Raw genomic sequence first — 67,829 nt, 5'->3', positions numbered from 1 at the left:
AAAGATTTTATTTATTTGACAGAGAGAAATCACAAGTAGATGGAGAGGCAGGCAGAGAGAGAGAGAGGGAAGCAGGCTCTCTGCTCAGCAGAGAGCCCGATGCGGGACTCGATCCCAGGACTCTGAGATCATGACCTGAGCTGAAGGCAGCAGCTTAACCCACTGAGCCACCCAGGCGCCCTGACCTTCTCCTTGTTAATGCTCTCTCTCTCTCAAGTAAATAAATAAAATCTTTTAAATAAATAAATAAATAAATTAGAATTGGAAGGAAAGAGGGGAGGAAGGGAGGGAGGAGGCAGGGAGGAAAGGAGGCAGTTCTCCAAAGCAGTTAGAGAGATTACTGAAGGGCAGTGGGGATACTAGCAAGCAGTCAGCTTGCTCCTTGATAAGGAAAATGAATGTCACATAGCGTTTTTCCAAGCAGTAATTAACAGCACCAACTTTCTCCTACTCTGTGCATCCCCAGATCAGAGGCTGACTTCCCGGTTCCCAGGCAATGAAGGCCACCAGGACAGCAGTGATGGCGACTGGCGCCTTCCTCAATCTAAGAAGCTGTGAATGACTCATAGGCCAATAGCTCGTGAGCACTTTCTGTGCTGGGCAGGGTTTAGGGCTCTAAAGAAGACTAAGTCCCTTAACCTTGTGAAAGTCACGCTTTACAGAACAAAGACCATACACAGAAAAGTTTAGATAAGTTCTAGGAAGAAAATGGGAGGTAAGACAATAGTATAACAGAGTAACTACTTCTGATATGGCGATGCGGGACTTACTATCTGAAAGTTCTTGCAGCAGAGAAGAGAGCAAATACCCAATACAGGCAGGGAACAGAAGGACTTGAAGGTAGCAATGCATCTTGGGTTTGTGGGGGGACAAAAAGCCAGTGTGGCTGGAGCAGAGTGACAGGGCAGAAAGAAGGTGGATCTAATGAATCAATAGACCCCTTGTAATGAATCTGCTGAGATGTGTTTTTGACTTTATGTTCATAGATCAAAAAGGAAAAAAATTGGTATGCACCTGCAGGAAGGTAAGGGGCCCTGGGAGTGTGTATGGTGGGGAGTTGCCAAGACAGAACTCAAGAAGTGATTTGACAGATCTTGTTAAGGATACCCATCCACTCAGTGGAGTATGAACACCCCCAGTCCATCAACGAAGTGTGCCTCAGAGAAGTGGTGTCCCAAGGGGTCTGCCCAAATATAGTCATAATCACACTAAGACTTTTCCTCTCTCATTCTCTCAGGAGGGCACAAGTCCAGTTTTCCAGATTACATGGGAAGTGATACTTCAAAGACTGAACACTTTCAGTATGATGAATATCAAGATATAAGCCACATGAACAAAAGCTCTTTGGATTCCTCAATAATTTGGGTGTAATGGGGTCTTGAGACTAAAGTGTTTTGAGTACTGCTACCCAACCTGTTAATAGATTTGACATTATTAATATTATATATTGTGAATATTGTATATTACAAATGGGACATTTATTGGTGGTAGATTTATTATTAATAAAATTACTGTAGAGTCCAGTAAGTACTGGGAAGTAGATCCACTCTAAGGTAGTAAATAATCTGTGTGTCTACTGTGAGCTTGTGCAAAGTTCCTGAATTGTGTAAAAAAAACAAAAAAAAGATGCACAATAATGAAACATCTGAGATTTTCCTTGAAACTAGCTAAGACCTCACTGTGAATGGAAGGGTTTCCTCAAAGAACTATAAACATGAACTAAAGAAGATGGGTAACTACATGTAAATAAAACTTGGTATTGATGGATCTTTTAAATATTTGAACCTTTGAGAGAAAGCTGTTCAAAAGTTCTTTTGTAAAATCATTTAATCCAGTCGAAAATAAATACTAATGTGAATAGTTTATTTCATTTATATGCTATAGGAAAGCACTCTATCAGTTTTTCGTTTGTTTTTATCAACAAGCAAAATCAAAATGAAAAAAAAAAAAATAAGCCTATATGGAAAGCCAAAGCTACATAATTCCAAAGTAACTACTTAATGCTGACTTTTCCTTCCTTTGTTTTTTCCTTTTTAAAAGGGAGTAATGGGGGGAACCATCAGTTTATATAAGCTCTTAGAAAGGAAACAAGTGCCTTTCTTCCCAAAAGAGAAGTGGTTTACTCAAGGCAACTTCCAAAACTTGACAAGAGTTCTACGGCTGTCAATGTAGATACTAGTAATTGTTACTGGGTGTATGTCTTCTCTCCAGCATTTCATACAGAAAACATTTCTTACACTTTAGGTATTTGAAATAAATATGTAAGTGCTAGCCCATTCCATTTTCTAAGTGATATGAATACTTCTTTCTCTTTATTAAATTTATTTGCAAAGATATCATAACAGCTTATCATTACACATGTACATAAGCAGCCGCATGCAGAAAACGGTTAATCTGTTTAATGCAGAGGCAAAAAAGTTTTCAGACTTTAAAAGAATAATTTAAGGTTAAAAATATTAAAAATGAACAGTGTTAAATAAGGAAACTGGTGTTAGTTAAGGAATGGATTCATAAGAAGTGATACAAAAAAACTTGAAGCATTGTAACTTAAAAGAGACATATACTTTAATTCACCAATTATTTGATATATGTCCAAGACTTTTTCTTTGAATAGGAATCTGGTGATGCAAGTTCCCTGATGTCTTTCTTCCATACCATGCCTCACCTTTAATGCATCACCTAAGATTTCCCACGGGAGTGAGAACTGAAGATACACTCATACACTGTGTGTAAACTTGCACATTTTTCTGACTTTGCTGACAAGTGCTTACAGTTTTCTGATCTACACCTAATTAGACAACTCACCTCTATCAGGTATTTCCAAAGCCGCCAATTTAGGTTTTCATAGAAACAACTCATTCAGTCACATTTTATCAGTTTACATATTTAAATTTCACAATAAAATAAACAAGTACAACTGGAATCAGTGAGTTTAGACAGAAGCCCAGATGACCCTTGGGCAGCTTACACACATGGACAAACTACAGAATAGCCATGAGATGCACGAACCGAGTGTGCTCCAGGCACCAGGTGCTTCACAGAGGGGGATGCAAGTCAGTTCATACAGCAAGCCCAAGCACAAATAACACACTTAGTATCTTAGCAGGAGATCATAGCTTCAATATTAGCATGCAATGATATCGTGTTAAAGTTCTACCTGTAAAGTTTTTACCCTAAGATAGCTTTCTTTCAAATACATACTAGGAGGGTTAAAACTGCCATCTTGTTTCGTGGATGTCAAACACCTCTTGCTTCTACATTGCATAGTATAGCTGATGAAACAAGGAGGTAACACATACACATTAGTGTTTTCATTCTAAATTGTTACCATTCATGATGAAGCCCTTACTATTTATTAATGATAGTTGATTTGTATTTTGGCACTCACAAAATGGAGGCTGCCCCAGTGGCCAGGCTGTGAGGAAACTGAACCCAAGTCGGCGTGCACTTACACCTGAGACACCTGTCAAGGAAACCGCACACACACCAATCACAGTCCTCCAACTCAACCTAGCTAGCTCACCTTACCCTAGAAAAAAGGACCTGCTAACCAGTCATGACCTGTTTCCCTCCTGCCTCTTCCAGCATTCTGTAAAATTGGCACTTGCCCAAAATCCTTCAGGAAGCGCGCTCTGCTGCTTGGGAGGCACTGTACTGCCTAATTCATGGATTATTTTCCCTTCAATAAAAGGCATCAAACTCATTACTACATTGTTTTAGCTTTGTCATTGGATACTAACACACTTAAATGGTATCAATATCAAGGAGTGTCTGTAACAAAGCAAAAAAAACTTCTTAGGATCTAATTTTCATCTTTGGCTTCAGTGTTCTTCTATTGTTTATAGGTTTTCTTATGTTATTCCCCCATATTTGCTTTCCTTTTGGTCTAATTTGCCTTTGGTTCTGCCATCTGCTCTGCTCTAGCCAGATAGAAACTAATTTTATGTTGTTACATTTTACTTATTTAGAAAAAGTATGGCTGACAGTCAGTTAAAACTCTGGAAACCAAAAGTTGGCAAAACAAAGATAAATGGTAATTTAAGCTTTATTCAGGAAGTGACTGTTCTCAGGATCTCAGTAATAGAACATTATGAATTGAAAGTTATCAGTTTTCTACAACCTCTAAACTGCATGTTAGTGAAGATTTACCCTGAGAAATCTTCAATGGCAATCAATAAATTTTAAATTCTCCTAATTCTCTAAATTCTGAATAAAAAAGAACAGTTAATATTTGAAGATTTGCCACAGGTCCAGGGACTGTGCTAATAAGCACTTTCTGAGTGTTACCGCATTTAATCCTTCTGAAAAAGGATCTGTTTTCATTCTTTTATTTTTAATTTTTTTAATTGATGAGGAAAGCTAGGCTTGGATCTAGTTTAATAGACCTAGAATTTAAGGACAAGTCTGTAGGCCTCCAAAGTCCATGCTCTTTGCCAGAATATTATGCAGCAGACTCAGAAGTTATTTCAAAAGAATTCCATCAAAAGACAGATGCCAAGCTATTTAAATCACCCTTTCTTTTTAATGGAAAGAAGCACTGTAACCTAACTATTTAGCTCTGAACTCAGGGCTTTCAACCCAGCCAAATCTGAATTTGTTCAGATTTGACCATCTGTTCTTACTTACAAATAAGATCAAGATATTTTGCCTTTATCTAAATGTCCTTTATTAAGATTTATTTAAGGGGCACCTGGGTGGCTCGATGGATTAGGCCTCTGCCTTCGGTTCAGGTCACGATCTCGGGATCCTAGGGATGGAGCCCCACATCGGGCTCTCTGCTCAATGGGGAGCCTGCTTCTCCCTCTCTCTTTGCCTGCCTACTTGTGATCTCTGTCAAATAAACAAAATCTTAAAAAAAAAAAAAAAAAAACTATTTATCTTCAATCCCTTTGTTAAAATCATCATTCTATACACAGATTTTGAACTCAGGGAGTAGGTATGAATTAGAATTCCTCCATTGGAATTCCTCCAATATACAACTGTTCTACTGAAAAAAGGAGAAAGTGAAAGGAAAGTTCTAAAATGATACAAGCAGAAAGAAAAATGCATTGAGGGATGAGGCTAAGTAGTAATAAAATATATTCTTATAATCTTCTTCAAAAATACGAGGATAAGGGGGAACACAACTGCCCACTGAAGTGTAGACTGATTCTTCAGCAAGGAGAAAGAGTGACTTTACAATGGAGAAACACCACCTCGGCCAGGTGACCAAGGTCAACATCAACGAGCATATGCCGGGGCTATGCATCTTCGCTACGATGTGATGGAAATGGCAATTTCCCTATGGGGTATTCCCCCTCCCAAAATTCATAACCTCAGTCAAATCCTAAGAAAATTGTGAGATAAAATTCCAGAGAGGCATTCTACAAAATTATCTGACCAGTACTCAGTACTGTCAAGATCTTCAAAAATAAGTCCGAGAAACCACCATAGCCAAGAGGAACCTAACAAGACATGGCCTACTAAAGGTAATGTGCTAGCCTCGATGGCAACCCAGACTAGAAAATGGACATGAGGTAAAACTTAAAAATCTCAAGCGAAGTATGATAATGTACCATCAAACTGGTCTAGTAATTGTAACAAACATACCATATTAATGTAAGATGTTAATAAGGAAAGCTGGGTGCAAGGTATATCGGAGCTCAGTCCTGTCTCCCCAACTTTTTTGTAAAACTGTTCTTTAAAAAACTGTACTAAAAAAATCCATAAGGATAATGTAAAATGGCAGTAAAATGAAAACAAAAAACAAAAAACTTTGGATTTCTTTGGAACACATTCCCTTGTCTCTTTTTAGCAATACTATGGAAAAGATGAAGATTTTGTACCACTGAACTTCAAAATTCACTGAAGGGAAGCAGTGGTCATATTCCCATCAAATAAAATGAATAAAATCTAATTTGGGGTCTTCATTACTTACATTCTGAAAATAAAGGATGACTATTAAAAATTATATTGGTTTCCAAACTTTTCAAGACCTAACACTCACCACTGCTAGAATAAGTCACAGTGTACAAAGCTATGGAAATCATAAATTATAGAGGTGGGTGGGTGGCTCAGGTCATGGTCTCAGGGGTCCCAGGACTGAGCCCCGCACCAGGCTCCCTGCTCAGCGGAGAGTCTGCTTCTCCCTCTGCTCTTCCTTGTGCTCTCTCTCAAATAAATAAATAAAATCTTTTTAAAAATCCTAAATTATAAAACTTCAGAACTTGGAGGCATTCTACACTAATCTCTTGGTAAGTGCACTGAAACAAAGGAAATTTGCTCAGTATCGATCCACCAGTTAGAAGTAACTCAAAGTCTGGTCTTTCAACTTTCAATTCTAAGATCTTCAGCTATATGCTAATTCCATTCTGATTACAGACATGTCAGACAGAGCCAATAATGTTTCTAAACAACCTTCAAATATCTACATCCATAAGCGTATTCTATGTAAGGGGTATTCTGTTGACGTGCAAGTGGGGTGGCAGGAAGGGATGAGGAAGCGGTCGGTGTTACGAACTGCACTTAGATCTTCCTTGCATTCTAAGTTTTACAAAAATAGTGTTTCATTTACATTTAGTCCCAATGCTGCACAGGCAACTCAAATTAGAGAGCAGACAAATTCTGAACTTAGTGCAGTATTTTAAAAATAAACTGTATTTAAACTGCTACTACCACGTGTAGGTGATACATAGTTCTACTTTTCACTAGTACACCAAAAGGAATGAGCAAAGAGTACACCTCAAGATCATGCAATTACAAGTACTGTAATTAGAAAGCCTTGAGTTAGCCTGTTAACTTCGGACTACAATAATATTTTAGTTCCTAGACTAGACTTACTAAACCTAGCATTACTAAGCAAGATAAAGCCAGGCAGGTAAGAATTAGGGTCCCAACAACAAATGAGTAGCCTTGAATATAAATATGCCGATGAGATGCAAACCCTCCCTTTAGGAAATGACCAGTAAAAAGGAGGTTTCTGATGATGCCAGTGTGGGACACCTGGGGTGAATCTGTTAAACTGTGCCTCCATCACATACCATCAGTGTTCTACAAATCTAAGCTGTGACAGCACAGAACTCTTTAGTTTCTTCCCCCATCAGAACAAGTACCTTAGAGCCCAGCCAATAATCAATGCAGCAGCCAGACTCATCACGATCTACATAAGCTCTATCTATCCCAAAGGATAACATACAGACTGTTAGAAAAGCATTCCCTGGTACCAAGAATGGGGGATTAGGGTTATTAGACAGCTGGTACCACCACTTCCTCCTATTACATGAAAACAAATAGGCCTCTTTCTCTTTTGCTCTAAGTTTAGTATTAAGAGCATGTAATTGAATAAGCTCACTGGAGCGGATAAAGATTAGGATAAACTGTTATCCCCCTCTCTTTAATTTCCCCAGTTAATTTAAATGGCCAACTAAAACAAGCGATACAATCTATTTGTACTCGAGAGAACCATCAATCAGGAAATCCATAATAGGGCAGGCAATACATATTTTTGAAGATAAAATGGAAAAAACACAGATATGAGTGAACAATTTTTATTGAAACCCTCAAAGATTAAAGAGGACCAAATGGTGAGTTTGGGTACCATAACAGAAAATCTCACCTAACTGTACCATCATTCACAGGAATGAACAAACCCAAACACGACAAAATTCAATTTCTCATGTAATTGCTACAAGTGAATGTAAATGAACTAATCATTTTATCATAACCTTTCTTTAATCATACGAAAAAGAAGGGAATTTACATGGCATAACAAAAGATATGCAAAACTTAATGAAAACACAATTCTCTTAAGTTTTTCAAACTTATTTTTATAGGATGCAGAATGCACTTGAAATGATTAAATGATTTAAGCTGATTCTTTTTTATTGCAAACTGTTTTAACATCAGCTTAACCCCCATGCATGGTATTCAAAAAAAACACAGCTTTTTAATTAGAAAGATCACTCGAGTTAAAATGAGGAATTAAGTACTAAAAATTAGGAAAAGGCTGGGGTTTCTTCTGAAAGGAATCTTCAAGTACCAATATGTATAGAGAAAGAATACTAATTTTGGTTACATTTTCCCCCTTACTGTTAAATATACAAACTATAATACCTTTCAAAATAAAATACCCACATACGATAACTTTAATTAGAAACAGTCAAACCAGATCTTGGAAAAGTATTAAAAGTAAGCAATTTGCTGGGCCAGTAATGTCTTAATTTGTGATTATTCCAACATTTGATGATGTGTCTCCTGCTGTAGAGCCCAGGTTCTCTTCCTTTTGGTCCCTACAGTTAAGAAATATTTAGTTAGTTGTGCTATTGAGACAATCTGTAATAATTTCGCTTAGAGAAAAAAACTTTTTTGCCATACACTGACAGACCAAAGAGGAAGAGAAGGCAGGTGCTCTGAAGAAAACTTAAATGAGAAAAAAAAAACACCAATTTTGAAAAAAGTTTTTTTGTTTTGTTATTTTGTCCCCCCCACCCAAAGGAATGCTGCACCCATTTCACTTAATATTAGAAATCCAGGTTAAAGGCACTGGGATGTATTCCTCACCATGAATAGACTACTCAACTACATCTGACATCAGAGTCTGCTACTGTAATCAGCCTGCTTGCTGAGTGAGTGACACTTCTTACATAGAAACTTAATGTAAATTAAACAAGTTTGAATCCACTTATAATGTAACTAGTTTTATAAAAATATTCAGAGTCACTAATAAAGCACCAAGAAAAAGAGAACCTCAGAGAGAGGACTCAGACCCTTCCTACAAGGTCACCCCTTTACAGTTTTGTCTAATAGGACCTCCAGAGTGACAACAGTCATCTTTGACATGTCCTACCTATATAATCTTAGGGATGTAGACCATTGCTATGGTGACTATACCCAAATGCCAATTTTCATTATAAATAGTTAAGAGACATGTTACAAGATTTCATGGCTTACTCTTAAAAAGGTAAAATAGGTGCAATTTTCCTTTAAGAAAGACTTTATTCTGTAATACACCATTAACATTTTGATGTTCCCTTCAGTAAACACTGATAAAACTACACTGGGACTACCAAAGAACTGTGAAGTAGCTAAAATTATTACAAATACTGTATTTTTTTCCACTTGAATACAGTATTTGTACATTTAAGAAAACATTGTACAAAAAAATTATATAAATGAAAGCCTCAAAGAAGTATCTGTCACTAAATTTTTGAATTGAAGTGACCAAAGACTATAGTAAATGAAAACATTTCTAAACATGATGTAAACATAAATGGAGTAATGCAAAACATCAAGGTATTCAAATCTACTATATTGCTATTTTCACCCTTAATGTATCTTTCTACATAGTTTTCTCCTTTTGGAACAGTAATATAAGGGGCGGTACATTATCTTCATAACCTTATGCCACCAAATCAGTTAATACAGATGCTTGACACATTTAATTATACAAAATCAATTTGTTTCAAGTTACAAAATTAATGTTGATATGTAATTAATGAAAAAAAATAAGATGTTAAAAAGATAACTATAAGAATACCCAGATATATGCTGTATTCCCATTTATATAGATCTGATCAATAAAACATCAACACATTCACTTAGATACTGATTTAATCCATGGATCAAGGCCATATTTTCAAAGTATTTTAAGGATGCCAGGACACTGCAAAAGCTGGAGAAAAGAGTTGAGGAACAGTATATGCTCGCTAAACAAGAACTATGTTTATTTAGCTAGTGAATACCTAGAGTAATAAATTTTTACTTCATGATAGCAATCAGGCTCGCAAACACCCAGAAATAGGAATTAAAGGGTTTTAAATGTAGTTATAAAGGTCATAAAAAGTCTGATTAGACTGAGGTACATTTACTCAAAATTTTGAGATTCATTAAGTGGTAGCAAACAAAATAATTCCTCAGACAAATGCACATTTTTCAGTATACATATTATTGGGGGAAGGAGGGGAGAAGAATGTGCATTAATTGGTGAAATCCACCAAGCTGCATATCAATATTCTGTTACACCAAACAGTTTGAAGACAAGGGAAATGTTCTAATATAATTTCAGATTATGTTTCATTTGGCTAAAATAGAGCTTAAGGTTGCTTTGCCATATTAAAAGTTTACTACAATAATTTTTCACATAAACATTTAGACTTGAACTCCAGGACTAAATATGGCATGATTATTTTGCTTTTAATCTGTCAAATAGCTAAAAATTGACAATTTAAAAACTACAACAAAGAAAAAGTTGAAGCAGTGTGACTCTTACATCATTGAACCACTTCTAATGGTTAACTGTTAGTATTTAACAAATTCAAAGAGTTAATGAATCCTTGCATTCATTCAGTCTTCTGTGCCTTAGCTAGGATGCATAATTACAAAAGACAGCAGATACTGGTAAAAGCTTCAGGACAGAAAGTGCTTGACGAAGTTACAGTTCTCAAGTGTGTTTGGTGAGAGTATAAGGGCAGATGCGCTGATGAAAACCATTACAAGAAGAGTCAATTCTGTGTTAGAGTTCAAAGATGTCACCTTAAGCAGAAAAAAAGCTTTAATAATGTCTTCTTTGACTTATTAGGCATTTCCAGAGTCTACATCATTAGTGTTGTAATTCTAACAGGACATCTTCATATGGTTATTGTTTGTTTCTATTTCTCTCCTGAAAGAAAAACACAAAGAATTTTAATAAAATACCACCATTATTTAAAAATTTAAATTATTTGTACTATAATGCAAACCATCTTCATAAAAACTTCTTCAAATACTAATTGGAGTAAGTAAAAAAGATTTACCTGCACACAACCACAGAGGGCTGATTACCATGAAACATTTCAAAATTAAGCAATTCAAACACAAAGACCTATTTCAGGAGAGTATGGCCCTCTCCACAACCCTATCTTCCCAAGAAATTTTAAGGAGAGTATGAAATGTGTTTTTAGGCCTTTCAATGAGTTTTTAATGGTGAGGTATCAAAACAGACAAAAAGGCCTCTGAAACAATATGAAAACTTTTGGCTAGGCAGAGTTAGGAGAAAAGGAAGAGTTGCATTAAATTGCATTCAAGTTGTATTACGTTAAGATTCTAGTAGTAACTAAAAAATATCGCGAATCACAAACTTCCTCTATATCACATTCTCACATTCATTATATTGTAACTTTTCCCTATCAAGAAACATGATTATTTATTTCCTTTAAGTGGAAATCCCTTGAACAAAAATTAAACTGACTGATATTTTCTCAATGTTTATTAACCAAGTATTTATCTATAGTACTTCTGCCTGTGAAAAAAGGATGACCAGCGTTGTGCATATCTATCAAGTGAATGCATCATATAGTCTGTTTGCACCATCTTGTTTTATTATTTTTCAAGATTTTATTTATTTGACAGAGAGCCACAAGCAGGGGGAGAAGGAGGGAGAGGGAGAAGCAGGCTCCACACCAAGCAGGGAGCCAGATGTGAAGATGTATCCCTGGACCCTGGGATCATGATCCAGTCAAAGGCAGATGCTTCACCGACTGAGCCATCCAGGTGCCCCTGTAAGTTTTTAGTTTAAACAAGTTCACAGGTGATCCAGACACTGCTGGTCCAGAAAACACACTCTGAAAATTACCTGTGTTTAAACAAATTATAAGACTCACTCTGTTTTCACTACTTCCATTTTATATTTCCAAGAGCATTACATGTTCTATAATAAATATGAATGCACTTTGCAACTGATCAAAATAAGTTCCCATCCTGTGACAGCATCAGAAAACTGTATTTTGGGGCGCCTGGGTGGCTCAATGGGTTAAAGCCTCTGCCCTCGGCTCAGGTCATGATCTCAGAGTCCTGGGATCGAGCCCCGAGTAGGGCTCTCTGCTCAGCAGGGAGCTTGCTTCCTCTGTTCTCTCCCTCTGCCTGCCTACTTGTGATCTCTGCCTGTCAAATAAATAAATAAAATCTTAAAAAAAAAAAAAAAAAGAAAGAAAACTGTATTTTACATTCCAAAGAGAACTTTTTAATTTCTTTGTTACTAAATTCCTTTTTTATTTTAATTTACTCCTAGAACTTGAAGAATAGTACTTTATACAGAAAGCTAATCAAATAAATCCCTACCACGATAGCTACAAATCATTTTATACACACATTATCAGTGAAAGACTCTGAAATTAAATAAAACAAAATGAAAGCAGACACAAAGCTACCTAATTAATCACATTTCAAAAGGATAAAAACAAAAATTCAACAACATAAAAAAAAAAAAGATAATTTGGTACTGGGGAGCTACAGTTTAATTTTACAAAGGCCTTAAGTGCTTAGAAGAAAACAGCCTAAACATAAAATCAGTTTTAAATGGAAGGAAACAGATAGATTTGTATGAAAAATCTTGAAACCTGCTTTAATTAGCCAGATATAAAAATCTAGAGAAATTCATCAACTCCACAAAGGGCCCCAAAAGTAGACAAAAAAAAAAAGGCACTATTTAAGGATATGTAAGACAAAGAGAAATTTAACTCAAGGAAGATGATCAGCTGTATCAATGAGGATCATGTATTACTTAAATAGAAGTTAAAGATGCTATTTCAGTTTGAACAGTAATCAACTATGCACTTTAACTGGATCAAATTTAAAATATGTAAAATTACACTTACTATAATAAATCTATATGTGTAATGCATAACTTCCAACTCAGTGGACAGAAAAAGAGGAAAAAAAAAATCAATCCAATAGAACAGATGGGTCGGGGGTGGGGGGCTTGAATGATCTACATTTAATTAGAAAGTACAAAATAAGACAGCAAAAATACACATTTATATCAAGCATCAAAAAAATGTATGTTCATCAATGAAAACAATTCAGATGCTTCAAAAATCCAGTTATACATGATTACAAGAAAATAACCTAAAACATAATGACACAAAGTTAAAAGTAATGAAAAGATCTAAGACAACACAAACCAACTAAAGACTGATAGAATTATATTAATACCAGACAAAACTGATTTAAAGGCAAAAACCATTGTTGGGAGATAAAACAGTCACTACATACTAAATAATAGACATTTTTAAAATAAGCTATGACACAATATTAAACTAAAAAAACTTTACATACATTAGAAGTTGTCAGAATTATAAAGAAAATTTTACAGGCTTCTCATTACAGCAGGAGAATTTAACACATTTCTCTGTAATTGGTAAAATGGAAATATTAATAAAAATGTAGGCTGCATATACATAAGACAGAAAACCGAGGCAATTACAGGGTTCACAATGAACCACCAAAAAAGGTGACTACATGTCAAACTGGAAAGCAAATCTAAATAAATACTGGAGTCCACATCATACAACATCACATTTTCTGACATCAGTTTTAGAAGCAAAACAGGTAAACAACAACAAAACACCTTACCAACATTTGGAAATTCTAAAAACATACTCCTAAAAGTCTCCCCAAAAATCATAATGGAAATTCAAAAATTTTTACATCAGTACAATGAAAATGCTTAGTCTATGGCCCACCAAACACTTAGGAATGTACATGTGCAAAACTGAAAAGAATAAAAAAAGGCTCAAAAATAATGAGCTATCATCCAACTCAGTAAGTTAGGAAATGAGTAATAAGTCCCCAAAAGTAGAAGGAATGAAATCAGATTGCAGCAGAAAATAATGAAACAGAAAACAAGAATAAATAGAACCAAAGAGAATAAAAATTGGTGTTTGCAAGGAAGAGCTAGTGTCTGGAGAGGGAAAAAAACCCTAGCAACAGAAAAATCTCTGGAAGGACTGATTTAAAACGAAGATACATTTTAAGTATCATGAAGACTGATACAATTAAAAAATAAAAATACTATTCATGCCAATATGAAAAATACCTTAAAACAACTTCCTAAAAATAAAATTTACCTACATACAATTTACCAAACTAAATTCAAGAATAAACAGAAAACCTGCAGAAGAGCCTTCTAATAACTAAAGAACATAAATCAATGATTAAAAACTACCCCACACAAAACCCCATCAGGCTCGGTTTTTTATTTTATTTTATTTTATTTATTTATTTGACAGAGATCACAAGTAGGCAGAGAGACAGAGAGAGAGGAGGAAGCAGGCTCCCTGCTGAGCAGAGAGCCGATGCGGGGCTCAATCCCAGGACCCTGAGATCATGACCTGAGCTGAAGGCAGAGGCATTAACCCACTAAGCCACCAAGGTGCCCCCGTGTTTTTATTTGTTATATACCTATGTAAGTATGTATGCATGCACGTATGTAACCTCTACACCTAACGCTGGGGCTCAAACCCAAGACCCTGAGACCAAGAGCCAGCCAAGAGCCTCCAGACTCACATAGTACATTTAATTAATTGTCCTAGAACTGATCATTCTAAACTAACACCAACTATTCCAGAGACTAGATAAAGGGGGAGCATCTCCTGAGTATTTTGAGGGTAGCAATACTTTGATACTAACAGTGTCAAGAGAAGAATGAGAATGTAACAGTTTAGTCTCACTTGTCACAAAAGGATCTCTTCTAAGGCTGTTTTGCTGGTAATAGTGTAGAGAAGCAAAGGTGAGAATGGGAAGGCCAGTAAAACTAGCACAGTTAATAATCCAGTACAATAATATCAGCCCTTAGATGGTGAAGAAAGATGCAGAGCTTGGTTTTGAGATACATTCTGAAAGCAGAATCAACAAGACTGACTTACTGATGTATCAACTGATTAGAGACAGAGTTTATGAAAGAAAGAGTCAAGAATGAGTTCCCTTAACTGGAAGAGCAGTGGCGCCCTGTACATAGAGAAGGTTTGCGGCAGGCAAAGAAAGAGGGGAGTTAGATTTCAGACACTTATTAGGCAGCTGTGAGAAGGTATCAAATAGGCTGTCCGACATAGGAGTCTGGAGACAGGAGGAAAGGCCCGGGGTGGGGGTGGGGGGGCGGTTTATACATATTTGGAAGTCCTTAGCACTATAAATGTCCATCAACAAAACTCAGGTCTTCCTGAATATGGTCAATACCTTGGCTTTAAGACAACAAAACTCATATTTATATTAACAAGATCTAGAACTGAGCCCGACACTGTTAACATTAAATAAGTATTTAAATATAATGAGAGATCTATGGGCATGCTATTGACTACAGACCACTAGAAATATGAGATTAAGCAATATGGAGCTATCAGTGATAACTTCTTGTGCTATTCTAAAATGACATACATATTACACAACTGTCATCATAAATAACATGTACTGGTGTGTTGTTGGGAAGTAATACAGGAAGGAAAAAACCTGAATTATACAAAAGGAGCATGGTCCAGTACACCTTAAGAGCTATGTCTTTAGCGATAGTTCAGAAGAATGCACTTTAAACAAACACTCTTTATGACACAAACTTTCCAAAGTGACTCATAGAATTTTAACAATGACTGACAACTCAAAAAACAATTTGCAGGGATCCCTCCTTCTCTCATTTGCCATTAATAATACAGCTAGGTCTCAACCAGTCAGATTTGGAGATTTGAGGGCTTTTCAGTCTCTGGTATAGGGTTTCTTCCCCATTTTGAGCTGAGTAGACACTGAAGACCAATGTATGAACCTAAGGCCCAGAAACAGAACTTGGCCAGTGGAGAAGAGCTCCAGGAGGAAGTTTACTTGCTAACCCATGTCTTTTTGACAGAGCATAATGGATGAGCTAAGACTTCCTACCTAGGAAACAGCTAGAAAACAAAATTTTCTTCAGTGTCCTCCGAAGAGCCAAAAGCTTACCCTTAACATTACAAATAGATAACTTACTTCCTTTTAATCACTGGTAGGTTTATCACTATTAATGATATTTCAGTAACCAGAACTAAGATTACATAAGCCAAAAGGGAAAAAGCAACTGTGTATCTAAGAAGTCTCACCATCCAAAAAGAAAATGAGAATAAGCACAAGGAATATAAGTACAATGAAAGAGAACTGCGGAAAGAGCCAGTGAATACCTGGTGGCAGGGGGAAAGAGGGTAGAAAAAGAGAGACAGAGAGAAAGCAGGCAGGCAGTCACTTGAGACCCAAATGCAACAAACACCTTTTGTCTAGCTTGAAAATCTGACTTTCAAATTGAAAATTTCAGTAGATGAATGAAAGGGCTTCAAAATGCTCATTGCCTTATTTAAGGAGTAGAATATTAAGTCCAAAAATTACCTCAAATTACAAAGCAGAAAAAGAGAGCTAGAAATCACAAAGAAAAAATAAAAATAAGAGAACCGTAGAATAGATCTAAGACAAAACAAATATTCTAGAAGTAGGAAAAAGAACAAACACAAGAGCCAAATAAATAACAACTAAGTAACAAAATTTTTCACAAATTCTTTTAATATTCTTTCCTGCATGAGGTAGGGCTTACTTTTCCTCCTCTAAAGTGTGGGGCTGGACATTCTGACTTGCTTCTAAGAACACAGTATGCAAAGGGAGGAAAAAAATACTTATATTAGAGAAGTCTAGCAGATTCAACCTAAACCAAGTAATCAAAATTAGTATCACTGAGTATTAAGTTACCTATAATTAGATTGAGAAAGACACACTAGTTATGCAGTATTCTTCCCATAAACTCAGTCTGATTATGAGAAAGCATTAGGTAAACTGACACTGAAAGCCACCTTAAAAAACATGTGCCCTGTAGTCTTCAAAAGTGTTAAAACCATGAGAGACAAGGAAAAACAAAGAATTGTCTGTCCTAGCTTAGGGAAGACTAAGGAGACATAAAAACTAAATATAAAATGGTTTTCCAGATCTTCAACAGAAATAGACATTAGTGGGAAAAGTGGGGACATCTGGAAAAAAAATCTGTAGTTAATAGTACTGTACCAATGTTAATTTCTTAGTTTGGATAAACATACTAGCAGTATGTAACATATCAGTATTAGGAGAAACTAGACATACAGAAACATCCAGTATTATCTTTGTAACATTTCTGTAAATGTAAAAATTATTCAAAATCAAGTTTTAAAAAAGCATAATAAAAAGCTAGAAAAATACAAATCCCAAATATATTAAATATCATATTGCCATAGAAATATGAAATGCATAGATGTTCTTCAGGGTATTGTTAATTTAATGGCTGCCCTGCTTCTTTTTATTATTTATAGGGAAAAGTGTTAAAATTACATCCCAAAGTTAAAACAAGTAAATTATCAGACTTCATTTTTAAATTAAAAAACAAAAAAAAGAGCTGGAGCGGAGGCAGTGGCCAGGGTGGGAGAATAGTCATGTTTCAAAAAAAGACAAAATTATAGACAAAGAATGACTACAGTTAAAATATAACATTCAATTCCTCAGAAAAATTAATTACTTACCAGGAATAAAATCTACTCAGATTGGCTTACTGAATGAAAAATTTCACACTAGAGAGCAAAACAAGGGCAGTAACAGATGGATAAAACCCCCAGCTGTTCAAAAGCTGTACATTTGTCCAGATCCATTAAAGTGTTTTAATACTGAGATAAGCTTCTGACCTGCACTATCCCAAAAACATGATCAATCATTTGGCATTAAGAAAGCAAAAGACAAAGAATATAAGGGAAACAGATCAGTTCTATCCTGTAAAATAAATTCAAAATTTTAAAAAAATCATCAAGGGAAAGGATCATGATTATGCTTTGGAGACTCTGTTTTGGGAAGCCAATTCTTCAATTTTTTTAGACTTACATTTCTATGTAAGTGAGAAGGAACATTCTTGATCCTCGGCACAACCACACTATAATAAAGAAACTGCTTTAAAAGATTCCAGTGCTCAAGTCTGCATTTACACAATAAAGAAGTATTTCAGGTTTGAGTAAGTATATGCAGTCTGGTAATTTATAAACAATTCATCTGTACCAACCAAAGATCAAGTAATCTCAAAGTGTGCTATAAAATGGAAGAGTTAAGAGTAACTTCGAATAGTGAAAAATGGAGAACAGCTACAGTATGTGTTAGTTTAGGTTCAAATGAGTAACAACATGATTCTAAGAAGTCCTAGAATTAGAACTAATTCATGTTTAGAGCTGTGATTTAGTTTCAACAAAATAATATCATTCATCACACTAAATTAACTTTTTTGTGGATGTGTAGCCTTATTTTGGTTTTCTAGTTTTCACTTAATTTCACATTCAAGACACACTGTATTAAAAAATAAAATCATATATAAAATGAAACATAAAGGTCAAACTAAATAAAATGGTCTCTATTTACAATGTGACTATTGGGCAGAACATCCTAAGGATATTCTATTAGAACTAAGAGAACTGATAGGTGAATTTACAAAAGTCACAGGATACAAAATATTTCTACAAACCAGCAATGAACAACTGAAAAAAACTGAAATTACAATTACATTTACAAATATAAAACAGTAAAAAAAATTAAAAAATACATATATAAAATACTTAGAATAAATTCATTAAGAGACATGTGCAGGTCCCCAACACCAACAAATGTAAAATTTCACTGAGAGAAATTAAATGTCTGTATGTCCGAGCAGATTGAATTCCACAAAGAAAGGGCTCTTTATCATTAGCGGCTTACTGGTAACCTTTAATATTTATCTGTTGACTGAGTAAGGAACCACACTTAAGAACATACAGGATCAAAATATATGGTGATAAAGGCTGACCAGAATACAAGATGTATGCTAGTTCTCTCATATAAAAAGGATGGTCTGTGATCCCAGGGTCCTGGGATCGAGCCTCACATCAGGCTCTCTGCTAAGCAGGGAGCCTGCTTCCTCCTCTCTCTCTCTCTCTCCCTGCCTCTCTACCTACTTGTGATCTCTGTCAAATGAATAAATAAAATCTTAAACAAAGCGGGGGGGGGGGGGGGGGGCCTGGGTGGCTCAGTGGGTTAAAAAGGATGGTCTGAGGACCCAAGAACAGAGGCTCTGAAAGCCAAAGGAATTCATATCCAATTCCATTTTGGATCAGATTTTAGTCTACTTACAATAAAATGAAAGTAATAAAATAATTACATTTCAGACTTTCATTCACAAGTGGAACTGTTCATTAGTAGCTTTTTTATATCTTAGTTCTTTTATTATATATCCTGTAATCTTTTTTATTCCCTTATGTTATTTCAAATCCAAAAAATATCAGTATTGAATGTGTAAGAATTGAAATACTTTTCAATAAATTCAAAGTTTTCTGCCAAGAAACAGTAAAGTCAGTTTCACTCAGTAATTATACAGTGCGATATAAGTAAATTTCTAAAGAAACTGCACATCAAAATTTTAAAATAAACTATTAGACGTAAACAGGAAAGATAATTCAATAATTTGAGTTAATTCCTGAAACCTAAAAAAGATATTTCATATTAACTTAGATATGTTCCTGCAGGTAACTATGTATTTGCTGCTCAAGAAAAATAACTGAAATACCATTAAATTTAATGACTGTTCATACCATTACAGGTATGAAAATGGTATCTCCGAAGGGTATGTAATTAATCCAGTAAATACCGGTAGTTCATTTAACTGAAACTCTGAAAATTCTTTATCAGCACTGGAACAAAATACAGCTACTAACTCTCCTATGGGGTAAAAATATTTATCCAAGAAAAAAACAAACAAATCAGTATTATAAAATGTTAAATTAAAGCACCTCTTTTCTCACCTCTGGCCTACAAAGAATTTTTATCAAGTTCAAAACAAGAGTCTACGACAATTAAAACTGTATCATCTTTTTTTTTTTAACTGCATCATCTTGAATATACAACATGTCACTCAATGTTTTATCAGAGAATTTGTCACTTAAATATGCAATATAAAAAAGTTTATGGTATCCAAGCACCTGCTGGTTCAGTCAGTAGAGTACGTGAAATCTTAAGAGTCATGAATTCAAGCCCCATGTTGGATGTGGAGCTTACTTTAGAAAAAAAAAAAAAAAAGTTTATGGTATCCAGGTGCCAAAATCTACTTTCCAAAGAAATATTCTCCAAATTTTACTGTAAAGATCAAAGGAAAAACAAGATTTTATGTACTGAATTTGTTACTATTAATCATAATCAACTCACTTCATAAAAAAGAAAGTCCACCCATAAAAAAAAATTTACCAAAAGGTGGCTGAGCACAGACTTCAACTCATTCTTGATCCTAAAAACTATAATTTGATTAATGGGAAAGCATTAAACCAAGTGTTCTACTTGAGAAAAAGAAATATAGAACTGTCAGGGAAATGCTTACTGTTATCACAGGAATAATTATTGTTGAAGTGACTTCAGTATATTAACAAAGATTGGGTTACTCAGAATCAAAATTATTCCCATCACAAAAAATACTGTATGAGGTACTAAAACTTACTCTAGCCTAAAAATACCTAACAATATAATATAGTATACATAAAATACACAGAAGATTCTAGAAATTAAAACCACTTAATAACAAATTTATTATAATTATGTCTTACTTTATTCTACATAAACTGCAGGTTTTCATCTCTTTCTGTACGAACAGGTAAATGCTGTATTTTGGAAATTCATCTCAAAGTTACAGGCAACTGAAAAGTCTAATTTCTATATGGAGAGGAAAAAACTATTAAACAAAAAATTTCACTTGAGATTAAGTTTCCTGGTCAATAAGGATTTATAAGAATGAAAGAAACTAGTAGGATCTAAATGACTCACGGTCAAGTACAACAAAAGTAAAATTTCAATAAAAGGATTATCTAAACAGTCAAAAGTAAATTCTGCTGTGCAGACTACTTGAATTTATTTTATCTGTACAAATACAGCCAGAACATTATTGGTTCTTTGTTTTCTTTCATTTTTCTAATTAAACTAGCTTTATTATTAGAAGTAATACATACAAAGAGCAAGTTAAAGTAAAAAGCAAGCTCCTCTATCCACCTCTAACCCTTTCTATTTTAAGTTCCTCCTAATGGGTTGCCACTATTTAAGTAGTGTTAGTATATATACTAATATATATTTGTGTGTGTGTGTGCGTGTGTATATATATATATATATATATATATATATATATATATATATATATATATATTTCTTGTTTTCTCAATGCAGACACTATCCGTTCCCACTGAATATGACAGGTAATTTATCACAGTGGATGAGTATGTTACATTCTCCTTCTCTCCTCCCTCCTTACACTAGAAGCCACACTATTTTTAGTTTTAGTGATTGTCTTTATGACTCTAAATAACATGCCAAGCACAACTGCTTGATATATCATCTTTAAACAATTATGTTACCTTTAGAAAGATGAGAAAAATACTCCCTTTATTTACCCTTCTTCAAATCTTTCCTTCCCATTCCATCTCATAACATTTTGCTCTAACTATAATTAAATCTTTTATACGCTAGTGTCCATTTCTACAGATGGAAAAACCAAAAAGCAGCATTCATTATGGAACTTGAATGACCAAGTACATAGTTCCTAAATAAAAAAAGTGCAGCGATTTAAACCAATAAATAAAAATTCATTCAAGCTTTCAAACTTTACAAAAGGAAAGAGATTCTTCAAAATATCTACTCAGTTAACAGTTAATCATCTGCTTATTTGCCAATCATTAGGTGCTAGGGATTCAGCAGAGAAAAAAGCAAGCCCTGCTCTCACAGAGCTTATGTTCCAATGAGAACATGATTGGCTAGAAATGTTATTTTCTTTTTAGCTTCCTTCACTTCTCCAAGGTCACTGGTTCCCCACTGAGGGCTCATTTCATTTGTCAGGCTTCAAAGACCACAGCACCAATTTAACAGACTGAGTGGAGATGCACAGAGTCCTGAGGTAAACTACATACAACGAACACCTATCAGATGCATAGTCCCTGTTGAGAGAGACTTATTCTAGTATAACCAGTTAACAGGCGTTACCTTTCTTGAATTCCTTTTTCTGTTGAAAAACTTCTTCAGGTTACTTTCTCATGAAGGCTATGTGACTACTCCTGCACACCTGGAATCTTTATTTTGCATTTCCCCTTCCATGATATAATGTGACATCTTTAAGATACATCTTTAAGAACGTAATTCTATATACCCTCTTCCCCTCCATTCTGAAATAAGATTTTCTGTACGAGTATCCAGAGTTGTAGATGGAAAAATTCTGATGATAATCTGATTCTCCTTCATCTGCAGTAGGTAATCTGTCTTTTGCTCAGGGAGCTTAAGATTTTCCCTCTATCCTGCCTTTAGTTCTTTTCAATTTGAAAAAATACTGCTAGTTACTCAGCCTGAGCCCATTCCTTCTGAAAACATAAATCTTTGGTCTTTGGGCATTTTTCTCCAATCATTCTTCCTTTGGTTTTTTCCTTACTTTTTCAAAACTCCTTTAGAAAGACAGTGGGCCTCTCCCCTCTTTCCATCACTTCTTTCATCTTTTATATATATTTTTCATCTCTATTACTCCACATTTGGAAATTTCTTTGATTTGAAATTTCAGATCAACTGGACTTAAAACATGAACATTTTATTATCTGCTGCTCACTAACTTTTATTTGCACATTCACGTTTCTCATTTCCAAGAACATTTTCTAGTTTTCTTTTTACATAGGAATCCAAACTAACAACAAATTAGTTTTATTTTTTAAAATGATTTTCTGCTCCCTAAATTCTTTTAGTGAGTTGTCTTGGCTGCTCCTGTCATTAAGCTTGATTTTAATCAAATATATCAAAAATATGTGTTCAAATCTAAGAATAAAGAAGTAGGCAAATACTATGATAACTAGCATGGATTTCTCTTCCAGTTTTAAGTTTCACCAATACCCCTTACTCTAAAAGACAGAGCATGACTTTCTAAGTATTATATAACCTGACAGGACGTCTAGCAAACTCTTCCACTGAGTGCTCTGATGGCAAGAGAACCTGGAGACTTACTCCATTGTCAGAATAACCGGAAGAAAAAAACAAACAAAAAAAGTCAATCAAAGACCCAGTGATGAGAAGATGGAATTAGCTTCTTAAAGTCCTTGTCTTCTACCACAAGTAGGCCTAAGAACGTCATAAAAACATGAACACACAAGGGAGAGAAATCAAACAAAGTTACAGTAACCACAGACCCAAATCTAAAATTTAAAACTAAAAACTCTATGAAAAACCATAGGAAAAAATCTTCCCAAATCTTTGCCTTTGGAAGGCAAAGATTTGGGGCCAGATTAGTATAAGCCTTCTAAAATTGTTTTTACTATTTAAAACTGTTTGGCTATTCTAGGCTATTCTACCTGATCTTAGCCCAGGTCTTACACTAGAAAAAAGGCATAAAGGACACTGTAGATCAACAGATAAGAATACTGTGGTTATCTAAGAGAATATCCTTATCCTTAGGAAATATATACTATACGTTTTGGGGAGGAGGGGTAAAGAACCATGACATATGAAACTTATTCTCCAATTGTTAAAAAAACGAACACACACATAAAGCAAACAGGGAAGAATGTTAATAGGTAAATCTGGATAAAAGGCATATGAGTGTTTCAGGTATTATTCTTGTTCTTCCAAATAAATTGAAAATTATTTCCAAACAAACTAATGAAGGAAAAAAGATTCATGTATGTTGTTGCATTCTCAATCTGTACTACTGTACTACTAAGGCACCAATGTATTTTGGCTATTTTTTCCTGCTGATGAGCATTTAGGTTTCTACCAGTCCTTTTACTTCATTCTATTTACTTCATTCTTGTGTGTCTTCTCGGGTATTTGGGAAGTTTCTCTTAGGTATAATCCAGGAAAACTGCTGAATTCGAAGGTATATGAAATTTCAGCTTTTATGTAAGAGAATGCAAAACTACTTCCTCACATAGCTATTACCAATGCTCCTCTCTGCAACTGCAGAAGAGATTTTGTTGATCTAGTTTCTCCAGTACCTTATATCATCAAATTTCTTAATTTTGCCAAATGAATGGATATAAACTATTTTCTTATTATAGTCCTAATTTGCATTTCCCTAGTTATTAATAAGACTGAATATATTTTTACATATTTATTAGCCATATTTGTTTCCTCTTTCATGAAATGACTATCCATCTTTTGCCCATTTTTCAATTGGGTTCATCTTTTTCTTAAACTGATTCACAGGAGTTCTTTACATATTCTTGATACTAATTTTTGGTCAGCTACATCCAACATTTCTGCAGTGCCTAACATGTCTTTCCAGTTTCATTAAAGCATCTTTTAGTGAACAGATTTTTTTTTTCAAGTAAGCTCTACACGCCCAACATCGTGTTTGAACTCACAACACAAGAGTCACATGCTCTACTGACTGAGCCAAGTAAGCGCCCCTTGACGAACAAATTTCAATTTGGTCAAATTTCATCAATCTTTTCTTTTATAATTAGTGCTATTGTGTGTCTTAAGAAATCCTACTTTACCCAAAGACTGAAGAATTATGCACTTGGGAAAATATGACCTCCAAATATCACAAGGTTTGAAGAATTTCAGCAAAATACCAGAGGGGTCACACTAAACAATGACTTGCAAATCCTTTTATGTCAAAAAGAAAAAAGGCATAACAAGTAAAAAAAATAAAATTCTACCAACACACCACTGATTTATCCTCCTTAGCCAAGGAGGACGGATAACAGACAGGGAACAAACACATCCTTCATCACTGGGATGCAGGAGTATTTAAAAGCAGTTATGCTGGAAAGCTAAAGTGCAAGCACGAGCTTATCTAAGAGAAAATCTACAAATAAAAGTCTACACATTCTTCCTGGACAAGGGATAACAGCGCCAGAAAGAAAACTGGACAAGGATACATGGTATCACAAATGCTAAACAATTAACAAACAGGGAAAACTGTTACCTTATATGGTAATTTCAAACTTAAAGCAAAGTTAAATTACACTTACTAGCACATCCATGTACTGGTTCTCCCTTCTCATTCTCTCAGACTGATGAAACACTACACTGATGAAGTCAACAATGAACATCATTCTCTCATCTCCATTATGTGCAGCAGGAAGAGAAGATGCAACTAACACTAAGCGTTGAAAAGAAGAAAGAAAAGAACAACCCTGTTTTGGAGCAAATACCTGACCTGAATGATTCTCTTCCAGGTTCAATGATCACAGGAAATAAGTCAAAATGAGTCTTAAAATACCATTTCACAAGAAGTGATACTAATCAAACTATAATGAATCAAACTAAAAAGTTTCTGTATAGTGAAGGAAGCCATCAACAAAATTAAAAGGCAGTCTTACTGAATGGGAGAAGATACTTAAAATACAAATGACATATCCAATCAGGGGTTAAAGACCCGGACATTTTTCCAAAGAAGACAGATGGTCAACAGACACAAGAAAAGATGCTCAACACCACTAACCATTAGGGAAATGCAAACACAATGAGTTCTCACTTCACAACTGTCAGAATGGCTAGTATCAAAACGACAAGAGTTAACAAGTATTGGTGAGGATGTGGAGAAAAGGAAACCCTCGTGTAGTGTTTGTCAGAATATAAATTGGTGCAGCCACTGTGGAAAACAGTATGAAGGTGCCTCAAAAAATTAAAAATAGAAATACCATACAATCCAGTATGGCACTTCTGGGTATTTATCCAAAGAAAACAACATGATTTTGAAAATATGTATACACCCCTATGTTTATTGCTGCAGTATTTATAAACAGCCAAAATATGCAAGCAACCCAAGTGCCCATCAATAGGTGAATGACTAAAAAAGATGGGGCACACACACACACACACACAACAGAACATTACTTGGCCATTAAAAAAAAAAAAAAAAAAAAGAATGAATGAAATCTTGCCATATGTAACATGGATGAACCTATAAGTTATTCTACAGTAAGTGAAATAAGTTGAAGACAATACCATGATTTTGCTCACTTATATGTGGAACCTAAAAAACAACAGAACAGAAACAGACTCATAAATACAGAAAAAGGTACAGGAGTTTGGGGAGGGGGTGAGAATGTGTAAAATAAGTAAAAAGGAGGAAGAGATTAAGAGGTACAAACTTCCAGTAATAAAATGTCAGAGACCAAATGAACAGAACAGGAAATATTCAATACTGTTAATTATTGTAGTTACCTTTGTATGGCGACAGACAGTAATTATACTTATTGTGGTGAAAGTGTTGAATCACTAAGTTGTACACCTGAAACTAACAGTGTCAATTATAAATATATATATATGATATATATATATATGATTTGGAATATATATATATATATATATCATGGCTGCCAGAGGTTAGACATGGAGGAAGAATACAATACAAAGGGATAGTACAAGACAGTTTTCCAAGGATGATGAAACTATTCTGTATCCTGATTATGGTGGTCGTTACACAAATTTACAAATGTGTTAAAACTCCTTTATTGCCCACTCCAATAAAGTGAATTATACTGCAGGATTAAAAAAAAAAAAAAAACTTTTAAAAAAGATATGTACATGAATTTATAGGAGCTTCATTTACATTCTCCAAAAACTGGAAACCACCCAGAAATCCTTCAGAGGCTGGATGGATAAACTGTGGTAAGGCCACACAATGGAATGATGTTTTGTAATTAAAAGTAACAAAGAACTGATATATAAAACAACACTGATACATTGCAAAGATACCATGCTAAGTAAAAGAAGCTAGTCTTAAAAGATTACACACTGTGTAATTCTGTTTATATGACATTATGGAAAATGCCTTACAGAGACAGAGAACAGATTAATCCAAAGGGGGAAGGAAGCATCTGACTACAAAGAGGCAAAAAAAGGGAATTTACAATTTTACTGTATGTAAATTTAAAAAAAGAAACAAGTTAAAAACCATATGAAAGAGGAAGAAGTTTCAAAAACGATAAATACAGGAAACAGAAATAAGCTTTAGGCAGTCAGCTTTGTGCTCAATGAACAAGATGGACTCTGGATCAAATACAAAAAAGAAAATCAACAGATATAAGTGGGAACTAGATGTAATATTGTTAGCAAACTAACATGGTCACCGAAGAATTCAAAACTTGACAGATCACAAAACCAACACAAAGCAAACCAAAATAATGACATGGAAATTCAAATTTTAGTCTCCAAATACAGAGAAAAATGATAAAGAACCAATAGCACCCAAGGACAAAGATGCACTATATTTTTTGACATAACCAGAAAAAAGAAAATATAAATTAAAAGGAATAAGGACAGACAAAGGATTAAGGAAAATTATAATAGAGGTCCATATTAAACAAATTCCAAATACATGTTCATATTTTAAGAATCTTTTGTAGTACACAGAAATAGCTATTTCCAAAGAAAGAAAATTTAGGCTGGCCTCAGACTTCTCCATGATATAAAACTATAAATAATGTAATATAAATATATAACTATAAATCTAAGCCTGAATGAGAAACTTGTAGCCTAAGAATTTTATATCCAGGTAAACTACTGTTCACATATCATGGCCAAAGAAAGACATTTTCTGAATCTAGAAGGATTTAACAAATGTATTATATTTATATTATATATAATCAACAAATATATATACCAAATTAATTTTCCTAAAAAAAAAATAGTAAGTTACGTAAGAGTCAAAAAAAAAAAAGAAGATAAACATGTCAAAGGTGGGTCAGACATCATCAAGACTGGCAGTAAACCATGAAACAATTTAAATGTACAATTTTAAAGTTAAAAAATTATTAACTTTAAATCACTGTGCTGACGTAAAACAATATGTAACTGTCATAAACAATTCCTGAGACATTTATATAAATAAAACTAGGACTAAATTTTCAGACTGGGTAGGGAAGAAATGTAGAAGACATACAAGGGTGACCTCTCCTAAGTGGTGGAAGGGAAAAAAAAGAGTTGAGAAATAATTCCTTGCTATGCATCTTTTTCCGTGAACAATCTCATCCCACTTTCACAGAAACTATTTAAGAACAGAAAGCTCCCAAATCTGACTCCCACATCTAACTGCTTAATCAGAGATTTCACTGTATTTCTCAAAAGCATCTTACAATGAGCACATCCTAAAAGGAAAACCTGCACCCCACTTCTCATATCCCAAATCCATTCTCCTGATACACTATTTGTAATGGCTGTTCAGTCTGACCATTTACTCAACCGCTAAGCTCAAAAATTCAGGAGATACTTTTGATCCCTTTTTCCTCATTCTCCCACATTTAACTGCAATCACTAGCACCAGAATCACCTAGGTGAGCTTGTTAAAAATGTACACCACGAGGTCTCTTACCAAATACAGCTAACCCTTGAACACATGGGTAAGAATTGTGTAGGCCCACTTATATACAGATTTTTTTCTGTCAAATACTGTAAAATACAGTACTTTCTCTTCCTGGTGATTTTCTTAATACCATTTTTTCTCTAGCTTACTTTATTATAAGACTACAGTATACAATTCATGTAACATACAGAATATGAGTTAGTCAACTGTGTTATCAGCAAGGCTTCCTGTAAACAGGAGGCTATTAATGGTTAAATTTGGGGAGAGGCAGAAGTTATACACAAATTCCAAACTAGGAATTTGGCACCCCTAACCTGCACATTGTTCAAAGACCAACTGTATATCAGATTTTCCTACAGTGGGTCTCAAGAACCTGTCTTTCCAAGAAGCATCTCAATAATTTAAGTGCCCTAAGGTTTACAAACAGCTGCTTTAGAATCATTATTTCAATTATTATTCACCAGTGATGAATGTTCACCAAAATAATTTCCTTGTCTCCATAGACGAAGAAGCCGTAAGACATGTAAGTTCATACACAGAAACAAAATTACTGACATTTTATAGAGTTATGTTTCTGCTTTACCTTAATTTCTACATAAGAGCTCTCGATAGTAACCAACATAATTTATTTAAAAAGCTTCTAACTTTATCCCTGCTGCATTTAAAAAGAAATTTAAATGTACCCTCTATGGAAAAAAGTCTGCTAGTTGTCTACTCCATCCTTCCTTTCTTTTCCTCTTAAAACCAGGACCCCAGTTTTTTTTCATGGTTTGGCACAAAAAAAATTCCCCAGCCATGTCTTGCTCTGAGCGCCCCATGATCAAATTCTGGCCTATAAGAATCAAGCAGAAACCGTGTGTAACTTCAGGAAAGTCTCCCTTAAGAGTGCCACAAAAGGTCAATAACAGACTAAGAAATCAAACTCTGCTGTCAAAATCTAAAAGCCCATGCCTTCCCAACTCTTAGTTGTCTTCCTCACGTCAAATCCTTACTATACTTTGGACAACTGCTTTAAGTGTACAAATTACAAAACGGTTCAGAAAAGAATTTCAGGGGAAGTCTGTTTTACTTCTCATAAACAGGAAATAAATAATACTGAAACATTTATAATAAAAGCTGTTTCAAATACCTAACACATTTTTGCATAAAATTAATTTTAGTATTAGTATTAGAGCCCCTCACCAGTTCCTGAATCTGCTTGGTTATAAATGCAGAACTTATGGAACTTTGATGAACACAACTCAATGACTTTTATCACCTGAGTATGAAGAATAGGCAAATTCAGAATAAGGACGACCCTTGGGACGAGAAAATGCCCATGTGCCACGAGAGGCCCTGAAGGGAGTTTGCAGGGTTCTGTTTTTTAAGTAGTTGGACTCCTTTGGAGTAAAGCTCCTAAACTCAGAATGTAACATTAAAGAAGACCCATCCATACACACCACCCCAATAAAAAGACCCTACACAAAAAATTACTATACCCTTACCCTACGCATGGCTTCCTCCTCTTCTTGACGCTTTTCATAATGTGCAAAGTCATCAAAGATTGAGGTGGTATGCTTGAAAGTAGCAATTATTTTAAGCACTTGCTTAGCTTTTTCTAGGGGTACCTCTTGAGTGTCCCTTGAATTGGTAACTGGTTTGTTGTCATTATTTTCTAAGCGAATATGCCGTAACTGGTTATTGGGAACATCTTTGACAAAGATCCACTTAACTTCAAATTTGCCCTTCCACTTATCCTGAGACCAGACACCAGCATATGCATTATAGTCCACAACAGACTTCATTTCAGCCACTCCACAAAAATGTCCACTGCCATTCACACTGAAGAGTAAATAGAGTGGGCCTTTCCCATTCAGGGAACGGTAAGCTGCATCCAAACGCTTATTACCATGCTCAGTACTACACCAGATAGAGTACTTAATTGAACGGTGTATGTCATCCTCAGAATAGCTTTTAATTATAAACACACGTCCATTCTTCAGGTTCCAGTCAAAGTCTTTGGGATTATAATTGTTTATGGCCTTTAGCTTCTCCAGCACTGGATGCACTTCTACACTAGAAGGTGAAGCACTGACAGGAACAACACCTAAACCAAAGTTTTCACCGCCCACTCCATTGTTCTGGTTGAATCCAGCTCCCCTATTCCGAGGAGCTACCCAGCGATTCTGCAGCTGCTGCTGTTGGGGCTGCACTTGGTGAGGCTGGGCCTGTGGCTGAGGTCCTTGTTGCTGCTGTGGTTGTGGTGGCTGAGGCTGCTGTTGAGGCAGTTGGCTTTGCACCAATGGTGGTGGTTGAATTAATGGCTGAGGCTGCTGGATTATAGTTTGAGGAGGCAGAACTGGTTGGGTTGGCGGAGCCTTTACCACTGACCCCTTTTCATCCCAAGTTCCAATATTCATGTTGTGTTTTATAGGAGGTGGTGGTACAGCAGAACCCCCAATTCCCACATTGCCCTTGGGTTTAAGTTTCGGTTGAGGTTTGGCAGGCTTTCTGGCAATGGCCGCCCAGGAGGTCGGTTTAGGCGCTGCACTGCTAACTGGGGGCACACTATTGGTTGCAATGCTAGTCATACCACTGCTGCTCAAGGCTGTACCTACAGTTTTTGTCACTGCAGCTGTCAGGTCACCACCAATTTTCAGTCCGGTCATGCCTTGCTCAATACTGCTAATGCCAGGCACCTTACTCAAAGTATCACTGCCAAATCCAGCCTGTCCATCTGTAATAGCTCTCCCAAGAGAACTAGGTGGATAGCCATAACTGCTACTATAAGCAGAACTTTGTGTTGATTGTCCCTGAGATCCACTTGTCCCCCATGTAGAGAAATCAGCATTACCAGGAAAAAAGTTAAATCCATGTTGACCAAGAAATGGAGGGGTATTTCCTAATGCCCCAGGTTGACTAAACACACCATCTGGTATATAATGATGTTCTCCATTACTCATTTGTCCATAGGTTGTCAGATACGGCATAGGTTGGTCTCCAGCCGTGGACCATGCTGCTTCCCCAAGAGAATATGGAAATCCAATGGATGGAGCATAGTAACTAGGCATATATGGATCTGACATTGGTGGATAGCTGTTACTCTGGAAGACAAAAGATCATAATCAGGAGCGAAATATCCTATGAAGAGCAAGGGAAAAAAAGACTCTGAAAAATTAAAATCAAGTAGTTTTAAATAAATGAAAAAGACGCACCTATTCCAGATAAAATTAAAAGTTCAAATCCAATTTTATCAAGGCAAAAATTTGCTGGTATTTTAATTTAAAAATATTTGTTATAAAATTGCAGGGGTTTTTTGGGAGGGGAGGAAATGGGTAGGATGGGATAATTTTTAAGAGTCAGATCTTCTGGCACATTTTAAAAATACCATCATTTCTACAAAAATCTGAATTATAAACTCGCAGACACAAATTGATCATTTACAGCCAAATTTATTTTAAGCAGCTGATGTATCCAAAAATTTATATGCAAAGATTAAACAAATCTGGAAGCTATGCCAAATAACAGAGGAGCTATAGTATACCTACCTATATAGTGGAATCCAATTCAGCAATTAAATTTTGTACTTTTTTCTTCTCACACTGAGAAGAAAGTAACGATTCAAGATTATACCTATGGCATCATCTAAATTTGCTTGTTTTGTTTTGTCTTGCTCATTTTAAAAAACAACCAAAATCCTTACTATGGTTTTTTAATGATGGGCTAACAGGTGCCTCTTTTCTTTGTACTCAAATTTCCAAATTTTACCCAATAAAATCACTTTCCTATTCAGAGTTTTAATTTGGAAACTGTTAGTTCCTGTATTTCCCCAAAATTACTGCAATTAAATTGTTTGTCCTGAATACAAACTAATCATTCATTTAGTAATTTGCCAAAAATGAAGGCACCAAATTCTACTTAAAGAAAAAAAAAAAACCTCCAACTTTGTTAATAGCCAATGTAAAAAACAAGATATTTTAAGGGTATTCTGAAATGAACTTCTTGGACCAAAAACATGTCTGAGTATAGATTTTCACTCTGGTTTAGTTGTGATTTTTAAAACATTGCACAGACCTTTAGAATGTATAGAATTAAGCAAAATTTAAAAATTAAGAAAATATCCAGTCAGGACAACTGGTACTCCCCCTATAAGGGTGGACCATTCTGAAGGCTGATTATTTATTTAATTTATATAGGCATTCTTATTCTAAGTTCCCTGGAGAAAAGTATTTAACTTTTTCTTTTTCCTGTTACTCTTAGAACTATGATGCCACTACTTTCCCACCCAAGAAAGTGTATCAATATAAATATGTAACAGTAACATCACAGATACTACCTGGAACTCGTCTGAAATTCCTTTAAAGGCCTATCCTTGAACATTGAGATATTATCACTACTGTTACTTCGACACACCTCACAACTGTTGAAACTGTCCACTGTCTATGAGAAAGTTAATATTTTGTCCTTTGAAATAATTCTGATATAATTGATATAAAAATAACTTATGAGAATCAAATAAAGGTTACATTTATATTAATAATTCTGACATAGATTTCCTGGGTATTTCCAGCAACACCTGGACTTAAAAATAGAAACAACCATTACTTAGTATTATTTAAAGAAAAGAATGACTTTTTAAATCTACTCAATACATTTTACGATATTCAAAATGGGAAATAAATGTGTTACTGTTTACTAATTTGACCGAATATATTCTTTAACTGTATTACATAATTACTAACTACATTTAAAAATATATTCAAAGAATGCTCACAATATTAGTATGAAGGAAATCGATGAACATTTTTGGAACCACAATAGTACTAGCATCATCACACAGACCAACACTGAAATACTAACTGCCATATTTAATACAAGAGAAGCCTGAGGAAAGCTCACAATCACCAGCAATGGTTTTCAAAGAAAAAAATCTTGAAGAAATTAGTAACGACTAAACTTTACTACCCATGAAGTTCTCACACACACACACACACACACACACACACTCACTCACTCACCCTCTCTCACACACGTGTATAATCTGATCACTAAATTATCTGCTGAAAATAAAAGTACTCATAGGGCTTCAGACTGACAAGAAGGTCTCTGTGATATAAAACTCTTAAGACTTAATAAAAATGAATAGGTCAGCCAGTATAACATATATAATAGATCGACATATTTTTTTAAAGATTTTATTCATTTGAGAGAGCGCACGCCAGACAGCACACAGCAGAAGGGGCAGAGGGAGAGCTCGGAGAAGCAGACTCCCCACAGAGCAGAGAAGCTGATGCAGAACTTGATCCCAGGACCCTGACTGAGATCACGACCCAAGCTGAAGGCAGATGCTTAACCAACTGAGCCACCCAGGTGCTCATTATTAACATATTTTTTAAATTATCTTTTTCTTGAAGTTGCTAAAAAGATCCTCATATTACTTTATTATTTGTATCAAACAAATACTTACTGAATGCCTACATTGTGAAAAATACCGATTCATTCATTCTAAAAGAACACCTACAGTTAGAGACACAAAACATAGGGAAGTGAACAGGGGAAGAGCAAGAGAGCTGTGCTGAATAGGGAGGTAATCGGTTTCAAACTTTCAACTTAGAATGCTGGCACTGAAATCTGGACTTCAGTACGTCCTTACCTGGATGTGAGAGTGGAAAATCAGACAGCTTTATTTTTATTTATTTATTTATTTATCTGAGAGAGAGACAGACAGACAGAGCACAAGCAAGAGAGGCAGAAGGAAAATGAGGAGGAGAAGCAGACTCCCCACTAAGCTGGGAGTCTGACATGAGACCCAAATGAGCCACCCAGGCACCCAGAGGTAGAAAGTTTTTAAAGTTCATGCCTCATAATCAAGTTTTTGCAAAAATTACACTCCTAACTTACACCGAATATTGTTATTTCACCATCACAAATGTTGAATTTTGCAGTTACCTTCCAAGTTCCTAATTTATCTACCTCCATAATAATTCATACACTAGCAAACTAAAAGTCAAAGAGTAAATATTTCAATCTTTGCAAGACAAATAATATCTAGTTGCTGTCACTCAGTCTTTTTTTTTTCTTTTTTCTTTTTTAAACAACCCTTTAAAAAACTTCGAGCTTAGGGTTTTTTTTTTTAAAAGAAAACAGGGCACAAACTGGACTACAGTTTATCCACCCTGTTTTAACTGATTATCTAATCTGTACTAATTCCTAAAAGAAGAAAGCCCATATTCTCTGGGGAATGGGAAAACAAATTCTGCCAACTCTGTGACCTATAGGGCTGGACCAGGCCCAAACTCTTGGGTATGATGACTTTTATTAGATATCTTATCAAGTATTTTTTTAAATCATAATTTTTACTACTTCATGTGTAAATTATTGATTCTTACCAAAATAATTTAAGTTTAAGTTACTTAAAATGTGTTCCATTAGTCACAACTACTATCAAACAGATAGCTCTGGCTATAATAAGCAGATGTACACTGCTCTCCCTGTCTTACTACAGAGCTGTCCAGTGTTACTGCGACCACCGTTATTTCTGGAGTATCCTGGGTAAGTGGCTAGCTTTCTGCAGTTTATCAAACAACACTAACCATTTACTTTTCCAGTTTTTTCAGTAGTTTCAGCTGAATGAGATGTTTTTTTTCTTAGCTCCATCAAAGTACTTAACCAGTTTCTAAAGGCAAGGCTTCATTTTGGGTTCCAGTAAGAACAAAGCTACAGGAAATTTCCAGTTTCAAAGTAAAATATGGTCAACACATTATGAGTTAGTAGAGCTTCAACTGTAACTGGTAATATTTAAAAATATGTTCTGTTAATTTCTGCTAGCTATGTGGAATATCAATCGGAGGAATCTACCTTGGTAGTGAAGAGGAACAAAAGTTCCACTTACTGATGATGGAAAATAACAACTGAAAACTTACTTTCACTTTTACTTCAAACCCAGTGATAATGAGACATAATCAATGTAACAGTTTATGTTCAAATAACTGCTTTAATAGTCTACTCTTAACTTGGAAACTGGTCAACTATAGTGAAATTTTACTATATTCTTAAAGATATGCAAACTTTACACCAAATGATGTGAAATGTTTGATGTTTCCCTCACAGTCAAAGAACTATTTGGAAGGGAAAAAATAACATCAATTTATATAAGTCTATGAATTGATTTCAAAAATCACTGAATATAATGAAACATACTCGTAACAACAGATCCACAAACCCTTTACCTACAGTGCAAACTTAGAAACACAATCTGGGTAGGGCATTTAACACAAGGTTGAAGTGAAGCCATGAGGTACCTAAACTTCAATTCCATCCCAGGTACTTATCAGCTATATGAAAGCAGCCAAGTAAAAGAAAATAAAGATACACTGCCATTAAATATTCGATCAACAATCGTTATATTTAATACAACTTAACTTGCCCCTTTAAAATGTAAATTAATAACCAAACACATGATATAATTTCAGACTTACTCCAGATCTTAAAGAGTATAAACTCTCAGTGTGATGTAGTAGTCCAGGATATGGACTCAGTTCTTTAATCTTTTACTTTCTATGTCAGTGATCTAATCAGATCATGTAATTTCTCTAACCCTGAATCTGTTGGTTAAAATAGGGATAATACCTGCTGGTCTTACCAACTGTAAAGACTTTTAAAAATCTACTGTGCTAACTACAAAGTGCTACATGGAAGTGTAGGAGTAAGGCCTTTTACCTTTAGGGTTTTTTTGTTTTGTTTTGTTTTGTTTTGTTTTTATTTGTCAGAGAGATAGAGAGAGAGAGAGAGAGCGAGTGAGGGTGTACGTGCACAAGCAGGGAGGGTGGCAGACTGAGGGAGAAGCAGACTCCCCGCTGAGCAGGAATCCCTATGTGGAACTCAATCCCAGAACCTTAGGATCGTGACCTGTGCGGTAGGCAGATGTTTAATTGACTGAAACACCCAGGCATCCTTTTTTTTTTTTTTTAATTTGAAAACTGAAATACAAAACAATCAAACAAAAAAAGATCTTCCTCAAAATTTTAATATCACATAATTATTTCTTAGCCTTATGATATAGATTGTTGCTCTGAAATCTCAAAACTTGAACAAGAAGTTCAGGATTACTGCTCTGACTTGAGACATTCTAATACAACTCAACCATAGTTAGTCTTTCACAAAGAAAGTTAAGATCCATTTTTACTTTCTTTCCAAGAAAGGAGACACTATAAATATCCCAGAAGTTCAATTATAAAGGAAAAGGCATAATTCACCAATAAAAGCACTTTTGTACAGAGAAAAACAAAAACTGTTCTCCATTAAGGACATGAAAACTTCAAACTCCAGAACTCACTTCTGAATTAAAGTGAGGTTTAGAGTATTTTTAATGCTTATGTGTATTTTCTTCTAAAACTTAAAAAAAAAATTATTGTACTTTTCACAAAGTATACTCAACACATATCTAATCACAAGGATGTCACCAAAAAATGTATTATACATGGTACCCAGTTAACCTAAATATTTCATCAACTGTAATTCTTTGTTCCCTAATTCTAGCAGATATCCCAATTCATTATTCAATGCTTAATAAATGCCTACTATGTGCCAGATACAGTGCCAGTCACTGGAGACAAAAAGATGAAGAACATGGACTCTGACCTGGAACACTTCCCAGGTCTAGTGGGGAAGACACATATCCCCTACAATTTGATAGGTACTGTAATGGAAGTACAAACAAAGCAAAACAAGCATTCTAGAACAAAAAGCAGGTAAGCAGATAACGGGAGGAATCTAAAGAGTCTTCATCAAGGGATAGATACAGGAGTCTGTGTGTATACAGATCATAAATACAAATACAAAAAGTGAGATCATGAAAGAAAAATATTTGGAAAATATTTATATTCCTAGAAAATAGTGAGTCCTATTCCCTTACAAACTGGAGAAAGCTGACCAAAGACAAGGCAGGGAGGGAAATGGAGCAATTTTAAGGACCCTCATATAACAAATGTATCCACTCTTGTGAAGTTGTGGTAACTCTTTAACATGACGGTGGCACAGACTTGGATTTTAAGAAGATTGCTGAGTGACAGAACAGAATTACTACTTAGAAAATCACTCCAATAGGCCGAAAAAAATGAAACCCTTAACTAAGGGCAGTGATGGCCGGGACAATAAATAACAAAAATCAAAATATTCTTCCTTTCTTTGTTCTCTATTCCACTTCTCTGACAAACATGACTAGGAATTATTTCCCCATATAGACGACAAACTCAAACTTAATTTTTCCAAGTTGTTGTTCAAATTTATATGCACAAATTACATGGTATCTTTAACAGTACTATTTAAACCTGAACTTTCCAATCAACTTAATTATCTGATTATTCTGAGGAACTTTAGAGAACTAAATTTAAGACCCGAAGGATAAACATTTACTTTTCAAGTGATTACAAAAGTTATCTGCTTTAAGAAACTGAGCACTAGAATACACTACCACAAAAGGCCAACAACCTGTTTTAAAGTATCCCTGGATTTGATCTGAATTAGATCTAAGAATACAAAACAATTTGAATCATTAGCTAAAAACTGAAACACTTTTCCAGACAAAAGATTCATTTTTCTTATTCATAATATGAAAATCAGATGGAGTTTAATTTTAAAGACATATTATACATTTAGTTGAAAATTTTTTAATTAAACATTTCAGCTAGATCAGAACAAGGAACTATAAATGCTTGTGTAATTTTAATATGTAAGTAATTACTTAAGATATTTCACCAATAATTTTTAATTTTCACTGACCTGCTTTAAAGGGTCAATTTTTTAAAATTTTCTCCTTTACCTAGGTGTTATTACGGTAACTTAAATTCTCATACAAATCATCTCTAAGATTTCAAGTAATTTTCCATTTTTCTCTCCAATAAACCCAGTTTCCAACAAGCTATAGCATGAGGACTCTTTCAAAGGTAAGTATGTGTCCTGGTTACAGATATTATTTTTAGTATTATAGAAAGCTAATTGCTAAAAACCTATTCCTTAGTACTGACAAGGAGAGGGAGGACAGAACAGCCTTAGTGGTATCAAATTTTAAAACTTCTCTTTAAATAGCACATGAATATACAAATACCAGAAAAAAACAATTAATAGAAAGTATTAAGATTTTCTTTTTAAACATCACATTAAAACAAATCTTTTACAGATTTTTTTTGTCCCAACATAAGGAAACTTTAGTGTGATAATTTAAAAACTGGGTTCACTAAATAAATCTCTTCCACAGTTAAAAAAATAATAGTTTTCTGACACTTTCAAAGTTTTATTTATAAGTGCAATCTTATGCAGAATTCCAATATATAAAACAGATAAAGCAGAGGACAGCTCTGATTCCTGCAGAAGAGGGATCAAGAGTACCCTCCCCTAGTTCTCCCTAGGCAGGCCTGAACCACCTCTGTAGAATGCCAAACAACAACAACAACAAAAAAATCTTCTAAGCCCCTCTGACAAATGTATTATATAATATTTGTTACCAAGTAAAACAAAAGGATTCTTACTGGTTACAATTCTCAAACATTTATATTCCATGAAAATTCCCTGAAGACAGGGGTTGAACAAATAAGTCAAGAGGATCTTCACAACTATATCCTTGTCTTAGAAAATCATCTTACATTATAACACATAACGTATGAAATCAAGTAGCAAAAAAAGTCTATTACTTAATATTTAAAACAATTTCCCAAACTTATCTGATCATGAAGACCTTTTTGAGACAGTATCTACTACACACTTCATAATATCAGAATTTCTAAACAAAAAGAAACACTGCCATAAGAGATGTTAACTGAGATTACTGTGTGGGCCCAAGTAATAGAATACTGAACATTTCTTTTAAAACTTGCACTGCAATTCAAAACAATGATCTTCCTATTTTCTAGTTATACGTTATTTCACAACCTTTAAGTGGAAAGATCATAAAGTCAGATTATGTAAGTATGAAATGAATTTTTTCATTCTTTTATGAGCAGCCAAACATTCATAGATTTTATCACCCATTTTTATTCTTTCTCATTTATTTATTCCCTCCCAACACAAGCTAGGAATGTAGATCAACAGATAGAAGGGGGTGGTTAAGGAGAAATGACCAAGGGGTAGATCAGTTTGAACATAATCATGGCTCTCTACACTCCTAAAAACAATCCTACATACCACAAATTGGGAACTACTTTTCAAACTTTCCCTACAACTCTAAAGGCCTGCAATGATATCTGGTTTCTTGTTCTTTCAGTTTAAAAAATATCTAGAAGGTAAGATTTCATGGTACATTTTTCATATACCTTTTTTTTTAAGCAAAAAAAAAAAAGCAGTTTTATTTATTATAGAATATTCTTTTCCAAGAAACTGGTTAATGATGAAAGTTTATTTTTTAAATTTATATTAAAAAACGAATGCAGAAATGGCATATAGAGACCAAAGAGATCAAAGAATTCTTTCGTTTTTCAATTCTTAAATCTAAATTATACCTGTACACAAACTCACACAATTATCTGTTAAAAATCCAAACACAAAAGAACCTCAAAAGTACCAGTTTGATTTGGTGAAATTTTCCAAGCCTACAATACAGAAGGCAAATGTGTTTATAAATCTTCTATTCCCTATGTTGTATTAACTTTAATTATCAATGAAATTCAAATTGGAATACTTATAAAAGAGAAAACACTACATTTAACCAAAATTCAAGTTATAACTAGTTCTTTCCCATAAATGCATAGCTAATTAAACCTGATAATTTGCTTTAGCTATGAAGATATGGCAGCAACATTAAACTAAAAGGTTAAATTCTTTCAAAGTTCAAAAAAAGAAGTCCAACCATACCATACACAAATAATGTCCATCTTCAAATCTTTAATTTCACAATCTAATTTCAGCCACCTAGAATTTCTAAAGAATTCTCCTGTACCACAAACCTGCAACTGTTATTCATTATGCAGGCACACTAGATTAATACATGTTATGGTTAGCCTCATTCAATTAAAGTATCTATCTGAAAAATCCATTAATACTAAGGTAAATTTAATTCCCTAAATATGGGACTGTCAGACTTACCTGATTTGTCTGGCTACTTAAGTATGGCTCAAAATCATCATCATTTACAGCATCTTTTTGATGAATCGAACCGTTTTGTACTGAAACTAAAAAATATGTTTATATTAGATGTGTGGTAATTATCTTTATGAAACTGACAGAATAACCTAACATTTTCAGTATATTTTGACCAACTCAGAAAAAGTTATCCTGAGTTGTTCCTTTTGTTTAAAAAAAAAAAAAAATCCTCTTAAAAATTTTAGCTCAATTTAGGTACAAATATTTATGTGCAAACAAAAACTTACAAATCTTGTATATACCCAAGATTACATAAATATAAACTATATACACACTTCCCATTACCAAAAACATAATGTAAATAATCTCAATTTCAACATTGTAGCAAGCAGTTAAATTCTTGGAAGGGTTCCCTGATACTATATTTGAATCTAAAATAACCACCTGAAATAGTGTTGTGGATAACTGATTGCTGAACAATGTTCTCTACCTCTGTTAAATCTCTATATAATTTAGTACAAGAAAGGTAAATAAAGGATGAAATAACTTTCCTTGGTAACTTAAGTTAGAGTAAATGTCTTAAATGTTTTCAAATTTAAAAAAGTGGCTAAAATTTATCGAAGCAGTTATCACAATGAATAAATCATAAATAATCTAAATAAAAAGGCCTTTAGTTCTAAACCAAAAAATTATGAAAGCTTTCTTGAAAGTACAAAGACACTAAAGATAACCATGATTATTCTTCCAACACATAAGAAAACCAGAGAATAATTTATAATGCTGTGTTTGTTCAGAGATCATTTCCAAAAATGCTTTATAAAGTTGTTACTCTCTGAATGGTATTTGAGTGCTTTTGAGTACAGGCTAGAAATAAAGTCTTGTGTTTGAATCCCAAGTCTAACACTGAGAAGCGGGGTATCTCTAGTTAGTGACTTAGCCTCTCTACTCTACTTCTCTGTTCAAGGAGATTATTAACAGTACCCACCTCAGTTCATCTGTCGATTCAAAGACAGTATTCAATAATCTTGACTATTTTATTACATAAAATATTACAAGATCCAAAAAGGACTAAAAATTACTTTAGGACCACATAAACCAAAGTTTTCCAAGGCTAGAACCTGATATGCTGACACTGTCTAAATACACGATTCTACTTTTGAAACACATGTGAGATGAAAAAAGCTAAAAGTTCCTTATGGATATTGACTAATCCCTTAAAAACAACAACAACAAAACCTTTCAGAATCTGAAAATTCACTGCTTAAAAATACAGTGTTACAAAGTTATTAAAAATTAAGGCTGGGGGCAATGGATTTAAGTTGTGTGTTCCTCTACAGTATCATTACATTTTTATTTTCCCTAATCTTCCAAGAGTTTTGATCACCAAAAATGTAGTATTACAAGCTGACAGTGGCATGGGAGCAGAGACAGATAAAAATCCCTTCATTCTTTGCCACCCACTGAGTAGCAATGATCAGTCAAAGAAATACCACTCTGTGAAGCCTTCAAAGTAGACCTCTCATGATACTACATTGCCCTCAAATCACAAGAGCAACATGAAGGTCACCTTGATCTTGGCTCCTCTGAGGTGGTTTAACTGTATTTGGTAAGGACTGCAAGAACCAGGGTTAAGCTAAATGTGCTCCCTAGAATTTAAATACGTTAACAGCCACTAGAAACAAAAATAAAGAAGGGGGGTACCTTAGGTTATTTCTGGTGGACTAATCATTTCAGTCCAAGAGATTCTAACCCCTTTATCAAAGGCGGTTATACATGGTCTATTACCATGCGGGGCGGGGGGGGGGGGGGATTCCTCACTACACCATTGGACTATGACACTAATACATGTTGTTATCTGAAATAGTTACTCATTTCAAAATTACAACTATTTCTTGCATTCATTAATTCTCAGAAATTTAGCCCATGCTGCTAATAAATATATTAAACAAGTACTCACTTAAAATCTACCTAACTCTATATTATGGTGCTATTCTTACTCATTTCCTCTGTTCTATTCTTTCTAAGATGCTGAGACTAAGAACAAAATATTCTCATGCACTAAGTAAATATACAGTCTACAGTCTGTGCATAAATGAGGCATAAATATGTCTAAAAGTTATAAAAGATTATTCAAGGAGTATGTCAATCTAAGGAAAAAATATTTAATTAAAAGTATTTCATGAATACTGACAAGCAATTTGCATTAAATTAGAATCTGAATAAGAACCTAGCCCTTGAGTTTCAGAAGCATACCTTTCCTTAAGAAATTCAACTGTCTTTAAAGACTGCAGTTTTTGAACATTACTTAATGACAATCTAATGTCTTGGAGACTGAAAGCCATTAAATAGCAAAGATATCCAAGCCAGTTCCATAGTCTGTACAAGTTCTTCAGGGAAAAAAGAACAGATGACTTACATGATTCTTCGCCTGTTTCCTCTGCTCTATGAAGCAGAGTCAAATCAAGATAGAACATGGGCCTTAGGAGCCAGGTGATTCTTTGCTCTGGTCCTGACTACATCAAGTTAGGAAAGTCAACAGATCTGTGCATCATGTTTTCCCACCTACAAAAACAGCGACAATACCATATACCCTCTATCTCCTTATAGGAATGTTTTGAGGATTAATAATAAAATGAAGCCTAAAATGACAATAAAGTGCTTTGCAATTATTTCCTAAGGGACTGTGGGGAGAGGATACAAAAGAATACTGCCCAAACACTACATTTTCCACCACTTTTCTGAAACACTAAATACAGCCAAATTCAACCTAGTTCTTTTAAACTGCAGTTTTACCAAATAATTCTGTCTCTCTGTTGGGAAGGGATAGGGGAAGAGAGGAGGGAAAAGATAAACTCCTTTCCATGTATTTGTCTATTTATACACTTAAGGCACCAGGAGGAAGCTGGCAGTAAGGCTGCTAGGAGTACAGGATCTGACACTTTTATCTATGGTGCCTGCAGGGAAAGGAGAGGTACCCTTATATTCTGGCAACAAAAATTCTGGTTATTAATAAATATAAGTGATATAAAATCAGTTTCAAATTATGAACCAATATAAATAAATAAATAAATTACAGACTAATAGTGAGTTATCCTTAAATTTCTACTATCCTTCAGTACTACCCTAGCCAAGGATAATAGAGTTCTAATTAAGGAAAATGTATTAACTAAAAAGAACTCAAACTTACAAAAAGTAGGCCTAGAATTATTACTTATACTATGATAGCATTTTTGCCTTACAAAGAGATATAGAATTCCTTTCAAATTTTAGCTCTGTTAGTGAACTTAAATCCTTAAGGATATACAGAAAAAATCTTAGAAAAATCAAAGAAACTAAGACAGGTGTCGGGCTCACAGTGTCAAATGAAGATAATTCAGAGAAGAAAAACAGCATTTCTAAAATTTAAGTCATCTGAAAAGGATTACAGTTTCAGAACTCTGACAACTCCTCAGCAACATGTATTTTTCATGTTTGAGAAGTTGAATTCAAGTTTAATACTCATATTCTTAGAATACTCATGCTGTAGTTCAAAAAATATAACTTTGCTTTCTGCTTCACAAAAGTAAACAGAGTAACTGTAAAACAATTTTACTAGCTTGAAAACCAAGTCAGCTAAGGCACAGTAGTTTTTCTCAAACACACACATAGCTACTTGTATCAGTTCACTGGAGGTGCTGCCTTCGCCTTGTAATTCTCCCTGCAGGGGCATAAAAATACAAGTGATGTATATGTGTATTTGTGCACTTGCAGCATCTACCATTTTAAAGCATCTTAAATGATTACCAATACTCAGGCCGGTAGAGTTTTTCCCTTCTGCCATGTCTTAGGCAACAGTCTCCCTGCATCTTAAAAATACATGAGGTGAGGAAGGTGAAAATAAATCCACCAAATAAAACGGCAACTAGAGCAATGGACTACTGTAATTGTAATTCCTCATAATATACAATACGATTTACAGCTAGAATTATCACTTTTATTTTGGAGATAGGAAATTCTGACCAAAAGGTGCAATGTGTTCAAGCTCACTGGGCAAGTCAGTAGCCACAGAAGTATTAGAACACAGGTCTCCTAGGAATCCCAGGCCAACATTCTACCCCTGGATAAACTATGAATGGAACAATAAGGGTGAAAGAAAGAAAATTTTTTGGAAAAGAGAGCTATCCAAATAAATACTTTGTGTGTGTATAGATACACCTAAAAGAGATTATACTGATGGATCAAAATTATTTTAACAACCAAAAAATACTTATTTGTAAATGTCAATATGCAATTATTGTCATAGATAATTTATACCAGAGATATCAGTAGGACATACCTAAGTGAAATGACTATATTGCAATCAAACTTACAGTAATTGAGTAATGGCTTACAATGCTCTAGATGCTTTACTTTATTTTGTCAAACAAGTAAGTACTTCATTGAACTTGCATACTTACCTTAAAGCAGGTAACACAAAACACTTAGTATTTCAAATAGCCTTGCAAAGTGCCACCTCCCCACAGATCTAGGATAAAATAATTTATGCTAGGCAATAATGACCACAGATTTCATATATCTCCAGGTCTATACACTTCCTCATGAGCAGACTAGCAAAAAAAAAAAATTAATGGATCATTCTTTTCAAATTTACAAATAAATATTGTAAAACATTTAAAACAAACAATATCAAATTCTGAGGCATATGCTTACAACAGAAAATAATTCTAAAATTAAACTTTTAACTCTGTATACTCCTCCAAAATACATCTTTAATCAAAATAAAGCAGTAAATTTATGCTACATTGATACAGTGCCATTTATCTGGAATGTGCAAATTCTCAAACTGTACTACAACTCAAAGAAAATTAACTGAGTTGAGTTGTCAGAACCTACTCTTTTCAAATTTGCAAAGGCAAATAAAAACCCTAAGAATATAAAGAGCACCAATAAAAACCTTGGACTTACATCTAAAAAGCTATTGCACATCTTATTTTCTAGGTTATACTTTACTAACTGAAATAAAAAAAACAGGAAGCATAATTCAATTTGGTCTAATTTCAAGCCCTATTACAAAATGTTATAAATATATAATTCACTGTAATGTTAACTGGCACTATCCCAAGAAAGCAGTTATTGTTCTATACTTACTAATGTCACATGATTAATGTCATGTTTCAGTCAGTTGACTGTATTGTTCCATACTAATAGACACAAAATACACTTATTTTTTAAAAATGCTTCACTTTCAATGGTTTATGTTTTTTTGTTTGTTTTTTTTTTTTTTAAACTGAAGAGTAAATCATACAGCCAGAGCAGAAACCTCACAGATTTTTTTCTCTTCCAGCCCTTTCTAAAATACCAGATTGAGTCACACCTTGCAATCAGGGCTACACAGCAAGATGACATGCCTGTTCAGTTTTGATCTCTCTCATATTACTGCCTCATTATAACTGTCTTCACTAGAACCAGTGGTTAACAGTACAGTTTTTCACTAGTGTGACATGAAAAAAACTTGAGTTGCATTTTCTAACATAATACCAACTTAATATGTACGCAATTGGAGAAATTTTTGTGGTAGTAGTTACATAATACAGATAAATTGCAAAATTAAAGAAATGTCCCCACATTCGTAATACCTCCTTAACTGAAATACAACTAAGAAAACTGTTTTTTGGACCACTGTGGTTTCTATAAAAGTGGCTTCAAAGCAAGAACTACCGAAGTTTTGGATAGCATTTGACTGCTTTGGCCGTGATGAATATTTCTCTAAACATACATTTCAAAACAAACAACAACAACAAAAAACCTGGAGCAAAATCAAACAAAAAGACCCTGGCAAAGTTTAAAAGTGACATCAGACGAACATTAGGAAATAAGATAAAAATATTCAAACTCACCTTTATTTCCTTGCCCTTTAGGTCTCTGCGCAGCAAGACGAAAGGTGTGGTAATGAAAAGGGAAAAAAAAAGGGGGGCGGGAGAAAGTGTGTTAATCAAAGACATTATCAAAGACAAGTTATTTTCAACAATCCGCGTAGGAGTAAAACCCACCACATCCTCCATAGCCTCCAATTTCCCAACCACCCCCAGTCTTCAAACCTCCTACCCGCCACTCGAAAACCGTCTCCCAGAGCTCGCCTGGTCTCAGCCCCACGTCTGCCGCCCTCAGATGTGCCCTAAGGCCCCTAGGAGCGGTCGTTCCCCCACCCACCGCAGCTCCGCGGCCTCGCGTCTCGGCCGCAGGCTCCGGGGCAGGGCGCACGCCCCGACCCGGGCGGCAGGACCGCAGCAACTTGCGCCCAAGGCACCGTTATGGGGCCGGCAGCGGCGGCGACGGGGAGGAGCCGAAGCCCCACGCGAGGGTGGAGCTCCAGGGCTCGGGCCTTCACCGAGCCTGAGGCCTCTGCTCCCTCACCTGATCCACGCTAGTGGCTGACATTCTTCACCGCAACCCGAGAGCTGCTGCCGCTGCCGCCGCCGCCGCCGCCGCCGCTTGGGCCTCTCCCCGTGCACTCACAGCAGTTGGCTGCCGCCCTCCGCCGAGTGACTGATCCAGGCGCCGCCGCTGCCGCCGCTCGCTCTGAAGCCAGAGAGAGGGCCTCGCGCTCGGGGGTCCGTGGAAAGGGCCCTTCTTTTCGGCGTGCAGGCGCTTCTTCCCCCTCTCGCTCTTCGCTCCTCGGGTCCACAATGGCGGACAGACTCCCTAGTCTCACTTCCGCTCCGAGCCTCCCTGACCTTCCGCTCTCCACTCTGACGTCCCTCCTCACCTCGCTCTTCCTCCCCCACCCGCGCGCCCGCCAGCTACCGACCTTGGCTCCGCCTGCGCATCGCCACGTCACCGGAGACGGGGACCGCGAGGCGGCCCCTGGACGCATGCGCCGGGGAGGGAGTGCGCCTGTGCGGCTGCGAGCGCCACCTTCCAGGGACGCTTCAGTGGCTTCCTTCTGTGCGGCTCGCGGGCTACAGGACGCGCGGCGCGCGGAGGCAGCGGGAAACCCGCCCGAGCGGGATGCCCTCGCGCTTTGGGCAGGAAGTAGGCCTGGGCGGGAGGCGGCGGCTGCCTGGGACTAGAGCGGGGCTGAAGACGCAGTGCCAGCGGTGCCCTCCTGCTGGCAGAGAGCACCTTGGTGGGTTGCAGCGTCGCAGCCCCAGCCCACCCGCCCCGGGTGAGCGAGCAACAGTGGCCCGGCCTCCGCCAGAGCCTCCTGAGGCCACCCAAAGCCACGTGGGCGGCTGGGTGAGTCAGCCGCCCTCGGGACGGAGATGCTGGGCCTTCCGCACGAGCCAGCACGTGCAGCCAAAGTGGCTGGGTTAGAGCTCTGGGCATCAGAGCAGAGAGGAGGTTCGCCAGCAAGTGTTCGTTCTCACCAAACCCCAGACACGTGCCCGGAATAACTCATTAATCCATAACCTCTGGAGTCGAATTTACCACCCAATTCCTGCACTTGTGTTCCCGTCTCCTAATGTTACAAAGTAATCTCGGGAAAGATACTGATGGTTGCAGGAAGTTTTTCAGTCATAAAAGTTAGTTTCAAAAGAAACTGGTTCAGTTACTTTTCAGCTACTTTTTTTGCAAACTGGCAAAACCAAAGCAGCTGATTTGCAACAGTTTGAGACTTTTGTTGAAATAACATCTTTGCAATAAAGGCAGATTCCTTGCCTAACAGGTATGACGTGGACTCTAAAAAAGAAATAATTTGGATGACTAAATCCTTTCTTTATCAGAGCCATCGGATAAGTGATTGTTGAGAAAGTATAAAATTATTGAATTATAGGGTTCATTTTGTGTTTCACGATGCAACAGCATTTTAGAAGCACTGAGAAATACAAATGAAACTTATCTTGAGAGTCCACTGCTCCATATAAATCACCAAGAGACATTTTTCAGATCTGGTCAACTTCCCATGCTCTCTCATTTTGCCAGGGCCTCAGCCAGATTTTCTGCTCAGGCTGATCATTGTTGCCACTTCCCAAGACTTCTCCCACGCTTCCAGTTCTTGTTCTCAGTCTCTGGTCTACCCATCCTCCACTCCTTATAGTGTGAAAAAGTTTGCTGCTACATTCTATGACTGGGGAAAGAGGATACAAGAGGAAGCTTGCGAAATCTTGCAGGCCTTGTCCTTAATTATCTTTGTTAAAAACCATAGCTTTGGAATCCAATCTGAGTTTGAATTCTGGCTCGGCTAGAATTAGTTGCATAACCTTGGGAAAGTTACTGAATTTTTCTAAGCCTTAGTTTCCTGATAACTAAAGTAAAGTAAGGTCATATGTACAATTCCTGGCAGGGGGTAAAAAAACAACCAAGCATAGCTAGTTTCGGGTTTCTTTGCTAAATAATTACCAGAATGGTGCTAATATCTTGTGTTTATTGAGTGTTTTATTATGTTTGTTATGTTTATTGAGTGGACATTATGTGTCAGGCACTATAATAATTATTTTAAGTCCTCACACCATCCTTTTGTGTTAGTTCTGTTAAAAAAAACTGGCACACAGTAAAGTCAAGAAACATGCCCAAATACAGCTAGTCACAGAGAGCGGAATTTAAACTCAGGCAGTCTGGCTCCAGAACTTGTACTCTAGCCACCATAAAATACCACCTAATGACATGTTTGATGAGCTTGTTCTCTTTCATTCCTGCCCCTCAGCAGTCTCCTTCCTTGGTCATTGCCCTTCTTAGCACTGAGGTCTGAACTTGCAGAATGGAGTGGTAACTATCATGAAATACAAGCCCATTTAATTTAGTATTAAATATGATTTTTTTAAGATTTTATTTATTTATTTGACAGAGATCACAAGTAGGCAGAAAGGCAGGCGAGGGGGAGGGGGCAGGCACCCTGCTGAGCAGAGAGCCAGATGCGGGACTCAATCCCAGGACCCTGAGATCATGACCTGAGCCAAAGGCAGAGGTTTAAGCTACTGAACCACTCAGGCGCCGCTTAAATACGATTTTTTAAGATTTTATTTATCTGACACAGAAAGAGAGAGCACACACAGCAGGGGGAGTGGAAGAGGGAGAAGCAGCCTCCCTGCTGAGCAAGGAGCCCAATGTGGGGCTCTATCCCAGAACCCTGAGATCTTGACCTGAGCCAAAGGCAGTCGCTTAACCCACTGAGATACCCAGGCATCCCTAAGTAATATTTTTTTGAAGTACATCAATGGAGACTACCTAAAATCATTTCCAATGGCTCCAGGAGTACGCAGATGAAATTTTGAAAAATGCTTCTCTAGAGTTTTGATTCTAGACAAACTTTTTAACTTTTCTATGGGGCCACTGGTATATCAGGTTCTTGATAAACAAAACATGGCTGTAAGCTTGGAAAAGAGTGAGTAGGGTAGGTTTCAACCCCATTTACCCACCGCCCATGTTGATGCCTTATCTAGTAGACTTCTGCTCTGTTGCTTAAGCAACAGCCCTGTGTTTGCACGTGACTTTTTCTATCAGTTTAAAGTAGGTTCAGCTGCAGGTGACTTCAAGTTCAAAATAACAGAAACTTAAGCTAGAGGTCTGTCTTTCTCTCATATGAAAGAAGTCTGGAGGTTGTCAGTCCAGGGCTTGGGCTATTGTCACAGTGTTAGCTATCCAGCCTCCTACCCAGTTGTTCCACCATCCTCATGATAACACTTCCGCCTGTGATCCAAGATGGCTACTCAGTGTCGTAATCACATTCCTACCAACAGAAAGCAAGGTGAAGAAAGGCATGTCTCTTTCCTTCATGGACATTTTGAGAAATTGTATTACCTACTTCTACCTATCTCCAACTAACTAGAATACAGTCCTATGAAAATAACTGGTTGAAGGAAACTTGGAAACCATTCTGGGTGGTCACATGTCAGAAAGCTTACTAAGAAGGAAGAAAGGGATGATAGATCATGAGAGATAGCTAGTTAGTAGTAAACTGTGTATGCATAATTACACAGATTGACTTCCTTACTTAGCACTAGAGTATTGATTGTAGGGTTACAAATAAATTTTAACTGAGTAGGCATTTGCAAATACAGGATCCAGGAATAATAGGAATCAACTATTAAGTAACAAGAATAGGAATTGACACAATGTAAGTAATAAATAAGTTCTTTTAAAAAAAGATTTTATGTATTTATTTGACAGAGAGAGATCGCAAGTAGGCAGAGAGGCAGGCACAGGGAGAGAGGAGGAAACAAGTTCCCTGCGAAGCAGAGAGCCCAATGCAGGGCTCACCCTAGGACCCCAAGATCATGACCTGAGCTGAAGGCAGAGGCTTAACCCACTGAGCCACCCAGGGACCCCATAAATAAGAGTTCCTTTCTCCTTTTATAGGTGCATACTATGATACTGAGTTATTAAGCAAAATTCTTTATGAATACTGTGATTCTCTGTGTAAAATATATTAGAAAGTAATGTGTAGATTAAACAAATCTGTCATTTATAATTGATTAAAAGTGGTGGTTAAGTCATAGAATGTCAGATATAGCCTTCTAGCCCATTCGAAAATCAGATTTAGCTTGATTTTTTTTTAAGTTACACATTTTTCTCAAAAAAAACCAAACAATCCAATAAAATATGGCCAGAGGACCTGAATACACATTTTTCCAAAGGCAATAAACAGATGTCCAACAGACACATGAAAAGATGCTCAACATCACTCATCAGGGAATGCAAATCAAAACCAGTATGAGCTCTCACCTTACTCCTGTCAGAATGGCTAAAATCGAAAAGAGAAGAAATAACAGTTGGCAAAGATGTGGAGAAAAAGGAGCCCTCATACACTGTCGGTAAGAATATAAATTGGTGCATCCATTCACTGTAGAAACAGTATGGAGGGTCCTCAAAAATTAAAAATAGAAGTACTGTGTGATCCACTACTGGGCATTTATCTCACCCAAAAATAAAAACACTAATTCAAAAAGATATACACACCCTCATATTTATTTCAGCATTATTTACAACAACCAAGATATGAAACTGACCTAAGCGTCCATTGGTAGATGAATGAATAAGGAAGATGTGATGCACATACACACATACACACACAGAAATACTACATGGCTATAAAAAAGGATGAAATCATGCCATTTGCAACAACATGGGAAGGATCTAGAAGATATTTTGATAAGAATAAGTCAGACTGAGAAAGACAAATATGACTTCACTTGGAATCTGGGGGAAAAAAAAAGGATAAGCAAAAAGCAGAATCAGACCTATAGAGGGGAAGGGACAGAGGAATGGGAAAAAATGGGTGAAGGGGAGTGGGAGATCCAGGCTTCGAGTTATGAAATGAATAAGTCACAAATAAAAGGTACAGCATAAGGAATATAGTCAATGCTATTGTAATAGTGTATCATGATAACAGATGATAGCTGTCCTTGCGGTGAGCATCCCATAATGTATAAACTTGTTAAGTCACTATGTTGTATACCTGACGCTAATGTAACATTGTATGTCAACTCTACTGAAATTAAAAATTTTAAAAATAGTAAAAATACATTTTCATCAATACTAAATCCACCATAAGCTCAAAGACTGAGTACATGTTATTAAAAAGGATTTGTACTTCCCTGAATTTCACATATGTATCAAATAAAAGATTTTACAAGGAAAGGTATTCATTTTTAATGCGAAAATGTTGAAGAATTCCAGTTTTGTTTTATAAGTGGGCTTTTTTTTTAATCAGAAACTTCAAATAGAAAATTTTGATATTTCTAATAAGTCTAGCATAAGCAGTAAAATTACATTTAGATTGTAAAAGACTGCAAAAAGACAATACTTGTTTGTAAATGTCATTCAAAAATCAGAAAATTTTGAAAATTTAAAAAATTTGAATTTTAATTTTAAAATTTTTAAATTTTTAAAATAGTAAATGGATATGTTAATTAAATTATATTTAATAATAGAGTGTACAAAGTTCCTAAAACGGACCAAAAGACCTCTTCTTTAGTAAAAATAATACTGTTTCTCATTAATTGACAGATACTGGATGCTTTCTGTGATTATAGCACATCAAGAATCACTGGGGGAGTTGCAAAAAAGAAATGATCCTTACACTCAAAAGAACTTGTCTACTTATGAAGAGAAAATATGCCACATTAATGCCTCAGTTGGATAGTGATTTACAGTTTGTGAGTTACATTCTTATATGAGCATCACCTCAGTCCTCTGAGGTAGGATAGGTAGTATATAGTTCATTTGCCAAAGACAAAACTTAGATCATAATAGTAGGTGATAAAATGCTAGAGCTGGACATAACCATAGTTTTTAAGACGATTAGGCTAGTTTCCTGAACAAGTTTTAGGAAAGTTTTTGGAAAGTCCTCTGCTTTTTCCAAAATAATAAAATTAATGTGCTCAAGTTTTAGATCAGTAGACATTAGGAAGTGGGCCTTGAAGAGTGAATAACATTTACATGGACATGAAAGAGGAAGAATCTGGATGGTGGGAGCATGGCGAGCAGGAGCAGAAAGCAGTAACTCAATAGTGGTATCATCGAGGGGAGGAGGGCAAGAATCCTGAAATTGCTGACTTGTAAAAGTCCCGATCCTCTCCAAGAGTCCTTAATAGTAACAGCACTCTTAACTCCCTCCCCTCCCCCATCCCCAATAGTGCAATGGGACTAGACACAAGAATTCTCCCCAGGCCAATGAGAAATGAGTTACCACTGGTTTCAGCCCAGCAGGGTACCTGTGGAAATAAAGGAACTGCTCCCTCGCCAGCCAGCAACAAACCAAAGTGCTCACCTCTCCCCTCCGGGTATGGTGGCTCATTGGTCTCAGGCTGTATGTGCGACAGTTGTAGAGAAGAAAAGGATCAAGTAAATCCCTTGGGCTTAAGATAGAGAAGGCCCGAGGGGCCAGTGCCTGGCGGCATCTGTTTCTGCCACTACTGAAGTGACATGGGTAACTGGCAGCAGTCCACACATGTGAATATAGAATTACAAACTGATGAGAGCTGCAGAAGGGATGTTGTTTGAATTACTCATCAGCACTGGTGGAATTAATAGATGTGGGGGGCTCATAGTTCCCATAATTTCATATGAAAGTGCTCAATGTTGTGATCCCCATTGTCCTTCGAGGCAGGGGCAGCTTGCAGAATCATCTTTTTATTTCCAAAAGACTTCTCTGCCTAGAAGTCCTGTCTGAGTTCCTTCAGGCTGCTATCACAAAATAGCACAGACTGAGTAGTTCAGAAGCAACAGAAATATATTCCTCACAGTTCTGGAGTCTGGGAAATCAAGACCGAGGCCCTAGGTTGGTCACTTTCTAGTGAGGGCCCTCTTTCTGATACATAGTGGGCACTTTTTTTTTTTTTAAGATTTTGTTTTTATTTATTTGATAGGGAGAGAAAAAGAGCATAAGCAGAGGGATTGGCAGGCAGAGGCAGAGAGAGAAGGAGACTTCCTGCCCAGCAGGAAGCCTGATGTGGGACTCGATCCCAGGACCCTGAGTTAAACAGATGCTTGACTGACTGAGCCACCCAGGTGCCCCTAGCTGGCACAGTCTTGCTGTACCCTCATTAGCAGAAGGGGTGCAGGATCTCTGGGAGTAGGGGGTTATCTTTTATAACAACACTAATCTCTTTCGTGAGAGCTCTGACCTCATGAGTTAATTACCTCCAAAGGCCTCACACTTCCTAATACAATCACATTAGGCATTACGATTTCAACATAAGAATTTTGGGGGACTAAACACTCAGATGATAGCACACCCTTCCTCACCTGTTAACATTTTCTCATTAAGATCCAACTGTTACTTATCCTGTAAGTATATTACAGTCAAAATCAATTGCCCCCTTCTCCAAGCCCCAGAGCACCTTCTAAACAATCAACTATCATATCACTTAATTCATAAATAAAATAAGTTGAGTGCCTATTATGCGGCCAATATGTACCAAGTCATTTACATATATTATTAAATTTAAGCTCACTGTGGTATATCTCCCTTTCACACTAGAGACAACTGGCATTTGAAGATATTAAGTAGCTTGCTTAAAGTTATTTGGGTGGTCATACATTAATTTGTAACATGACAATAAACCCTCTTAAGCTGGTTTGCTATAGTGTAACAAGAGCTTGAGCAGTGAGGTCTCTGAAATGGAGGCTGTCTAGGAAGGCTTCCCAAGGTCAAGGAGGCCACATAGAAGTGATTCAGAGAACAGACTCTGGGGTAAGACCTCTGAGTGTGTATCCTGGCAGTTACCTTTACGAGCTTTGTAGCCTTGGGCTAATTTCCCTCCATCTCTGTGCTTCCGTGTTGCACCTGCCTCTTAGGGTTCTTGAAAAGATTAAATGAGAGATGATTATGTGCAGTGTTTGCCACTGTCCTCCAAAGATAGTAAACATTCAGTAAGCATTAGCAATTATCATTATTACCATCTTCTTTATCACCATCATTAAATATTAAAATGTACCAAGCAAAATGTGTGATAAGAGCTCCAGAATTTTACTAACACAATCTTGGTTCATATGCGAAGACCACCTCTTCTGGAGGCATGTCTTAAACAAGTATTTAACCCTCTCAGTGTCAATTTCTTAATTTCTAAAATGAAGAAAAATATATCAGGGCTGTTTTGAGTGTTTAGAAAGAAATCATGTCCAAAAATATTTTATGAAACTATTAAGTGTTTTTGCAACAATAGTTGTTATCAGGAACGGATCCATAATTATTCTGAGCATTTTGCACACTGCTTGAGCACTTAAGTTTAAAAAAAAAACTGCAAAATCCAAAACTGTGTGGCTAATGATGAAAAATTTGAGATATTCACATACTCACTATTTTTTGTTTTTCTTCTAACTTTATGAGATATTAATGACCAGATGGTTAATTCTCTGTATATAAAATGGTGCCTATGTTACTTAAACTGTGACAATTCAATCTTTTTTTTTTTTTAAATAAACTCTGTGCCCAGTAGGGCTTGAACTCATAACCCTAAGATCAAGAGTCACACACTCCACTGACTGAGCCAGGCAGGTGCCCCTGTAACAACTCAATCTTAAAGTACTTAGAACATACTTGTTATGGACTGAATTATGTTCCCCAGAAGGATATGTTGACATCCTAACCCCCAGTATCTTTACCAAACACACCCATTACAGATGTATGTAGTTAAGATGAGGTAGGAGAGATCTTTAATCCAATATGACTGGTATCCTTCGAAGAAGCACAGACACACACAAGGGAAGAATAGAGTGTGATGACAGAGACAGAAATTGAAGTGTTGCAGCTGCAGGCCACGACAAGCGAGGAAGAGGCAAAGCGAGACCATGAAGATGCTGACACTTTGTTTTTGACCTCTAGCCTCCAGAACTATAAGACAATAAATTTCTGTTATTTAAACACCCGCCCTGAGATTGTAGTAGTTCGTTACAGTAGTCCTAGAAAACCAGTACAATCCTTTACAAATCCCTTTTAAGAGTGTCAGATGACCTTGGGGCACCTGGGTGGCTCAGTCGTTAAGCGTCTGCCTTTGGCTCAGGTCATGATCCCAGGGTCCTGGAATGGAGCCCCTCATCGTGCTCCCAACTCAGTGGGAATCATTCTTCTCTTTCCCCCACTCTCCTTGCTTCTGTTCCTTCTCTTGCTATGTGTCTCTCTGCCAAAAAAAAATAAAGTCTTTTAAAAAAACAAGAGTATCAGATGAACTTAATTTAAAAAGAAAATCAGAATTATTGGGGGAATTAAAAAAATAATAAAAAACTGAAAAAAATACTATCTTGGACCAATGTGATTCATGAATCCTGAATTTTGTGAGAGACAATGAAAAATAAAGAGAACACGTGGATTTTTCCAGTTGTATGCATTTGGCTTCAAATTATTACCAAGCCACTGAAAAGCTACGTGAACTTAAGTTTTTTTAACACTTGCTCAATTTCCTAATTCTAAAAATGGGATCACCATGCCTATGTCACAGGGCTATTGAGAAGCATTTGTCTAGCATCTGGGTTAAGCAGGCACTTAGCCAATATTCTTTCGAAGAAAACACCAGGCAATTTTCCTATACAACACCATGGTGATGGCATTTTAACTCATTCTCAGATTAAGAAATGCAAACAATCCCAAATTCCTTTTCAGTAACCCATGAGAAATATTTCATTCAGGAGTCAAGATTTTACTTATGAATCTGAAGCAGAATACTAATTTTGCAATATTTATCAGTGTTCACTCAAACCCTCTCTCTTGTCAACACTTCCTTGTATCCCCTTGGTCCTGTCTCCATATTTAAGCAGAAGCTAGGCTTTTCTGTTTGTACTCAGGGAAGGAATGTGGCTGTGGGGAGTTGAAATGAATCTCTTCCAGGTCTTTGAGTTATAAAAGCAGAGGGGCACATGGGTGGCTCAGTGGGTTAAAGCCTCTGCCTTCAGCTCAGGTCATGATCCCGGGGTCCTGGGACTGAGACCCCCATCAGGCTCCCTGCTCAGCAGGAAGCCTGCTTCTCCCTCTCCCTCTGCTTCCCCGCCTACTTGTTCTCTCTCTCTTTCCCCCCTCTCTGCCAAATAACTAAATCTTTTTAAAAATAGTAAATAAAAGCAAAGGTCTAGAGATAACAAGATCTAATGAATAGACAAAGGAATGGAAAGATAGCATCAGCAAGAACACAGTCTCCTCTCGCTCTCTTCCACAGTCTCTCTGTACACACTGACAAATGAGAATCCCCAGGGCTGAAAGGAATTTCAGGAGTTGGAGATGACACATGTTGCTGGTGCCCTAGGAAAAAAGTGCTGTCCCTGCTGAGTGACAGATGCAGCACCAGGCCAGTGGGTGTGAGAGGTCCCCACTCCCTGGAGCTCCGAGCTTACCTCTGAGCTAAGCTCCAGGGAGGCAACAGGGCCCAGAGGAAGCCTTAAGTGCCCATTGCAGTACCGAGGTAACAGAATGAGTCCCATGGGCCCAAGGACAGTGACAGGTAGAGGAGAAAAACCCTTGCTCAAAAGAGTCATAAAATAGGGAAGGGAATTCTCCAGAGAAACCTTTTTGGACTAATTCAAAGTGGCCAGATGCAAACTGATATCTCAAGTGACGGAGGGGACAGATGATACAGCAGATAAATGAGATTTCATCTCAGTATCCTGACTTTATGCAAATACTAGAGAAACAGAGGGAAAGATACTAAATAGACCAAGATAAAATTTGTACCAGCCAGGTAAAACGATGCTTCGAAATAGAAATCAAGGAGCGCCTGGGTGGCTCAATCAGTTAAGTGCCTACCCTCAGCTCAGGTCATGATCCTAGAGTCCTGGGATCAAGCCCTGAGTCAGGCTCTCTTCTCAACAGAGAGGCTGTTTCTTTTTCTCCCTCTGCCCTTCCTCCCACTCATATGCATCCCCTTACTCAAAAAAAAAAAAAAAAAAAAAAAAAAAAAAAAAATATATATATATATATATATATATAAAATCTTTTTTAAAAAAAGGAAATAGAAATCAAGTTGAATAATTAAGTTTCATTTCTCACACATAAGACTCTATAGATGAAGATTCTGGCCTAATATCCCTGATTTGTAGGTTTGGTCTATATGGCTCAATTTCATTCAATTAATATTTATTGAGTGCCAGTCCTGCCCAGCAGTGAAATCCAGCACAGCTAGAGAGTAGTGGGCATATTATGTGATTTCTTTGCTAGGTAAGTTGGCTGGAAGATAAAGTAATGGAGCCTATTTAGGTCTAAGCAAGAGGGAAAGTTTACCCATTATTTAAAATAACATTCTATCACAATGTGCCAAGTGAACTTGCAATGACTGATGAGTAAAAATGTTTCACTCCTACACCCTGTGCCTATTTCTAGACATTATCTGTAGCTTTATATTGTGTCTAGATGGGAGCTTTCTAAAGGTTTTGGAGACTCTGCTCCTGTAATTATGTCATTATCTTTCACAACATTTTATGGTTTTCTACAAGTATAAATGAATTCAGAACTTTAAACCACTTCCAGTGGAATTCATTACATCTCACATGTTTCTTTTGATCATAATATGATAATGTGGGTTTACTTCTGGGTCAGCAGCCGCCAACAACATGTTTATTGTATCATATCTGTGGGGCTGGACATTAAGGACTTAAAATGCATTTTTGCATTAAGCAAATATTACAAACAAATATTACACCAGAATATACATCCTGTGATATTGCTGAATTAATGGTTTCTGCGTTTGACTTCTGATTTGGCTTATCTGTTGTCATTGCTTCACACAGCATCCACCCTCTTCTTTCTGTTTCTGTAATTTCTATCCATTTTCCCCTCTGCATTGCACAAAACATCAGTTTACCAAGCTCTCTCCGAATCTCGTCAGTCCCGCCAATCCCCTCTTCCTAGTTCAGGCTCTCATCATTTCTCACTTTGACTAATGCCTCTGAGTTCCCCGGATGCTCTCTCCCATCCACCCTTCTCCACCCTGCTGCCAAAGTTTCAGATCTTGTTGCCATTCCCCGCTCCTTCAAGCCCATCATGGTTTCCCTTCACCTAGAGCAGTTGTATCCAAGCTTCACTGAACCCAGAAAAACAATTTCGAGCATTTATCCCCAATACAGCCAAATTTATTTATGTGTTATGTATTCATTCATTCATTCATTCATTCATTCATTCATTGTAAGCTCTACACCCAACGTGAGGCTTGAATTCATGATGCTGAGATCAAGAGTCCCATATTCTACCTACTGAGCCAACCAACTCAAGCCAAATTTATTTTTAATCATTTGTATATTTGTATTATTGCAGTAACATGAGGTCTAATATAAGTCACATTACAAGAAGAATTTTTTTAAGATATAAACTAAACTACATATAAATAAAAATGTAAGTTCTCCACACTGTAGAGTACTATACCGAGCACACTCATTTTCTAGAATTCTATCTTGCCATCTTCCCTCTAATTCCCACCAGTTCATACACACACATTTTCCTACCTGCTAACCTCAATATACGTGTAGAACTCTCTCAGCGTGCCACATTCACTCTTGACTGTGTCTTTGCATAGGCTGTTGCTTCTGCCCTGAAATCCTTATACCCTTCCTTTCTCCCCAGCCCTTTCTTTGAGAACCTGCCTACCCATCCTTCAGGGCTCTCTTCCATACCCTCTTGATCTTGATCTTCCATACCTTCCTTGATCTTATCAGGTGCAGTTAGATACCTTTCTCTGTATACCTTAGTAACCTGGGCATCCCTTGTGCTGCTCATATTCCTTCCTGGTTCTTTAAGCTCCTTGAGGATAAGGATCAGGGATTTCATCTTGATGTCATCATTGCCTAGCACACTGCTCACCACGTAGTGTAGCATTACTCTTCAGCTGGAAATAATTTGGCCAAAGGTGGTTTGGCGGAAAGCAAGCTGGACAAGGTGTCATTTTGGTCATGGAGGTGGTCTTGTAACATTTTCTGCATCTTTAAGAATTGTTGCCTATTTTGCTTTTTCTTTCACCCCCAGGAGCGGGATTGTACTACTTCTTCTTCTTCTTCTTCTTCTTCTTCTTCTTCTTCTTCTTCTTCTTCTTCTCCTTCTCCTTCTCCTTCTCCTTCTCCTTCTCCTTCTCCTTCTCCTTCTCCTTCTTCTTCTTCTTCTTCTTCTTCTTCTTCTTCTTTTTTTTAAGATTTTATTTATTTGAGAGAGAACAAGCCAGAAAGAGAGCATGAGCAGGGAGAGGGGCATAGGGAAAAGCAGATTCCCTGCTGAGCAGGGAAAACCAACCTAGAACTACATCCTAAGATCCTGTGATCATGACCTGAGCCAAAGGCAGATGCTTAATCAACTGAGCCACCCAGGCACCTCAGGACTGTACTGTTTAATACTAATTTTTTCATCTAATTTTAACTGCTCTGCACTATTCATCATTTCAAAAATTTCATATCACCTAGATATCCAATAATTAGTAAATTGCCAAAAGGTACACATGACATTAGATTACAGAAAGATAACATTTATGTTTTATATAGAAGAAACTTGGAGGATATAATCTAAGGTATTAATAAACATTATATTTCAAAAATAGGCTTGTATTATTATTATTTTTTAAAGATTTTATTTATTTGACAGACAGAGATCACAAGCAGGCAAAGAGGCAGGCAGAGAGAGAGAGGAGGAAACAGGCTCCCCGCTGAGCAGAGAGCCCCATACGGGGCTCAATCCCAGGACCCTGGGATCATGACCTGAGCCAAAGACAGAGGCTTAACCCACTGAGCAACCCAGACGCCCCAATAGTCTTGTATTATTAAAACACTTCTGCTCATTACAGGAAATCAGAAACCACAAACAAGGAAATAAACAAAAGAGCATTAAAATTTCTTCATCCTAGAAACAACTGCTTTGTGGAAGAGAATGGGAGGAGAGGAGAAATGTCTATGAACTGATCAGTGACTGATGAGGAAAAGGGGAGCCTTGGTAATATTTTGGGAGGGAGACATAGAAGATCAAGTGACTTTGATGGGGATCTAGGCAGCATAGCTTGAAATAAATGAAGAATTTTTTCAAAGTAGCTAAACTGATCCCCTACCTATGAATTAAAGCATAATTCATTCATTTGATTTGTTAGCCCTAAATCTCAAAAATTAAGCATACCTTCCCAAGCCTTTATTTCCAGTTTTATTTTCTTCTGATACTCTATTGCAGTCAAATTACATTCCTTGGGCTTCCTCAAAAATGTGTCTCTAGCATCCTCTTGGCTTTATGCATATGCATAAGTTATTTATTATAAGGAATGACACCAATCATTGTCTGATGAAATATGTTCACATTTCAAAGCTCATCTAGAATGTTTTCTTCTTCATGAAGTTTTCACTTCTTACCCAGTCCTTACCACCCTCCTACAAGGAATCTCTTCTCTTTGACTCTCCATAGCACTTTGCCTTTTGTTGGTTGCCTCTGTGTTCTTGTGGTGTGGAAAGGGGACAGAGCAGTGAATTTGCAATACATGACAGTACTTTGTAAACTTAAAAGCATTGTACAAATGTATGATGTTAGAGATGGTTTCATTCTTAGAACTACATTATAAGCTCCTTTTAGGGGGTGGACTATATTTTATTCAACTTTTTCTCCCCATTGCCTACCATGATGCCTAGCACATGGTTATTTAACAAATATTTGTTAAGTAGCATAGAACAGTGCTTTTTTGTCTTTCTCTTGTGCTCATTCTGTAGAAGTGGCCTTGTGTCATAAGGAAATGTTTCTTGTCTTTATTAACCCATTATCCACAAATTACACAAAAGCCTCTATGCTGATCATGAAGGGTGAGAAATGCATCTTTCCTGCTGAGCTTGTGAGGTATAGATATATAAAATTGTTTATTTCCAGGCATTATATTTTTGCTGGGAAGATAATGAAGATTCTTCCTGGGTCTTTCAGCTTAAACCAGTGTACAGATTTGTGTTTGGTACAGATGAGAGACTCATGATCTAAGGCCTTCTATGAGAGCATAGGCACAGCTGTCCAAACTAGAGGCCCAGACAGTGGTTCTGTGAGGGGCACATTCCAGATGTGCTCGCTTCAAGATATCTGCCGAATGTTCTCCCATACCTTGCTTTGCAGTGCCATCAGGAGCATTTCCCCTGCCCTAAGCTGTCACAGAAGGCAGGGAATTTCTTCTATGCCAGCATTTCAGATCATCTTGTGCCCTGTAACCTTTATCGATGGGGGAGTCCAACATAAAATGAAAATGCTTGCTCTCTCTTTCTACCTTCTCCTGTAAGGTGTGTTTCTAGACCCTATTGGGCTACCAGTTCAACAACATAAATCTTCATTTTGAAAACGTGAAGGAGAGGCACCTGGGTGGCTCAGTCGTTAAGTGTCTGCCTTCGGCTTGGTTCATGATCCCTGGGTCCTGGAATCAAGCCCTGCATCAAGCCCTGCATAGGGCTCTCCACTCGGCGGGAAGCCTGCTTCTCCCTCTCCCACTCCCCTGCTGGTGTTCCCTCTCTTGCTGTGTTTCTGTCAAATAAATAAATAAAATCTTTAAAAAATAATCGAATAAAATAAAGAAAATGTGAAGGAGGAGATGTTGGGACAAATGACCCTTCAACACAGAATTATAGTGTTAGATTGACTCATCAGAAAATTTCCTTCCTAGACGTGCCTTCCTTCATGCAGAGGTACTTACAGAAACATATTCGCTCCTGCGGAGACCCTTCCTTTGGATCAGCCCACATTTGCCATGGTCTTTCTTTGTGCCGGACACCCTACCAGCGCCTGAGAATAAAGAGTTAAATGAATTGAAGCCCTCGTCTTGTAGAACTTAGAGACACTTTCTAATATGCTCAGAAGCTCGCAGTGACTTGGAAAAAGGATTACGATTCACCATGACATGTTGGATTGTGCATAAGAAGTACAACCGTAGCTCAGAGGAAAGCAACATCAAGAAAAGCTTCACAAATGTGTGTAAGTTTCGGAGGATAAGCAGGGGTTGACTGGGCAGGTGGTGGAGGAGAGAGCATTCCAGGCACAGGGAACCATCTGTATAATTGCCCAGGGGTATGAAGTTATATGGCAGGTTCAGAACACCTTGGTACGGAACGTGTGAGCGCCTCAGGGCTGTGTAAGAGGAGCAGGGGGGAAGACCAGGTAATATATTGGAGCTTCTGTGTAAAGAGAAATATTAACCAAATCCCTGCTGAGACACCATTTCCCTGGGAGATTAGCAATCATCCCCAAGTTCTACTTACTCTTTTGATGAGGTTGTGAGGAAATGGGAGTGTTTTCCACTGCTGGTGGGAATGCAAGTTCGTACAGCCTCTAAGGAAGGCAATTTTGAAACATCTCTCCAAATTACAAAATTTCAAATGCATGTGGCTTTTGACCCAGTAATCCCCCTTTCCATAATTTTCTGATAATATCACACACAGAGACTTGCAGAATGACATTTATAGGATAAGTTATTCATTGTGGCATCGTGTGAATCATGTGATTCATCCATTTGATTGCATAGGTTGAATTTCATTCCTTGCTGAGTTGCATTTCATTATATAGCTATTCTATCCATTTTCCAATTAATGAGCACTTTTTTTTTTCCAAATTTTTCTCCTTAGTAGATATTTGCCCACTAAACTTTGCAGTGTTTTCATTTCTCTTGAATAAATAGGAAGGAATGGGATTGCTGAGTGGTACGGTAAGTACATGTTAGAAGAAACCATTGAACAGTTTCTCTAAAATGGTGGTATCATTCAGCATGGACACCGACAACATATGAGAGTTCACTTACTCCGTGTCAGCACCTGTTACTGTCACCCCTTTTAATCGTAGACATTCTAATAGCTGTGCAGATAGAGTACCCTTATTGTGGTTTAATTGGCTTTTCCTTAACACTGAATGATGTTGAGCATCTTTTCGTGTGCTTATTTGCCATCCACATTTCTCCCTTAGTGATGTGTCCAACTCTTTTTGCGTCTTTTTATTAGATTCTTCATTTCCTTATTACTGGCTCATAAGGGTTCTTTATATATTTGGGTTGTAAGTCTTTAATAAGACATATGTTTGGGAAGCATTTTCTCCCACTCTGTGACTTTTCTTTTTCTATTCACTGTAGTACCTTTCAGAGACCAGAATTTTTTTTTTACTAAGTCTAATTTATCATTTTGTTTTTCATGATTCATGCTTCTTTTGTCCTAAGAAATCTTAATCTAAACCAAGACTATAAAGCTATTCTGTGTTTTTCTTATAAAAGTTTTACAGTTTTAGCTCTAATATCTGGGTCTGTCGTCCTTTTGGAGTTAATTACTTGTACATGGTGTGTATATATATATATATATTAATCTTCAATAAAAAGTTAAAAAAAAATTTCCCACTATGCTGACCTTAATTTTGATGTGACTTTTAATACTACTCCACCTAGTGGTTACTTAAAAACACTCACACATTCGATTTGTCCATTCATATGACATTTTAAAGTTTATTTATTTTATTTTTATTTACGTAATCTCGACACCCAACATGGAGGTCGAACTCACGACCTTGAAATCAAGAGCTCATGCTCTTCTGACTGAGCCAGCCAGGCGCCGCCCATATAACATTCTAAATATAAATACAAAAGCAGTTTTATTTTGTTTTTGGTTTTGTTTTCAAAAAAAGAAGCAAAAGCATTTTGAAAACGGATATTTGGAAATAATTATTTTATTTTATTTTGAAATAGATATAAATATATCATCTGTAAAAATTCTCTTACCTCTGCATACTTAGAAAACTTTAGAACAGATTTTTCTAACTTCCTTTCAATACTTCCACTTTAAAATGAGACATACCCGGGACGCCTGGGTGGCTCAGTTGGTTGGGCAGCTGCCTTCGGCTCAGGTCATGATCCCAGCGTCCTGGGATCGAGTCCCACATCGGGCTCCTTGCTCCGCAGGGAGCCTGCTTCTCCCTCTGACTCTGCCTTCCACTCTGTCTGCCTGTGCTCGCTCTCTCTCTCTCTCTCTCTGACAAATAAATAAATAAATAATCTTTAAAAAAAAAAAAAATAAATAAAATGAGACATACCCATGGGATTCACTTTTTTTAAAATTTGAAAGTACAGCACCTTCCAATTACTTGTCAAGAACAGTTAGTTGACATTAAGAAAGGTAGATTTTTTACTAATAATTTTCAATAAAAACTTCTGAATAAGTGGATCAAATTGAAAAATGAGTATTGGATCTACATATCTGTGTGATATATTCTTTTTAAAATAGCCAAGTATCAAAATAAACTGAACTTACAACTTGACTTTTGGGTTGCTGTAAAAAAAATCCATAATCCCAGGGGCATCTGGGTGGCTCAGTTGGTTAAGTGTCTGCCTTTGTTCTGCTCAGGTCATGATCCCAGGGAACTGGGTTCACGCCCTGTATCCAGTCCCTGTTCAGTGTGGAGTCTGCTTCTCCCCCTTCCTCTGCCCTTCCCCCTTCTTGTGCTCCCTCTCTCTCTCAAATGAATAAATAAAATCTTTAAAAAAAAAGTGGTAACCCACTCACTGAAAACATTATTAATAGTAATAGCAAAAAGAATTTTTGTACCATCAAGACAAAATAAAACTGTTTTTAAAGTATGTACTTCCTATTTACATTACACCATAAATGCTTGTGTGTATTTTATAATATACATAATTTGTAAGTATATAAATATAAAATAATTAGTTGTATCTTTGAACAAATTTCTCAGTCTCTCTGTGTTCCTATATTCTCACCTGTAAGATGAATGGTTTTGATAACAATCTGTTCAACTTGCTTTAAAATTCTTTGATTTTGTAATTCTATGCCTCCAGATCCTCTTTTTGACCTGTATGTCCACATTTTTAAAATGATACCATCATCAGCCTTCTTTCACATGCTTAAAAACTTCTAAGACCTACATTTTCTTTGGAATTCAGGCAGTTCATTTCTCCCTGCTTGAGGTCAATCCCCAAGTTATACAAGTATCCATTGAGATTTAAAGAAGAAAAATTGTTTTTCTTTGGGGAATCATGGAGGCCGGGAGATCAGTTCTATAACATTGCTATGACTGAAGCATGAGAAAGGGATTTGCTTAAGGAGGCGTAAAACAAAAACAAAAACAGATGTGGGGTATGACAAAGGAATTTGCCTTGAGGAAAAAAATGACAGATTTGGAGATAGGTTGCAGATATAAGGGCCTTGGCAGGAGGAAGAGTTAAAGATAATTTAGAAGATTCCAGCCTGGGAAATTAGAAGAAAGGGGTTCTTATGGACAGGTTTACACACATATTAAATTGGTGCCAGTATGTGATAGGAGAACGTTGCGCTCTGTTGCAGAAATTAAATTTGAGGTGACCTTGGCACATGCAACTATCTTTACCTTTTTAATTAGAAAATAAGTCACAGATTAAGGAAAAATGGGTTAATATCCCTAATGGATAAAGCTAATCTACAAATCAGTAAGAAGAAAGATGCATTTCCAATAGAAAAATGGGCAAAGACAAAGACAAGAAGACATTCAAATAACCAGTAAATGTGAAAAATGTTCAATCCTACAGTTTAAGAAATGTGAAATGAAAATAATAATAGCCCGTAATATAGGTAATCGGGAGACGCTTTCACCATAATTATGTTGCTTCTTCGAAAAAGCTGTTCTTTTCTCTTATAGAAATGGACTTGAATGTGGTTAGAATATATTGTGAAGCTATGCCTTCCGAGCCCTGGCTTATGGAAATGGGAACCTGAGAGGGAGAGGAAGGCAAGGAAGCCTGGCCGGAGCCCAGCAGGTTGAAATGAGGGAACAGGTGGTCCAGGAATGTGCTGAGAAGAGCTGACAATCAGAGCAATTCCTGATGACTACATCAAGTGAAAACAATAATTTCTGGAAATTAAAATGATATGTCTCATTTCCAAAGATGAAGAAGAAGTGAAATATATCTTCTTAAACCAGATAGCCAGGTTCATCAACATGTCATCCCAAAGTAGCTAGAGAATTTGAGAAAGCACCAGATAAACATTGAAAAGCAGCAAAGTTAGGGGGCACCTGGGCGGCTCAGTTGGTTAAGCCTCTGCCTTCAGCTCAGGTCATGATCCCAGGATTACAGAATCGAGCCCCACATCAGACTTTTCCTTTTCCCTCTGTTGTATTCCCCTTGCTTGTACTCTCTGGCTCTCTCTATCTCTCTGTCAAATAAGTAAATAAATGAATGAATGAATGAATGAATAAATAAATAAATTCCTTACAAATAGAAAAGCACCAAAGGTGCAGAATCTCTTAGGTATATCAATACGGAGCATAAAGTTTGTCATGTACACTCCAGCCGAAGACATAGAATTGTGTTTGAAAATGCAGAGGCTGTTTTAGGGATTCAGAAGAGAATGATACAAAGGGACGCCTGGCTGGCTCACTCAGTAGAGCATGGCTACTCTTGATCTCCCTCTAAGGACAGGTGTAGAGCTTACTGAAACAAAAAACAAAAGAGAGAATGATGTTAAAGAAAAAAAATCAAGAAAACCAGCAGAGGGCGCCTGGGAGGCTCAGTGGGTTGAGTGTCTGGCTTGGGCTCAGAGCAGGATCCCAGAGTCCTGTGATCTAGTCCCAAATCAGGCTCCCGGTACAGTGTGGGTTCTTCTTCTCTCTCTCCCTCTCCCGCTCGCTCTCTCTCTCTGTCAAATAAGTAAATTAAAATTTTTAAAAGAAAAACCAGCAGAATTTCTCCAACTTCATCTGGAATCCATAGAAAAATTAAGGGACAAAACAATGTTGAATACACTTCATTTTACCAGCCTCACAACTGTTTGTGGTGTATTTTATGATGTTTTGATCTTTCTAACAGGGGTACAGTTGATTTTTAGTCTCCTGTATGCACTCTACTGTGTTGTTTTTTTTTTCAAGATTTTATTTATTAATTTGACACAGAGAGAGAGAGCACAAGCAGGGGAGCAGCACAGGGAGAGAGAGAAGCAGGATCCCTGCTGAGCAGGGAGCCGGACATAGGGCCCAATCCCAGAACCCCGGGATTATAAACTTAGCTGAAAGCAGGTGTTTACCCAACTGAGCCACCCAGGGACCCCTACAGAACAGCCTGTGAGACCTGACATTATTTCTACTCAAAAGTTCTTGCTACTTCCACAGTTTCATGTCTAGGGAGTTTACCCTAAGGAAATAATCTGACTTGCAGGCAAAGGTGCAAAAGATGCATAAAGATAATGATTAGGGCAGTTTATAACAAAGGAGTAGTGGAAACTATATCAATATGCCTGGGTGGCTCAGTTGGTTAAGCGGCTGCCTTCGGCTCAGGTCATGATCCCAGCGTCCTGGGATGGAGTCCCTCATCGGGCTCCTTGCTCAGCAGGGAGCCTGCTTCTC

The 67,829-nt window shown here is 36.6% G+C and overlaps 1 protein-coding gene across 4 annotated transcripts; it reads right to left on the bottom strand.

The window, feature by feature from the left end:
• Positions 1-7,512: 7,512 nt before the first annotated feature.
• YTHDF3 (YTH N6-methyladenosine RNA binding protein F3) lies at positions 7,513-46,820 on the bottom strand. 4 transcript variants are annotated; one of them, XM_059394647.1, is made up of 6 exons: positions 46,535-46,730; positions 46,018-46,042; positions 42,558-42,703; positions 40,145-40,230; positions 29,575-31,173; positions 7,513-10,636 (listed from the first exon to the last, which is right to left on the bottom strand). In XM_059394647.1, exons 3-6 carry the CDS (start codon positions 42,613-42,615, stop codon positions 10,613-10,615), a joined length of 1,767 nt encoding a protein of 588 aa, XP_059250630.1. In that variant the 5' UTR covers positions 42,616-42,703; positions 46,018-46,042; positions 46,535-46,730; the 3' UTR covers positions 7,513-10,612. The 4 variants fall into 4 exon arrangements, with proteins under 4 accessions (XP_059250630.1, XP_059250633.1, XP_059250631.1 ...); XM_059394650.1 differs by lacking the exon at positions 42,558-42,703 and having other exon boundaries at positions 46,637-46,820; XM_059394648.1 differs by lacking the exon at positions 42,558-42,703.
• Positions 46,821-67,829: the final 21,009 nt, after the last annotated feature.

The sequence above is a fragment of the Mustela nigripes genome, chromosome 3 (assembly GCF_022355385.1).
Source record: "Mustela nigripes isolate SB6536 chromosome 3, MUSNIG.SB6536, whole genome shotgun sequence".
NCBI lineage: Eukaryota > Metazoa > Chordata > Mammalia > Carnivora > Mustelidae > Mustela > Mustela nigripes.
This window is presented reverse-complemented; position numbering and strand designations above follow the sequence as displayed.

Coding starts and splice junctions, on each gene's coding strand:
- YTHDF3 (XM_059394647.1), bottom strand. CDS start 42,615: ATGTTCTATCTTGATTTGACTCTGCTTCATAGAGCAGAGGAAACAGGC. Junction 40,231..42,557: donor GGAAACAGGCGAAGAATCAT/GTAAGTCATCTG, acceptor CATATTTTTTAG/TTTCAGTACAAAACGGTTCG. Junction 10,637..29,574: donor AGGAGGAAGCCATGCGTAGG/GTAAGGGTATAG, acceptor TTTTTCTTTCAG/GAGAGAAATAGAAACAAACA.